General features: G+C 43.1%; 3 protein-coding genes and 1 non-coding gene across 12 annotated transcripts in view; 3 read left to right on the forward strand and 1 right to left on the reverse strand.

The window, feature by feature from the left end:
* Nucleotides 1-35: 35 nt before the first annotated feature.
* Nucleotides 36-109, forward strand: trnai-aau (transfer RNA isoleucine (anticodon AAU)). The gene has a single exon. It is a non-coding gene; the product is annotated as a tRNA-Ile (tRNA).
* A 390-nt stretch (nt 110-499) lies between these two features.
* LOC139578880 (TNFAIP3-interacting protein 2-like) lies at nt 500-9,354 on the forward strand. The gene is made up of 6 exons (XM_071406988.1): nt 500-1,313; nt 2,403-2,708; nt 4,371-4,460; nt 4,889-5,230; nt 5,552-5,674; nt 7,546-9,354. Exons 1-6 carry the CDS (start codon nt 951-953, stop codon nt 7,690-7,692), a joined length of 1,371 nt encoding a protein of 456 aa, XP_071263089.1. The 5' UTR covers nt 500-950; the 3' UTR covers nt 7,693-9,354.
* A 7,528-nt stretch (nt 9,355-16,882) lies between these two features.
* On the reverse strand, nt 16,883-52,900 carry LOC139578881 (protein FAM193A-like). 2 transcript variants are annotated; one of them, XM_071406990.1, is made up of 23 exons: nt 52,463-52,900; nt 50,273-50,347; nt 49,630-49,884; nt 47,968-48,152; nt 42,818-42,979; nt 37,306-37,537; nt 35,305-35,429; nt 34,796-34,943; nt 34,556-34,630; nt 34,257-34,331; nt 34,028-34,140; nt 33,354-33,608; nt 32,439-32,592; nt 31,835-31,987; nt 31,200-31,484; nt 27,758-27,974; nt 26,289-26,576; nt 25,104-25,410; nt 20,484-20,670; nt 19,858-20,109; nt 18,649-19,537; nt 18,394-18,475; nt 16,883-17,894 (listed from the first exon to the last, which is right to left on the reverse strand). In XM_071406990.1, the coding sequence occupies exons 1-23, from the start codon at nt 52,688-52,690 to the stop codon at nt 17,801-17,803; spliced, it is 4,836 nt and encodes a 1,611-aa protein (XP_071263091.1). In that variant the 5' UTR covers nt 52,691-52,900; the 3' UTR covers nt 16,883-17,800. The 2 variants fall into 2 exon arrangements, with proteins under 2 accessions (XP_071263091.1, XP_071263090.1); XM_071406989.1 differs by having other exon boundaries at nt 26,244-26,576.
* A 15,311-nt stretch (nt 52,901-68,211) lies between these two features.
* Nucleotides 68,212-72,089, forward strand: part of arfip1 (ADP-ribosylation factor interacting protein 1 (arfaptin 1)) — a 42,721-nt gene continuing 38,843 nt past the window's right edge. For 2 of the 8 annotated variants that reach the window (XM_071406995.1, XM_071406992.1), the window contains exons 1-2: nt 68,255-68,405; nt 70,758-71,176. In XM_071406995.1, the coding sequence (XP_071263096.1) occupies nt 70,760-71,176 (417 nt within the window). In that variant the 5' untranslated portion in view covers nt 68,255-68,405; nt 70,758-70,759. Of the gene's footprint in view, nt 68,406-70,757; nt 71,177-72,089 lie in introns of all 8 variants that reach the window. The other 6 variants (XM_071406993.1, XM_071406994.1, XM_071406998.1 and 3 more) reach the window with 6 other exon arrangements.

Consider the following 72,089-nt stretch of genomic DNA (forward strand, 5'->3'; position numbering starts at 1 on the left):
GTTATTTTCTGTTTTACCAATAGTATGTCTCATCTGGCCGGTTAGCTCAGTTGGTTAGAGCGTCGTGCTAATAACGCGAAGGTCGCGGGTTCGATACCCGTACTGGCCATAGAGTTTTGGCTAAAAGCCCTACATTGGGCTAGATAGGTTTGAGGTTGAAATGTCTTTGCCTACGGATAAACTCATTTATCACATAATGTTGAATACAACATCTGGTTTGTAAACAATTGAATTAAACACACTAGATTAGGGCTACATATATTCATTTCATGAAATTTATCGGAATTGTCATTCATTCAGGAAAATAGAGCTACCGGCAACTCATTTACATTCCATCCGATAAAAGAGTTGCTTCACGGATTTTTACCAAGGCGGTTTACTCAAGCAAAGGCCGTCTGTTTAGAAAACGTCAAACCAGAATTGCATGATCTGTGGATTTACGCATGTCACAAGAGGGAGGTAACGTTAGCCTACTATGTTACCGGAAAAGTCGTACGCATGTGCAAATAGTTCAAGCAGCTGCGTTTTTTTATTTTGCTCCCGTCAAACTGTGTCAATTTAGTCCAGTGTCCTTTATTGTTAGAACATTTATTAAGGAACGAAAGCATATCATTTAGATTGTTACTGGAATGGATGATTGATCAACTCGGAAAGGAGTTGTCAATTTACCCGACGTTGTTAAAAAGTAAAGTACAAGAAAAATCCACCTATTGTGTAGGGAAAGTCCCGCTTGGAAATCCCCTGTAATTGTCGGAATTATATATTTCCAAATTCAGATGAGCCACATCCTTTAGGCTACATAGTTGACATCCTCCTCAGTCTAATCTTGAAGACATGTTGCAAAACCTACGAACACAAACTCTATCGAACTAATAAACAGAATAATTTCAGAAGCTGATGGAATATTGAAGATTTTTCCCCATCCCATCTGTCAGAAGCAACAGTGATAAATGACCTCTGGAATAAGGAACATGACTGGAATAAGGAACACGATGGATGTCGATTTGGATAATGATACGCTGAAATCAAAAATACGGAGCTGCCATACATTGACTACTTTCTACCACGAAACTCGGCTGGAGATTGACACATTAAGTAAGAAAATCAAGAAAAGGGACAATTTAATCGCAGATTTGAAGGCTAGGTTAGGCAAATACGAAAATACCTGTATCAATGTGGAAGGGTATGACCCTGTTGTCATAGCACCGGCCGAATCTTTGCTGGAAAGTTTATGCAAAGAAATCTGCAAACTGAAGCAAAAATTGAAAGACACAGAAATGAATGCGGTTCAGCAAGCAGAGTTGAGCCAACAAGTGAGTATAATTTACTGTATGTTATGTGTTCTTAATGTGTATCAGGTGCATTTAATGTTTAGGCTAACCCTGTGAAACATAGTTGTGCTTTTTAATATTAGGTTATAGCCCTACTTAATTTCAAAGTCAGCTCTGCAAGTATCCTTTAGGACATAAATACACCATGACAGCGCAACACACAAGGGGTGGAACAGTGGCAAAGGTACCCACAGGACAAACAGAATAATATTAGTCTGAGGAGAGATTAAATAGCATTAATACAACAAAAATTATTCTAAACACACCTTTAGTATACAAAGTTAAACAGATGTATTTTTTCTTCATAATAAGCAGGAGTAATATTCTTAGATCAGAATGACAGCAGACTGTATTTCTATCCATGTCACTAAAGACTAACAGAAACAAAAGACAAATTTAACTAGAATTGCTTATCTTTTCTCCCCAACCCACAAAGAGGTAACATGTAGATATACACATTTACTTTCAAAGCATACACACGAAACACACCATAGTAGCAATAAAAACTAAATATAAACTGAGGTACACTTGCGACATGTACTGAGAGTAATATTGCTTGTACTGGCAAGTACAATATTGCTTGTTTCTTTCTTTCATTTTCAATTTGCACATTATGAAAGCAGTGTAGTTTAGGTCTACCGTAAATGGTCTTCTCTGAAAATAGCCACTAGCCTACACCATTTGAGATAACCCTAACCCTACCCTAGTTCACAACTGAGGTCTATTGGGAAGACTATTAGTGTAGGCCAAACCTACCACCAAACTTGCCAACCAGGCTTGATAAAAATGTCCCTGCTTCAAAACCACCTTGCAGTACAGAGAGGATGTTGCTATAGCAAAAACCTCTCTTTTTCCATTTCAATGTGTACAACTGCAGCGGTGCAGGTGCCAGTGTTGTTTCGCCTTAACTTCACAAAACATACACATCTGTGCCAGATAAAAGTCACAATTCAATACAATAAAACATTCCAAAAAACTATATTGTCCATTAATAGTTTTTTAAAGTATCTTCTGCATTTGACACACATTTGACACTGAAGCCTATTCTATTATTTTCTCCCACCCCTGAAGGAGATACAGAGGTTGCAACAACTGCTGAGGGAGATGGAGCGAGAGCTGGAGAGTGTGACCCGTCAACCAGACCACGAGAAGGACCAGGATATCCAGAGGCTCCGCTCTGCCCTGGCCGAGAGGGACCGTGCCCAGGCCACCCGTGCCGTCCTGTGCACCTCGCTGGCTGGAGAGGCCGACCAGCTCCGGGGCCAACTGGGAGCCACAGTCAGGGTGTGTCAGGAGTTACTGGGCCGACTAGAGAGAGAGAAGAAGGGAGGAGAGAGAGTGACGGAGGAGATGAAAATGCAGCAGAAGGCAAAAGAGGTGTGTATGAAGGTTGTATAATTAAGCAATAAGGCCCGAGGAGATGTGGTATATGGCCAATATACCACAGCCCTTAGCCGTGGTATATTGGCCATATACCACAAACCCCAGAGGTGCCTTATTGCTATTGCTATCAGCATTCAGGGCTCAATTCACCCAGTTTATAATAAGTGCGTAATAGCATAGTTATCAAGCACTTTTATCCAAGGCAAATTATAGTTAACCCCTTACACTCGTGGGAATTGGCCTATATAGATAGGGCTAAATTGAAATGTTTCTTACAGAAGAAATATGGAAAGCACATGCATAACCATGGTAGCAATCAAAGGGGAACAGTTTGGAGATTATGGGAGAAAAAAAATATTAGACTAAAGGGTGAGGACAAAACAGTTAATCTGACACAAGACTGAATCCAAACATTACACTGTTGATTTTATGTGCGTTTTACATTTACTGTACTTTTTGCCGCAGTTGTTGAATACGAAATCTGAAAATGCTCTGGATACATTCAGTAACATGATAAGAACATTCATGGTAAATTTGGGGTAGGTGCAACATAAGACAAAGAAATGACATGTGAGAGGTCTAACTGGTGTCTCCATGTGGCAACACACCTCTCCAAAGTGTGCACAGTTCCTACGTAATTGTACATTCAAAAATTGTCCATTATAAATCGCAATCTGGTCAGGTGGGCATAATTTGAAAGCGTATTCTATTGCTAGCTAAGTTACGAAATACAATCTTACAGTGTTAGGCAATTCAGAGAAGCAAATAGTCATTTTGGTGCGACTATAATAGAATCACGAGGGCATTCAGATGCGTGTTCCCTGCCCAATTTCGGCACAATACGCCATGTCATCTTGTAACTGCACATCAAGCGATCATAATCGTTGGCACTGTATATTACATGAGTTTTATGATATGGCATGGGGAAGTGCACATTTGAACTAAGGGGTGTTTGGCTTGCTCGTGTGACATCAAAGTGGTAGTATAATCCTCAATGTCTCATCTTTCAAAATACATCGAGTCCTCTTCATTTACAGCATTTCCCTCACTCAGACAACAACATTTGCGGGAGAGATGTGGGTAACTTATTGTCACGCGCGGTGTGCAAGTTCAGTCAAAACCAGTACTGCGCTGGGAAGCAGAGACCTTGCGTTTTGACTTCACATATAGCATGTTACTGTACAGCCACTGCGTTCCAATTTAGGCATTTATCATCACCTAAATCTGCTATTTTGAACCTGTAGACGGGTACGAGTGTAAAGAGCTAACTCATATCCACAAACTGTGTATATACTGAATGTTATATTCAGTATATGTGGCCTATGCGGGAATCGAACCCAAAATCCCACAATCCTGTGGTTGCAAGCACTAAACTCCAACTGAGAGAGGAGAACAGCAGTAGCTACATCCGAGCTACAACCCCATCAGCAAATTATGTATTTTCAATGTCTTGTGCTCACTGGGAAGAGCTTATTCACTGTAACTGTCTTTCAAAACTAAAAATGAAAGCAATGAAAGAGAAGTGTGTACTAAAGCATTTGGAATCTCTGTCTCTGCCATTATGTGCTTTTCAGCCAAGTTATTTGTGTTTGTTTCTGTTGGATTTCTAAATGGATAGTATCATTTTGAGCTCTTGTTTCCCCTTTTCATGGTCAGATATTGGATTATACGGAAGCTGGTCGCGTTGACATTCGAGTCAGCAAACTCCAAGAAGAGAACCAAAAGCTAACGCAAAGAGTGGCATATGTAAGCAGGAACACACTGTAGAAACCCCATTCTACCCACATGAAAAAATACTATAATATACTATGGTATTCACTGTAGTGTTTTTGTAGACTTTACTGTAGTATGCACAGCAGTGTTTTTGCAGACTTTAGTCTGAATACTGTAGTATTGAATATACATGACTGTAGTATACTGTACTATTTACAGTTTATTAAAGTATGAATACTATAGTAAAGAAACTGTAGTACACATATACTGAAGTAATTACAGTAGTGTTTTTGCAGACTGTAGTTATCCAACATTGTCATAGCATATGGGCTATCAGAACCAAAGTTGAACAGCCTTCTGTGTGTGTGTTTGTGTGAAGCTGTGTGTGCACAAGTGTGTGTACATGTTTGTGACTAATGTCTCCCTCTTCCCCTCCCTCTCTCCCTCCTTAATTTTCCCAGGTGGAAGGTCTAAACTCCAAATGGCAAAAGTATGACTCGAGCAGGGAACAGTATGTGAGGTACCTGTGTCAGAAGCTGAATGAGTCTAGTGCCCTGGCTGTTTCCTCCAGCCCTGATCCAGGTGTGGGGCATAGGTTAGGGCACGGACCTACACAAGAGCCTGGGCCTGGCCTGGGCTTGTTCCCAGGGTTGGCCTCAGCCAAAGCTGGGTTGCTCCAGCAGGAGATAGCCAGGCTCAACGGCCTACTGGAGGAGAAGTTGGGGGACTGTGGGAGGTTGGGGAGAGAGCTGGATGAGAGCATGAGACGATACAAGGACCGCATCCAGATGCTAGAGCAACAGGTTAGTGTGGTGTAGGATCGTCTGACTCCTCTCTCTTTCAATTTCTCTTTCTTTCTCTTGTCTCGCTCACGTTCTCTATCTTTATTTTTCTCTTTCTATCTCTCTGTCTGTTTGTCCCTCTGTCTCCCCACTCTTGCTCTCCCTCTTCCTTCTCTTTCTCTCTGACACGCACACATGAATCACACAGCAGTCTTTTAAGAAAACCCCATTGAATCAGAAACCTCTCTCTCACATACAGTTCCACCCTATTCAGTTGAATCAGAAACATATCCCTCTCTCTTTCTCACACACACCCTCACCCTTTCCCTCTCTTCTTCACAGGTTCTCATCTACACAGATGACTTTAAGTCGGAGCGGGCAGACAGGGAGAGAGCGCAGGGCAGGATCCAGGACCTGCAAGAGGAAGTATCTCGACTACAGGAGCAGCTACACACACAGGCACAGGTAAGGCCACACACACATAGTCATTACTAACATACATTACACACAAACATGTTACAGGAGTAAAATAAATAGCCATGAAAGGAAGCTTTTATGTCCCTCCCCTATTTGCCATTTCTTGAGAATTGATGATACAATGACGTTTCGACAGACATGTTCTTCATACAGTTCGCTAACGGCTAATAAGATACAGTATTTGTATTTATTAAGGATCCACATTAGCTGTTGCCAAGGCAGCAGCTACTCTTCCTAGAGTCCAAACACATTAAGGCACTTACATTGCATATAAAGCAAAGATAAAATAGTACATCATAAAACATTATTACATATCTACAATACAAAATGTATAATACAACAATATTACAATGTACGTGTGTGTAAAGTGGGTGTGCTAGCTCTTGTGTGCGTATGCGTGTGTCTGTACCTTTGTGTGTGTCTCTTCACACTCCCCGCTGTTCCATAAGGACTTGTTTTTAAAATCTGATTATACTGCTTGCATCAGTTACCTGATGTGGAATAGAGTTCCATGTAGTCATGGCTTTATGTAGTACTGTGCGCCTCCTATAGTCTGTTCTGGACTTTGGGATTGTGAAAAGACCTCTGGTGGCATGTCTTGTGGGGTATGCATGGGTGTCCGAGCTGTGTGCTACTAGTTTAAACAGACAGCTCGGTACATTCAGCTTGTCAACACTTCTTACAAAAACAAGTAGTGATGAAGTAAATCTCTCTTCCACTTTGAGCCATGAGAGATTGACATGCATATCATTAATGTTAGCTCCCTGTGTACATTTAAGGGCCAGCCATGCTGCCCTGTTCTTAGCCAATTGTAATTTTTCTAAGTCCCTCTTTGTGGCACCTGACCATACAACTGAACAGTAGTCCAAGTGAGACAAAACTAAGGCCTGTAAGACCTGCCTTGTTGATAGTGTTGTTGAGAAGGAAGAGCAGCGCTTTAGACTTCTCCCCATCTTAGCTACTGTTGTATAAATATGTTTTGACGATAACAGTTTACAATCCAGGGTTACTCCAAGCAGTTTAGTCACCTCAACTTACTCAATTTCCACATTATTCATTACAAGATTTCGTTGAGGTTTAGGTTTTAGTGAATGATTTATCCCAAATACAATGCTTTTAGTTTTAGAAATATTTAGGACTAACTTATTCCTTGCCACCCATTCTGAAACTCACTGCAGCTTTTTGTTAAGTGTTGCAGTCATTTCAGTCGCTGTAGTAGCTAACGTGTATAGTGTTGAGTCATCCGCATACATATACACACTGGTTTTACATGTCATTAGTAAAGATTGTGAAAAGTAAGGGGCCTACACAGCTGCCCTGGGGAATTCCTGATTCTACCTGGATTATGTTGGAGAGCTTTCCATTAAAGAACAACATCTGTGTTCTGTTAGACAGGTACCTCTTTATCCACAATATAGCAGGGGTTGTAAAGCCATAACACATATGTTTTTCGAGCAGCAGACTATGATCGATAATGTCAAAATCAGTACTGAAGTCTAACAAAACAGCCCTCACATTATTTTATCATCCATTTCTCTTAGACAGTCAGTCATTTGTGTAAGTGCTGTGCTTGTTGAATGTCCTTCCCTATAAGCGTGCTGAAATTCTGTTGTCAATTTGTTTACTGTAAAATAGCACTGTATCGGGTCAAAAAAGTTTACTAAGGTTTTGTAACAGGCTGATTGGTCAGCTATCACATTAGGGAACAACAAAGAGCACTTCCCTAAAATAATAATAATGCTATAGTGATCGTTTTATTTGTGTGGAGTGTTTCATACATTATCCTCAAAGTGCTACTATGTCTAGTTAGGCTATGGGAAGGAACACTTTTACTCATGATCATCATTCATTTATTTCAGAGCCCTACTAGAGATGCCAACTCCACGTGCCGAGTCCATAAAGGACACCGGATCTCCCCACGCATGAGCACTGACTCGGCCGAATCACTGCTGAGGAACAGGGCCAATCCACCTGTGACAAAAATTAAAAGCGGGCGTCAGCTGTAATTAGCACCCAGTCCCACCTGGACAAAGTGCCAGAGTTCGTCGGAACTCCAATGCCCAAGATGACATATGATGACACATGCGGTGGAGTACCTCAAACACTGCATGGAGTGTGTCAGGCTATGAGCTCCGACGTGAAGTTTCCCCTAGGTACAGCTATAGGATCATTTTCCGTTCCCCAATCCAAACCATAAAGTGGGGAAAATGCTAAACTGACCCGACATCTAGGGGCAACTTTGCCCTACTGAGAGTTACTGCCCCTCCCACCCCACGGGGGTGTTAAGACAAATATCGCTAACTGACGATAATTGAGCACTGAAGAAAAAGCACTACATGCACCCTAAGAAGGGTTGGGACCGGGGAGCTTAGAAAACTGACTAGTTCAACTGGGTTGTGTTCATTAGGCACTAAATGGAAGAAAATGTACTGAAACAGGGAGGTACTATCTGGACTTCAGACGCTGCCATGCTTTTTGGTTGTTAAAAGACAGAATCTAATAAATTATCGATGCAGAGTTGGAGTGTCAGTACTAGCTTGGTGGTCGTAGTGGGAGAAATAACGGTAGCACTTTATTTTACAGTACAGAAAATACCAGGTATTTACCAGGATACTACATGGTAAAATGATAACACAGTAGTGACTTTGAATTATCTGTTTATTTATTTCGGATTCGTAACAACAAACACCACTGGCCACCATTTGAATGGGTTGAGTTCCTTGAAGGAAATACCAGAAAGTACCCATTGTTACCATATAATTTCCGAGTAAATACCTGATAAATACAAGTGTAAAATATTTTTTGGTGTAATACCTTTGGTTTGGCAAGATGAAGCGATTTTCAGTGCAAACCCACTCATGTTTGACTACATGATCCATATGAATTATCACATGATACCGCATGGGTGTGTTTCTGTGTGGAGATGGTTGATTGCGTGGTCTGTAGAAAATCTAGATGGGAAATTGGATGTTAATTACGATATTTGAATGTCACATACCTCAATTCAATATTCCGGCATCAAATTGTTAACCTGTTGCACTTTCCTAACCAGTTTACCAAAGTAGTCGTTAATGCACATATTTCTTTTTTTGATTTATTGGATTTGAAATACATAAGCTTCTTTCTGGTTGAAGATACTGTAATAACGTTGTCTGTTGTTAGCATGGTGCTATTTGTTGTACTGTATATTTTGATGTTGTTCACGTTTTGAGTAAGTAATCTATTTTCAATTTAACCTATAGATGTTGACCTATGATATTTGTGCCTGGAAATATGTATTCACAGTATTATATATGATTGAATATGTATTTGCTATTAGTGGGGCTTTTTCAAATTGGCAAATCTTTATAGTGCTGTGTCAAAATGAATATCGCCATCGTGTTTTGAGGTGTCGTCTGAATCCTGGTACACCTAAGCAGGATGTTTCCCACATCCTGGTAAGACAAGACAGTGTGGGAGACAAATTCTCCACAACATGGCAACCTTAAAAAAAGTGCCATTTCAGATCTGACATTTGAAACTACATTTGGAGAAATGACCTCCGAACTGACACAAGTTTTATTTTTCTAGAAGCCATTGATTTATAAACATCAAAATGTGATGATCTGTTTTAACCTGTTTAATTGAAAGGATATTTTTGTAATAAAAATAAATGTTGTTTGACCAATCATGTGGAGTGTTTGTGATACAAACCAGACAACATCTCAGCTTGAGGAACTTTTGTTGGATCTTAGTTTGCTTGGTGGATAACTGCCAGTCAAGTAGTTTGGGGTGCAGAGTCAGGAGGAGTGACAGTGTGAGACAGCGAGGGGCTCTGACCGTAGATAAACCATTGCGACTCAGGTCCCACAGGATGTGTGTCTGTGTGTGTGCATTTGTGTGACTGTGTACTTCCTTGTCTGACTGTGTGTTTGTACACACTTTGGAAAACCCCTTCCCAGAGTAGCCTGAATGGGCACGCTGTCCTGTGTGTCTGTTCCACATTCCCAGCTGTCCTGTGTGGCTGAAGTGAACACAGCAAGTGGACTAGAGACCAGTGAGACAGAGGCTCTGGTTACATCCTGCTCCTAACTTCTGATTTGGGATCAGTTGTCTTCAGACTAGTTCTCAAATCATTTTGAGTTACAACACAACAAGTCCAGGACCAGAACAACACAACAAGTCCAGGACCAGTTGTTACGGGTATAATATGGCCGCAGGGAACTGGACATTCCCTGTTAGAAAGTAGTTATTTAAAGGGGAGGCAGATGAAACACCAAACAAGGTGTGTGTGTGTGTGTGTGTGTGTGTGTGTGTGTGTGTGTGTGTGTGTGTGTGTGTAAGTAGCAGATCACTGGATCATTAAGCTCCATTGTTTTTAGTTTTTATTTAGTGGGTAGATCAGCTTTAATATTGCAGAGCTCCATTGTTATTGGAGTCCCAGTTTATAGCAATCTTGAAAGCGAGACAGATCCATGTCACACTGTTCTGTGTTCTGGTATTATTTGAACACAATTTAATTATTTATCAATTCAAAGAGGTATAGATGTTACTTTGTTTATTGTACCTTTGTTTTTTCTATATTTGTATTGACGATTTAGCCTAATGTATTATGGCTGATATTGATAGTGTATTATGACTGCCTACGGAGGATTATAGTGTCACATACAGTATATACAATATGGTTTTAAGTCTGTAATAGGTATTGTGTGGTGTAATATTGTACAATAACACAATAGAATTCTAAACTCTAAACTTCTAAACTCTAAAAAGTGTCCTGAACAGCCTTTAATGATTATATCCTATATCCTGCCTCCAGTATTTATGCTGCAGTAGTTTATGTCGGGGGCTAGGGTCAATCTGTTATATCTGGAGTATTTCTCCTGTCTATCTGGTGTCCTGTGTGAATTTAAGTATGCTCTCTCTCTTTTTCTCTTTCTCTCTTTCTTTTTTTCTCTCTCTCAGAGGACCTGAGCCCTAGGACCATGCCTCAGGACTACCTGGCCTGATGACTCCTTTCTGTCCCCAATCCACCTAGTCGTGCTGCTGCTACAGTTTCAACTGTTCTGCCTGCGGCTATGGAACCCTGACCTGTTCACCGGACGTGCTAACTGTCCCAGATCTGCTGTTTTAACTCTCAAGAGACAGCAGGAGCAGTAGAGATACTCTGAATGATCGGCTATGAAAAGCCAACTGACATTTACTCCTGAGGTGCTGACCTGTTGCACCCTCTACAACCACTGTGATCATTATTATTTGACCCTGCTGGTCATCTATGAACATTTGAACATCTTGGCCATGTTATAATCTCCACCCGGCACAGCCAGAAGAGGACTGACTACCCCTCATAGCCTGGTTCCTCTCTAGGTTACTTCCTAGGTTCTGGCCTTTCTAGGGAGTTTTCCCTAGCCACCGTGCTAACACCTGCATTACTTGCTGTTTGGGGTTTTAGGCTGGGTTTCAGTACAGCACTTTGTGACATCAGCTGATGTAAGAAGGGCTTTATAAATACATTTGATTGATTGATTGATATATAGAAGTAGAGTACAGACACTAGGTCACTCTTGCCGTACAGATGCAAATAGGGCCTCATTTATAGGAATTGTGACCTCTGACAAAAAAAGGCCTCGCTAATTGTGTCAAGGGACTATAGCAGCCGAAAGAGTTAGAAACTCCATCAAAGGTTTCAAAGTCATCCGAAGAGCCAAGTCACAGACTGTGTTCCAAATGGCACTCTGTGGTCCCGTGTGGCTCAGTTGGTAGAGCATGGCGCTTGCAACGCCAGGGTTGTGGGTTCATTCCCCACGGGGGACCAGGATGAATATGTATGAACTTTCCAATTTGTAAGTCGCTCTGGATAAGAGCGTCTGCTAAATGACTTAAATGTAAATGTATTCCCTATATAGTGCACTATTCCCTCAAAAATAATACACTAAATAGGGAATAGGGTGTCATTTGAGACTTAGCCACAGTCTCGAGATGACATAGCACGCCGCATGCTCACCTACTCATATGCAGTCTGGGGAAGATGGATGCGGTTGGGCCAGTTCTTATCATTCTCACACATTTACATCTATTCAGTGAAAAGAGGGTGATTCTATGAAAAGTTTAATTCAAGAATTCAATTAGTTGTGTTTCAGATTGTAGCTTTGTAAAGCAATCCTTATTTTACTGTTGCATAGAACACACACACACACATAGTGTCACACGGTGTCACACAGCCGACAGATAAGCCATGGTTGGGGTTGACAGGAATTTCCTCCCCAAACACCTACACAACTGCACGGTTGGTCTATATGTGAACACACACACACAAAGCCCACCTTTATGGAGTGGAAAAATGTGGTGTCACAAATCCCCATTGCTGTACTCAGCGACCTTTTGATAGAAACAATGTCTGACTACATACATTTACAAATCCATTCATTTCAAGTCAGATGACGTGGCAAAACAGTTCCTGGCGCCACTAGGTTTCCATTAACCAGGTGTCTACGAGATCAGTCTCTGTCTAGCACTTTATCAGCAATGGGAAAACTTAGCCTGACACTTATCTAGACAGACTACAGAATGGATAGATGTGGCCTTTAATCTCATGTGTATCCAAAAATAATGGGAAATTCCCATAAAGGGAATTCCCAACACACACTGGTTCACATGAAAGTGGAGTGTGGCAGCTCTATACTTGGTAGCTGTAGATCACTGTTAGTTATAGGGGGGTGGAGGTAGTTGGTATTATTGTCAATCTCCTTTGTTTTGTATATTTTATAAAGGCCAGTTCATTCGCTTAGAGTGATTTTCCACTTGCTGGTACAAAACACCATTGTGAAGTATAATATGTGGGAAAGACTGGGGTTCCCCCCCAGTATAAGTGGATGGTGGGTGTGTTTCTTCAATGCCTCAGGCACTCCACAATGAAAACCCCCCCCTACTTATTACAAGCTACAGGCCGCCATCTGAAAGTTCTGATACCTTCTTATAACCCTAACGCATCTCGCCCCTGTCATAGTTAGAGCCCTGCCATGTGTACTGAAGACTCAATGGCACCATGATCTTTTTTAACCCCAGCCATCACTGGCTAGGGATAGAGGCCAAAGCGGAGGCCAAAGCCAAGGACTGTCAAGATTTCTTCAAAGTAATAGTGATGCAGATAGGGTTTTTTAAATAATTTGAGGGGGTTTTATATAGAAAATGTAGAATCAGAGTAATGTCATACATGTACCCATCCTTGTGGTCCAGTATGGCTCAGTTGTTAGAGCATGGCAATTGTACCGCCAGGGTTGTGGCTTCGATTCCTGTGGCCACCCATATGTAATGTATGCATACATGACTAAGTTGCTTTGGATAAAAGCGTCTGCTAAGGGGCATATATGATGATTCAAACATGGTCATTTTCATGAGCTGAGGGATTCCTGAAAAAGGAAATAAATAATACTTTCATCAATGTATTAATGCATAATTTACAGTCATTTAAATTATGTTTCACAAATACCAGAACAAATGTTAATGTCCTTGTCTGGTTCAGGTAGTATATTCTTGCACGTCCTCGCTTTCTCAAAAGCAGATGTCCATTTTTACATCATTGGTGACTGATAGCGAACACACTGTACAGGCATTTATTTTATTTAACCGTTATTTAACTAGGCAAGTCAGTTAAGAACAAATTGTTATTGATAATGACGGCCTACCAAAAGTCAAAAGGCCTCCTGCGGTAACAGGGGCTGGGATTAAAAATATAATTAAAATAAAATATATAAATATAGGACAAAACACACATCACGACAAGAGAGACAACACAACACTACATAAAGAAAGACCTAAGACAACAACATAGCATGGCAGCAACACATGAGAACACAGCATGGTAGCAACACAACATGACAACAACATGGTAGCAGCACAAAACATAGTACAAACATTATTGGGCACAGACAACAGCACAACGGGCAAGAAGGTAGAGACAACAATACATCATGCAAAGCAGCCACAACTGTCAGTAAGGCAGACAGTCTGTCAGTAAAGCAGACAGTCAATTGGTCAGCTATTCATTACAGAAATAAACAATGACTAATTTCAGCTGGGCTGTCTCTTCAATCCATGCTGTTTTTACTTCTCTGCGTGATTAAAATTTCCCGCATTTCTTTCATCTGATAAATGTGTATGAATAGTTACTATTCATTGTGAAACCCATCTGTGATAAGAACAGTTGATTCTTGAAAAATATGAGGAAGCAAGCAATAAGGGAGAATGTCCTACTGTTAATGTCATTGTTACTCAATTCCTCTTCAGCGTGAAATGTTTGATTAAGTCACTCCGACTTGTTTTACATTTAAATTTTAGTCATTTAGCAGACACTCTTATCCAGAGTGACTTACATTAGTGTATTAATCTTAAAATAGCTAGGTGAGACAACATATGACAATCGTAGCAACTACATTTTCCCCCAACAAAGTAGTTATCATCAAAGTAGGAAAAGACAAGTGCTGTGGGATTTATTTAAGATACTCTTTAAAGAGGTAGGTCGTTTTAAGAGTTAAGTTTATGGGCTAAAATAACTGTATTTGATGAGTATATAATGTCATGAGAACACTTTACTTACAATGCATTATAATGCGGTCATAATGCATTGTAAGACTTGTCATAAACATGTCTGGTCCATTAGTCATTTGAGGCAGTTGAAAATTTGCTACAAAGATTGACATAACATATTTTTTATCCTTATACTACAACATCAAAAAGGCTCATACATGCTTATAACAAGTTATAAAGCCTTATACCTGTCAGTTTTAAGTTGGTGTTACCAAACTGAACTGTAGCAGACACAAGTCTGCCTCACAGGAAGTACATTCTGGTTATTGTGTCACTGTGACCTCATTCCTGTGTGAACCCTTAGTGTAAATGTGCAGTCACTCATACAGTAAAACAGTGAGCTTATCTACCTAATAAGTAGTTTGTCTATCTATTCATATGGAAATGAGCTCAGATAATCAAGCACTGTTGAATTAATCTCACTTGGTGTCATGTGACATCGAGGGTGCTTGCTCAACCGCGCACTGTGGCGCTTGGCAGGATGCTAAACAAAAGACAAAGGAAGTTCAGAAGATGACATATAGCCTCAAAAAGTTCCCTTTTTGTAGGTGTCATTTGAAAGAGAAAATAAAATGAATGGGGGTTGCCATTGGGGGATTAAAATCAGGTGGTTTGTCATTTAAAGAGCACATCCTCCTGAGACCCCTATGAATGTTTACTGCTTTTGTTTTAGGCATGTTAACTGGACATATAGTGCCTTCAGAAAGTATTCATACTCATTGACTTATTCCCCATTTTGTTGTGTGACAGCTTTAATTGAAAATTGATTAAATTGTTGTTTTTTCTTACCCATCTACATAATGACAAGGTGAAAACATGTTCTTATACATTTTTGCAAATTAGCACACCCCTGAGTCAATACATGTTAGAATCACCTTTGGCAGCGATTACAGCTGTGAGTCTTTCTGGATAAATCTCCAAGAGCTTTGCACACCTGGATTGTACATTATTTTCCCATTCTTTTTTTCAAAATTCTTCAAGCTCTGTCAAATTGGTTGTTGATCATTGCTAGACAACCATTTTCAAGTCTTGCCATACATTTTCAAGCAGATTTAACTCAGGAACATTCACTGTCTTCTTGGTAAGCAACTCCAGTGTAGATGTGGCTTTGTGTTTTAGGTTATTGTCCTCCTGAAAAGTGAATTCATCTCCCAGTGTCTGGTGGAAAGCAGACTGAACCAGGTTTTCCTCTAGGATTTAGCCTAGCACCATTCTGTTTCTTTTTTATCCCGAAAAACTCCCCAGTCCTTAACAATTACAAGCATGCCCATAACATGATGCAGCCACCACTATGCTTGAAAATATGGAGAGTGGTACTCAGTAATGTGTTTATGGAATCACCCCAAACACTTAACAAAAAGTGAATTGCTTTGCCACATTTTTTGCAGTATTACTTTAGTGCCTTCTTGAAAACAGGATGTTTTGCATGTTCTGTACAGGCTTCCCTTTTTTCACTCTGTCAATTAGGTTAGTATCGTAGAGTAATTACAATGTTGTTGATCCATCCTCAGTCTATCACAGCAATTAAACTCTCTGTTTAAGAAAATTTTTACTCCTGTACTTTAGGCTTTCTATAAAAAAGGGGTTGAATACTTAACTCAAGACATTTCAGCTTTTAATTTTTAATTCATTTGTAATAAAATTCTAAAAACTATTCCACTTTGTCATTATGGGATATTGTGTGTAGGCCAGTGACAAAAACAAATCTAAATTTAATCAATTTTAAATTCAGGACGAAACAACTAAATGTGGAAAAAGTCAGGGGTGTGAATACTTTCTTAAGGCATGTTCCCACAAAAAACTACATTTAGAGTAAATATAGTAAGAGGCTCAGACAATGCCAACAGTATCACACATTAGTTTGGTATGTAGGCATCTAGGACCTTCATTTCTACCAGACTACCACATTATTCCACAAACACACATCACCCATTTACCCTGCAAAGGAAAACCTTCATCAACCACGCTTTCACCAGGGTTCTGTGAGCATCGAGGAGTCTGAGCTACTTATGTTCTTCTGGGAGGACTGAGGGCAAATAACATACACATATTTCACCACTGACTGACATATGACAGTCAAGTCAGTCCCTTACCTTTTCAGTCACTGCTTTGAGAACGTGGGGTCCCACAGGACTCAGTCATAGCTCCACTACCGATTGATCATGTGACTGACTGACTACAATCAGTGGTGGATAACCCGGAAAGCACCCGGTCCTCCAGGTGACTCACCGTCCCATCATCTAGTGTGGCTGCACACCCCAAATGGAGAAGTATCAGTGATGTTTTTATAGGCCAAACGTTCCCTGAAAGCACAACCAGTAAATATTACTCACCTTGGGGTAGAAGGTAATGGTGAACAGTTAAAGTCACTTAGTATCGAGGGGATGATAGTGCTACAGCATCTTCTTACTTAACCAATAAGCCTACACCTCTCTAGAATCTATTTCAGTGTATAATGTGCAGATGGGTATGATTTACAATCCAGGTACGAAGGGGAGAATGGACCTCCTCTATAAATTTGGGGAACATTAAGTTACAAAAATACTCCTAAATGAAACTAAATACACCCCCCCATCCACTGCATTAAAGATGCACTACCAATGAAATAAGCACAGACACAAGACACACACATCCTGCCATACTACTGTATTCCATCTTTCAAAAAAGAAAGATAAGATTTTAATATTACTTAACAATATGTTAAAAGGTAGCCAGTTTGGCTTCAGTGTTAATACAATATACACTCTATAACAGATTGATAGTGTGCATTGTTCTTTTCTTCAATTTCATTCTGAAAGTATTGTGATACAAGCTGGATACAAGTCAAAAATAGGAAAGAAAACAAAATAAAAACTGTAACTGGTACACTTATCGATTTTGTTAAATGAAATTGAAAAAATAAAAAAAAGAACGTTGTCAAGTATTAAGCCAAGTTCCTCTCAGTCAAGTGAGAGTTGTTGGGGGCAGGGGAGAGTATGGCAGACCATGCCCATTCATTCCCTTGTCAGTTATCTGAATGAGATGCCGTGCTAGGAATCGTGGGTAACAAGGGGATAGTAAGCCACAGTAACTGAATGAAAGGCTTTAATTCATCAGATATCTTTTTTTCCTCCAATTTTTTTCCCATGTGTGTCTGTTTTCACAAAGCATACATAGTAAGGATCTTTTGACTAAGAGTCCGGCAAAAAAGAAAAGAAAATGCATTTCAGAACATGGCTTTTTAAGTCAAGAGAAATGCCCCTCAGACTAAAAACACACAAACGAGCAACAAAAACAAAACCAGGTAGAAAGTAGCATTTTGTGATTATTCTTTTGTGTGTCATTTAATGTAATTCTTTTTCTCTCTCTCAGAGTTCTGCTTGAGGATCAGCCCGGAGGATGGGTTCATGGTAGAACCGCACAGCAACAAAGAACAAGGCAGCGTGGGTGTGCGCCATTTGGGCACAGCAGGGCTACGGGATGACGGGGTCTGTGGTAGCAGTTTGAATGGGGGGGGTGCTGATTGCTTCCTGCCACAGTCTCTTTTTCTTTGTCCTACGCGAGGTCCCATCAGTGGGCGGCGAACGTTGCTTTCTTCAAGCTAAAGTTGGACCAGTTGATGGACAGCCGTTGTCGGGTCTGCCTGGCGGAATCCAAGCAGAACCTGGGAAGGGAGGGAGAGAGATGGGGAGTTAAAGATCCACTCCATGCAACGCTTTTCACTAGGGGCATCTGGAGGAGGGAAGTACGCTCAAGCTAAGTACCAATTATCTTTCCTTCCTCCCAAAGTGTGCATTTGTTCTCTTCCCTTCACGGATTTGAAAGGACTCCACCAATCCAATGCTTTTACATTTGTGGGAAGTAGTGAACAGGTGCACACTTTAGGGGAAAATAGATATTATTGGGGTACACCCCTAGTCCTCTCCACACCCATAATCATAAGCTTAGGAATACAAGTAATTTGTTTTAATAGTTTTGGGGGATTTAATGATAAATTGATTCACATAATAGATTCTGCATATAAAGCATCCAGCTTCACTTCAAGCTAGATTCAATTTAAACACTTTGCAACTAAGCTTCCGGACAGATCGTTTAAGCAATTTTTTCAACAAAAAAAAGAAGCTTTATGTAATCAATGCAAAGGAAGAGTCAAGTGCCCGTACCTTTTGAAATACTCCACCTCCCTCTCAGTCTCGTCCATGTCAGTACTGTCCAGATCAATGTCTTTGGGCAAGAAAACATCATCTGCAATAAGAGAACACTCGGTCACAAAATGCCAACGTAACAAATGTAAATGTCCCCGTCTCAATATTATCTCTGGATGTTGTATGTGCCTGAAACACTTCTGCAGCCCTGAAACTAACCATCCTACAGGGATAAATAAAACTGCACAGCATAACCTAGCATATCATGCTGACCTATTGAGTTGTTTGTCTTGTCAGCCTTCTTCTTCTTGTTCTTCTTGGCCTTGGCCTTGGGCTGGGGGGATTCTGCGCTGAGGGGTTTGCCGTTCTGCTGGGGCTGCTCCGTCTGCGAGGCAGGGGGTGGGGAGGGCTCCAACAAGGGTCGGCTCCTCTCATCTTTCACCTGGCTTGCCGACTGCTGATGGTGCTGCCTTTTCCCGTTGTTCCTCTCCTCCTTCCTGGGTCCCGGTGCCAGAGGGACGACCGGGTCTTCAGCGGGAAGCCTGGGCCGGGTCACTTTGACATCTGGTGGTAGTTGTGGTGTACTGTTAGTGGTGGTCGCCTCTGGGGCTTTCTTGACCATCGTTGTCTCGCTGGCGGTTTGCCTGATTGGCTGCTGCTGTTTTGGCTTGGCTTTGCCATTGGTCTCCGTCGTTTGGGGTGCAACGGAGGTGCCGTTAAGAAGGAAGGGGGCTGGGAAGTTGGGGGCATTTGGGGTGAAGGGGGCCGGAGTAGGGGCTTTCTCCCTGCTGTTCTTTGGACTGTGCTGTGAGGGGGGAGGCCGGGGCTGGGGTCGGTGCTCCACTCTGGGATCCTTGTGGCCAGGGAGGCGCATGAGGCTGTGCAGGAGCTGGCTCTTGCCGTTGCGGAGGTTCTCTAGGACGTTCTGGGCCGTCTGTTTGAGGGGCTGGGGGTTGTTCTGCGGTACGGGGGCGGCGAGCTCCTTGGCTTTCTCCTTTTTCTTCTTGGCGGAGCGGAGGTGCTGCAGCTCTTGCAGGCGGAGGAGTTCCCGTTGGAGGGCCTCCTCCTCCTCCCGCCGCCGTTGCTCCTCCTCCAGGAGCTGCTGCACCTGATCCTCCTCCCGCTCGCGGGCCTCCGCCTCCAGACGCACCTTCTCTTCCATCTGAGACACACACAGACAGTTCATATCCAGTTGGTCCGTTACTTCATTTAGTAACAAAAAAATACAACTTTGGTTTGACCCAACTCCCTATTTGAACTAAGTCCTTAGCACCAATGTTAAAATTACAACTTGAAGGGTTATAGTTCAGCCCAAAATCAAATACTAAAACATATCATGTCTGGATTATCAGTAGACCACTTTTGACGTCAGCTGGGGTGAACTATTACTTTCAAAGTGACATTTTAAATCACGACACTGTCGTCGAAACAAAAATGGGTAACACTTCAAACAAAATGTTGTAAAACGCTTTAAACCACTACCTTCTTCTGTTTGTGGCGGGCCCGCTTTGCAGCCTTGGAGCTGGAGGCAGGCTTGTTGTCACTGGCGCTGTTGATGAACTGCAGCAGGTCCTCCACCCGCCGGTGGTCCTCCATGCCGTCGGCACCACTGTCGCGCTCCACCACGGCCGGCTGCTCCTCCCTCTTGGGCTGTTCCTCCTTCCGCTTGGTCAGCCTTAGGCGCAGCTTCTCGCGCATTTCCGCGTAGTTGCGGCTGGTGGGCGCCGCCGGGGGCTAGGGGAGGAAACAAGGAAATAGGGTTTAGATTATTCTGGTAGTTTGAGTTGAATTGTGTGTTGAATTCATCAGAGCACCCAATACTATCTGGGGTGAGTTTCCGCTATACAATGTAAAATGTGTTGGGGACCTAATCAGAAGTGCTATTTAAAGTGCCATCTCTCCAGACTAGGCTCGTTCAGCTGCTGGCTAGACAGTGTCCAACAGGCCGTTCTAGTAAAGATTTAGATTCTGTATCCCACAAAATGTCAGACTACATCATAAAACACTATTACAGACTTCTGTTTCTCACTATTCCACAAGTTGATACATAGTAATATACTCATAATAGTACGAGTATATGCATGTGCGCGCATGTGTGCATGTCTTACCCCGCCGTGCCCGAAGAACTCGCAGTAGCAGCAGTCGCAGTACTTCCCTTCCTTCTGGTTGGTGGAGGTGGAGGTGGAAGAGCTGTGCTCCGAGCAGCTGTCCTCGTCCTGGCTCTCCTCGCCGTCGTAGCCCTGGTGGTCGTACGCCCCGTTTCCCTCGCAACGGTGGCCCTCACACTCGGGGTCACTAGAAGGGGTCAAACGCCAAGGTCAAAATGTCAATGTCATGCCAATATGTAGTAGCTGAAATACCGGTAGGTGAAGTTAACCAATAAATATTTTGAACTTTCTGTACTGTCAAATAAACTGGTTCCAATTGTGGCAAGTCGGATAAGATAAAGATGTATAGTAAACATATAAACAACGTTCACACATGACTGATACATTTATCTTGCATATACCTTGTAAGCATTTGTAAGGCACAAACATCAATTTCATTAAAGAGCAGTGCTACACAAGCTAAACAATAAACATACTGTAAGTCACACAAATACATTTTTCACTGAAAAGCAGTACTGATACAAAACTGTTAGTAGTGCGCTTGGCTTTAAAGAGGTAAAGAGTCTGTTCCCTGATGGCAGTACTGCATATTGGCTGTCCAGTGGATGTGTAAGATCCTAAATGATTTCTTTACCCCGCTTACCTGTGCACCGGAGAGCCTTTTACCTTCTTCCTACAATCTTACCACTGACCTGTACAACTCTCTCTAGGGTAATCTGACTTTCCCATGTGAGGGAGCCAAACCAGGCAACAACACTAAATGTGAAGACTGGCTCAATAAAACAATCTGTAAAAGGACTAGAACAGATTTATACATTAGGCCTTCTAAGTTTACGAAGGAAGTACAGTCTGGATTGATATTTAGATAACACTGGCCCACAGTTGGCTCCAAAGTTCAGCTTGTTATTAACTACTGTACCGATGGTGATTGACTTGGAGCAATCAGCTTGATGGTTGTTTCCCAAAGTCTATGATTAGGTCTTTGGTCATTCAGATTTCAGCACCAGATGTCAAACTTGTCCACTGTGGACTGAATCAGGTCATCCGAATCAGATGTGCCAAGATTAGCAGTGTCATCTGAGTATTTTATGTACCGTATGTTCTCAGGGCAGGTGCTCCTACAGTCATCTGTATAGTGTAAACAGGACAGGAGAGATGATTGAGCCCTGTCCTGCACTCACCAATGAATCCCACCCACGGTGGTCTATTTGACAGAAAATATAAAATCCACAGAATGAGTTTTGGACTTAGGTTCATATTCAAAAGTTTGACCATTAGATATGGCTGTATACTGCTAAAAGCACTGGAAAAGGCCACAAACACCATCTAGGCATAGGACTTGGCAATGTGTGGTACAGTAGGAACAAGAACCTTGTCCACTCCGTTGCTTGTAGGCAAATTGAAGGGGGTCTACAATGCCTCAAACCTCATTTTGTATGTGGGAGAGAACCAAACACTCAGAACGTTTCATTATGACAGGCGTTAACGTAACAAGGGCTCCCGAGAGGCGCAGCCGTCTAAGGCACTGCAGTCCCTGGTTCGAATCCAGGCTGCATCACATCCGACCGTGATTGGGAGTCCCAAAGGGCTGCCCGCAATTGGCCCAGCGTCATCCGGGTTTGGCTGGGGTAGGCCGTCATTTTAAATAAGAATGTTCCTAACTGACTTGCCCAGTTAAATAAAACATTTAAATTAAAAAATAAAGGTGGTAATCGCTGAGGACAGCAGAGCGGCTCTTCTTGGGTACTGGGCATACGATGGATGATTTCTACAGAGCTGGTACTGTATGCTCCCTCAGTGAGCGTTTGAACAGCTCACAGAACACACCTGACAATTCCTTGTGACAGAATTTAAGTTGGAGAAATTATCTGGAGCAGTAGCTTTGTTTTCTGATATTAGATGTAATACCCTATCAACATCTACTTCCTCTATAACCAAATCAGCTTCCCTTTGTGCTAAAGATAACATTTCACAACAGCTCATCCTCCTCAGTACTAAAGTCCAGACTACCAAACCTAAAATAAAAAGAGCTCAAACTCTCGGCAAACCCAATAGAATGTTCTTTTGAATGGACATTGAGCTCAGTGTGGTTAGTTGGTAGTCTAGAGAAGTTTTAGACCCTTCCAAGTACCCCTCATCTTTCCATCCTGGTATAGTCCTTCACCCTTCTCTATGTAACCCTTTTTGCTTATTTTGAAGGGACCACTGTATCCTCAAAAAAAGGTATGTAATCAGACAAAGCCTCTAAAGTTTCATCCAGTGTGGCATTTTCTGAGAAAACAGTCCAATCGGTACTGTCAAAGCAGTCTTGCAGCACTGCACTGGATGTGTCATTCCACTGTTTTGACTGATTTATAGACTACTCCCTCTCTGTAGTTTATTTCGAAAGGCTGGAATGAGGTGGACTGCATTAAGAGCCTAGGTGCTTAGAGGAGCCTTCTGAATAGACTGGTGTTTTACTACCCCTTGTTGAACATGTAACATATTGCTGATAAGAAGCAAGAGTCTTTGAGAGTACCGCTGTTGAAAACCACCCAGTCTAAAATAAAAATCGGGGAGTCAGGTGATTTTGACTATGCGGTGCACGCATGACGTGATTACATCTGCTGTGCAATTAATAACAAGAATGATAAAGAACTGACCGAATTCACGGGGCCGGTACTTTGGTGTGAAGGAGCGGGATAGTAGCACCACATCTGATGAGCAGTGCGATTCCAGAGTGGTACAATATACGACGATGGAAGCTAGATCTACTCAGGCTTTTATAAAGCTAGCCAACTTCAGTTAGCTTCACATTCCAGCTGAGACTTCATTCATACTACGACAGTGGATATTGCGCTCGTCTGCCTGCCGCTAACTCTAGGAGGCTTGCATCAGTGCATGCATGTCGCACGTGGCGAGTCGAACGCCGAACTCTTGATTGAGACAACGCTGAAAAATCTAAATCGATGGGCGAGTCAAGTTATCTTGGAAATTCAGCAGGCTCTAGTGTGAAATTGGCCGCTAGAAGTGCTGTCGGTCTTTTATTACGTATTGTAACGACGATTTAATGTTGTCTTTGGTGTGCTTATCAATGCAACAGCAGCTTTTATCTAAAATAATTGTATTAAGTAAGTCATACAAAAAGGTGTGATGTTTCAAACGCATTCTGTCATTAATAAATGTGCTAGGTATTTTAACATTACTATATTTTTTAACACAAAAAACACTGTTTAATACAATATTTAGTCAGTGATCTACACATTTTTTATTTTATTTAACTAGGCAAGTCGGTTTAGAACAGATTCTTATTTACAATGACGGCCTACCCAGCCAAATCCCGACGACGCTGGGCCAATTGTACGCTGCCCTATGGGCCTCCCAATCACGGCCGGATGCGATACAGCCTGGATTCGAACCAGGGATTGTAGTGACACCTCTTGCAATGAGATGCAGTGCCTTAGACCGGGGGCCAAGGGGATGATGATGCAATCTTTCAGAGAGGGAGGGAATATATGATTTCATTGGTCCTCCAACCACACTTCATTCAGAGTAAATGGAGTTGGCCTGACCCGGAACAAGTTAGTTCTGAAGGACTCGTTGCCATAGAAATGTACATGGCTAAAAGCTTAGCCACATTCATATGACCGGTTATTTACAGTTGGAACACAGTTGACCAAAGTTGCCTCACTAACTCCTCAAACCACATTCAAAGTATAGGGCTCAGGATATGGGCAGATCTGCTGTATGCCTGGTTGACATAAATGCAAACCCTGCCTCCGTGCTTTTCCCCATGTCAATGTCATGCCTGTATGGTGTTCTGAATCCGACAAAGCTCAGTTCTGAGTCAATGACTTGGCATCTAACCATGTTTCAGTAAGACTGATCAGTTTGGCCTCTCGGTATGCCCATTGGAAAGTAACGTTGACATACATTTTATGGAGTATAGAAGGGAGCGATGGGCTTCCAATGTTGTGGTTATGAGTAAGACCTAGTTGTTTAGAAGCCCACTCAAAGCAACAGTGGGTGGTTACAATTCAATGCTCTCCAATATAGCCATGGAGAGGTAGTAGGCAGATGTTTTGCCTAATCAACTGATACAGGATCAGATTTCAATTCATGGGCAATATTAAAAATAAAAAGCTTGCAGCACGCCCAGTGCTCCGTTGACATTTCACAGAGATATGCTTGTTTATTTGAGACATGACATGTTCATATTAACAGCGTATACTAAAATATGAAAGTACTACATGTCATGTCTCAAATTCAATATACATCTTACCTCTATTGTTTAACATTCTCCGGATTTGAGAAGAAAGATGAATGTCATTAGCCTGTCACGGTAGCCTTAATTCTCGCACAGCATCTAGCCTAGCTGACGCAAAGCTATTTTCCAAATTCTTGACCACCTTTTTTCATCTGGCCTCCATTGATTTAGTCGCCCAAATGTCTTACCTTTCTTCACACAGATTATGATAGAGACATAAGGTTTGGCCCATTGTTTTCCTTACAGGATTATCTACACAATGCGTTTTTGATTGGACACACTATACAGGCCTTGGTCTGGTCAATGTTAGTATCAGGAGTAGGTTAATCTGATCTTAGATTTGTGATAAAAGAAAACTTAAACAAGGGACTGACCTGCACACGCTGGGCGGGGCGCTAATGGCCCCGTCGGCTGGTGCGGCGTCAGGTGGCTCGGCTGGGGACAAGCACATGCCCTGGTGGTGGGCCTCCATGAAGCCTGGGGCCGTGGTGGGAGTCGTTGGGAAGGGCTGCGAGCCCATGCTGGGGTAGTGGTGCTGGGCGGTGGGGCCAGGGGCAGGAGGCAGGGCTGGGCCAGACGAGAGCTGAGAGAGGGAGGCCAGGCCTGTGGGGCTATTCCTAGGGGCGATGGGGCCAGGTTGTTGCCTATGGTCCTCTTTACCTATATTGTGAAATACATCACCTGGCAGAGACAGAAAAAAAAAAAAAATGCATATGAAATGATGCACATTCAGCAGCTGGTTAGTGAAGATCGGAGACAATTCACAAGAAGTCATCTTAAATGCCTCAATGAAGGAAATACATTTACAGTAAGTCAGACCCATGTTTTTGGGTCATCAGGTATATTCTGACCTCTGCTTGTATATTCTGTATTTGGAACATGTTAAATTACAATCATTGCTGCAAACACAACACTTTCCCTTTCTCAGGCAGCTTTCCTGTCACATCAGTACAGATCAAGGAGAAGAAGCTAATTCAGGCCATTGAGACGCAGCCTTGCGGCTAGTGACTGCTAGCCGTAAGCACCCCTCCCCCCCATTTTATCACATAAGTACAAAACGAAGTCGATAGCCGAAGTCGGTAGCTGAAGTCTACGCCCCTTTGTTTGTGATTGGTCAACAGTAGGGATTCTTCAAAAGTCTTTGCTGTCCTTCTACGACATACTTTTCATTGAGTAATATTGCACCAAACATCTTAGTTAAATGTAAAATTGCGCAACTAAGACCTCTGCAAAAATATCAAAATGAATGACAGATTTCTTGAGTTAGATTAATTCTGACTACAACGTCTCAAAAAGGACAAACAGTACTACTGCTGCTTTAAAAGAAAAATTATGTTCAAGCGAAGGTCTTATAAAGGAGCACACGAGCACACTAGTTTGGTTATGAAGCATGCTGACAACTTTAGAATGAACCAAATGTATCGGGCATGTGGTGGTGTGCTAGTATGGATATTGGAACGTAGCAGTGTGCCATCGGACTAGCCCTAAGCTGCGCTCCTCCTCCTCAGTTTTACCTAAGGAGTTGGGTCTTTTAGATGAAACTTGGATGTGATTATTACTTGACTGGACAGTGGTTGCCATGCAGGAGACTGAGGCGGTGGAGGCAGAGGTGGCCATCACCACTTTGTTGGCCTCCAGGAAGGCATCTTGGAAATTGTAGAGACACTTCTTCTTGGCGCCGTTCTTCCTCTCCCTGGGCAGGGGCTGTTGCTGCTCCGACGGCGAGGGTGGGAGGAGGTGAAGGGAGGTGGGTTCGGCCGAGGCGGTGTGGGCGTGGTCACCATAGCTGGAGGAGGAGGGCGGGGGGAGGGGCACGTCAGGGTGGTGGGGTGATCCCAGCATGTCCCCTGGAGATGAAGACAAACATTTTATTTGTATTTATTTAGCCTTTATTTAACCAGGCAAGTCAATTAAGAACAAATTCTTATTTACAAGGACGGCCTGGCGAAAAACAATTGAAGAACAAGAGTTAACTGCATGTGTAAGATCCTGTGTAAGTCCAAAGATTTAGATGGGTGAGAAGGAACATCGGACACAAACAATAAGGATGGCTCTCACTGTATACAGAGTTCAAGTGTACATTGAATTCTATGGCACGAGGGAGGAACAATTCTACTTCATAGAGCCAAAACACACAACACTGAACCTTGTTGGGACCCATCCTTGTATAAACTACAGAGACCAAGTCACACCACACCCCTCGGACAAAGACACTGATCCGACAGAAGGAGGAGGAGCTGGGGGAAGGAGGCTGAAATGGGAGTCGAATGGGGCCTCTTACTACAAGAGCAGACATGTACATATTACCATGTACATATTACCATAGCTACCTGGATGTACATATTACCTCAACTACCCGGTGCCCCAGCACATTGACTCTGTACCAGTAACCCCTGTATATAGCCTCGCTTTTTATTTTACTGCTGTTTAATTATTCATTACCTTCATTTTCTATTCATCAATTATTATTTATTTTTTTCTCTTAACTTCTTAAAGCATTGTTGGTTAAGGGCTTGTAATTAAGCATTTCACTGTAAGGTTTACACCTGTTGTATTTGGCGTATTTGCCAAATACAATTTAATTTGATGCAGTTGCAGGCAATGGAGCTGGGAGCTGAAATAAAATGAGCAGCTCCTCCTTTAGCCTACATTTGGGATGGATGAATCATCTTCCTCTTGGAGAACTACTTGGTATGCAGGCTTTTGCTCCAGCCCCGTTGTACCACATCTGATTAAGCTATTAATTAATAATTAAGATGAATTATTCTTTGTGAGCAGCTGATTAGTAGAATCAGGTGGGCTATATTAGGTTTTGTAGTGAAAGTCTGCAGTATGATAGCTAGCTCCGTGGTGAAGTTCCCTCACAGATCTAGGATCAGCTTCCCTTCCCCCAATCTTAACTGTAACCATTTGTGTGGAAAATGCGAAACGGACTCAGTACCAGCGTCAAGGGGCAATTTCACCCTACACCAGCTCTCCAGGAGGAAGGTTGGTCGTCCATGGGCTAGATGAAGAGGTATGTTCTCACCTGGCAGGGGCTCCTGCAGCAGCACTGATGGGTTCCAATTCTTCATCATGGCAGCGTCGCAGATGTTCTCGAACTTGAGCGAGAGGCACTGCAGCGAGTTGTTCCAGTCGCCAGCGCCGCCACCAAAGCAGTTCTGGTAGACATGGTCCGGTAGGGAGGGGCTGAAGGCCTGCTGCTTGGGCCCTGTGTGGCTCGACGTGGGGGCAAGGGGGATAGGCTAGGAACAGAATAGAAGAGTTCTAAGTTTGATCTGACAATCTTGTTGGTTGTACAGTCGTCTCAAATACAACTGAAGGACCTCGGCGTTACTCTGGATCCTGACTTCTCTTATGAAGAACATGTCAAGAATATTTAAAGGGCAGCTTTTTTCAATCTTCCTAACATAGCAAAAATCTGAAACTTTGTCCAAAAATTATACAGAAACGCTAAGCCATGCTTTTGTCACTTCTAGATTAGACTACTGCAATGCTCTACTCTCAGGCTAACCGGATAAAGCACTAAATAAACTTCAGTTAGTGTCAAACACGGCTGCTAGAATCTTGGCTAGAACAAAAACATGTCATCATATTACTCCAGTGCTAGCCTCTCTACACTGGCTTCCTGTTAAGGCTAGGGCTGATTTCAAAGTTTTACTGCTAACCTACAAAGCACTACATGGGCTCCTACCGTACGCTACATTCACAAGACGCAGGCCTCCTTACTGTACTTAGAATTTCTAAGCAAACAACTGGAGGCAGGGCTTCCTCCTATAGAGTCTTTACTGAAGACTCATCTCTTCAGAAGGTCTAATGAATAAGTGTAGCATGGCTCAGGGATGCGAAGGTGAATGGCAAGACACTGGAGTGACGAACCGCCCTTGCCGTCTCCGGACAAAAAGAACACCTATGTGAGAATGCTGTTCATTGACTACAGCGCAGAGTTCAACACCATAGTGCCCACGAAGCTCATCACTAAGCTAAGGACCCTGGGACTAAACACCTCCCTCTGCAACTGGTTCCTGGACTTCCTGATGGGCCGCCGCAGGTGGTAATGGTATGGAACAACACGTCTGCCACGTCTGCCCTCAACACTGGGGCCCCTCAGGGGTGTGTACTTAGTTCCCTCCTGTACTCCCTGTTCACCCACAACTGCGTGGCCTAACATGACTCCAACACCATCATTAAGTTTGCTGACGACACAACAGTGGTAGGCCTGATCACAAACAACGATGAGACAGCCTACAGGAAGGAGGTTAGAGAATTGGCAGTGTGGTGCCAGGACAACAACCTCTCCCTCAATGTGAGCAAGACAAAAGGAGCTGATCGTGGACTAGAGGAAAAGGCGGACCGAACAGGCCCCCATTAACATTAACGGGGCTGTAGTGGAGCGGGTCGAGAGTTTCAAGTTCCTTGGTGTCCACATCACCAACGAACTACCATAATCCAAACACATCAAGACTGTGAAGAGGGCACGACAAAACCTTTTCCCCCTCAGGAGACTGAAAAGATTTGGCATGGGTCCCCAAATCCTCAAAAAGTTCTACAACAGCACCAGAGAGCATCCTGACCAGTTGCATCACTGCCTGGTATGGCAACTGCTCGGCATCTGACCGTAAGGCGCTACAGAAGGTAGTGGGTATGGCCCAGTACATCACTAAGGCCAACTTTCCTGCCATCCAGGACCTATATAATAGGCGGTGTCAGAGGAAAGCCCATAAAATTGTCAGAGACTTCAGTCACCCAAGTCATAGACTGTTCTCTCTGCTACCACACGGCAAGAGGTACTGGAGCGCCAAGTCTAGGTCCACAATACTTTTTAACAGCTTCTACCTCTAAGCCATAAGACTGCTGAACAATTAATCAAAATGGCCACCAGACTAATTACATTGACACCCCCCCGCCATTTGTTTTGTACACTGCTGCTACTCACTTTTTATTATCTATGCATAGTCACGTCACCCCTACCTACATGTACAAATTACTTCAAATAACCTGTACCCACGCACACTGACTCAGTACCAGTACCCCCTGTATATAGCCTCATTATTGTTATTTTATTGTGTTACTTTTTATTATTTTTTACTTTCGTTTATTTGGTAAATATTTTCTTAACTCTTCTTGAACTGCACTGTTGGTTAAGGGCTTGTAAGTAAGCATTTCATAGTAAGGTCTACACTTGTGGTATTCGGCGCATGTGACAACGTTTGATTTGATTGTGTCTGGCCAGCTCCCTTCACTGGGATTCTCTGCCTCTATTGGACTCCTAGTCTCTCAACATATTTTCAATAGTGACAGCTTTTTACAACACCCGTGCTTCTACACCTGCATTGCTTGCTGTTTGGGGTTTTAGGCTGGGTTTTTGTACAGCACTTTGTGACATCAGCTGATATAAGGGATTTATAAATAAATTTGATTGGCATAACCAAGCTGAAATCCCTCATAGTAGATATGAGCTCATTTGATACAGTGCGACCTCTTGTGGTATATCCATGCAATTACAGCGAAATAATCAACCAAAAAAGGTATAACAGAGTTGAATCACTTCCTTGTGATGGTGTAAATCCCCTGAAGGGAATGTATCAATGGGCAAATTCGATTTGCATGGCCCGGTGCCACGGTTGGGTGGAGATTTCACTTAAGGACCAATGGAATGGTCTAAAATGCAAAAACTCCACCTACCCAGGGTACCGGGCCATGCCAAATGAACTCCATCAATGAAAAATGACCAGTTAAGAGGGATGAGAGGTTACCACTCAAATCATATCCTGAAACTTAAATCATGTAAATCCCCATCAATTTTATAGAGAAAGTATAGCCAATACTGTGTCTGTAACTAGGGCGGTGACAATTATATCATTTTTGTTAATTGTATTAAAAAATATTTTGAGCTTATAATGCATCTTTGAAAAATTTCTACAACATACCTAATGAATATAACACAGCTTTGGTGACACAGCCATCTAAAAAAACAAATGGTTTTGACTGCTTGGAACATTCTTAAATGCAGCTTCTCCTCCAGACTGCTCGTAAAATGATGACCAACTTTACCCACTTCATGTAAAAATGAAAAACTGCTATTGGGTAAACTATACATAGTTCAATCCCCCATTCTCCTAAAATGAATGTACTAATACGATTATAATTTTTATAGGTCATTGTCCATAACTCAGTTGCATGATTATACGATAACCGTGCCAGCCCTATCTGTAAGTGACTATGGCTGTATCCCAATACCCATGAATGACTTCCATTTGTTGTCTCCTCTCCCTCAAGACTGTTGAAATGGCTTTCACCTATCAACAACCTTACAGAGCAGTGGTAAGATCAGTAAGGGACACAAGGAAGCCTTTCAAGACTATTGGGGCACAGCCTGTATCTGTCAAGCATTCATGAGGGTTCACAGGGTCAGATTTCATCTACCTCAAGCTAGTACAGTTGTTAGTGGTATGTGTGTGTTAACTCACCTTGCTGTGTGAAAGGGGGGGGCTGGGGTAGAGTGTGGGGTGCAGCAGGGGCCGGGGCAGGTGGGAGAGGTTATGCAGGGGCAGGTGGCCGTGGATGTGGGGGTAGAGGTGGAGGGCCGGGTGGCTGGGGTTCTGGTTGTCGCCCCCGGTGAAGAACTGGTGGTGGTGGCCGGAGGGGGGTGTGTGGATCCGGCTGGAGGAGAGGGGGGGGGCTGGGCCCAGGGGGGCAAGGGAGGAGGACAGGTCCTGGTTGCACACGTGGCACTCGCAGGCGTGCTGTTCCACCTGGAATGAGAGAGGAACAAGATGGCTACCGTGAGTTGTCCTTCATGTCCACCAGTGTTGATTGTAATTTTTTCTCCTCCTTTCAGCATTAAGACTACTGTGCAAGTATTTTCAGCTAGATGGCGACATACACAACCGGCTGTGTAGAGGCTGTGTGCCCCATGCATTGGAATCCATTCAAACTGAACAGAATCTTTCTCTAGGTATTCTAGATATAGAATACCTAGAGAAAGATTCTGTTCAGTTTGAATGGATTCCAATGCATGGGGCACACAGGTTAACCTGTGGGGCACACAGGTTAACCTGATTCAAATCCTACCTCAAGCCCTAGTTGTGTAGTGTGGTTGTACCTGATGCTGTGGGTAGTAGGGCGGAGGGCTGTTGTTGCTCTTCCCTGGCGAAAGCTCCCCCCGCTGGCCCGGAGGCTCCCCGCCGCTCTCCTCGTCAGCCTCCTCCTCATCACCCTCCGACGAACTACTGCTGCTGCTGCTCCCTCCAGGAGACTGGATAGAGAGAGAGAAGGGGGGAAGAGCGAGAGAGAGAGAGAGGAAGAGGGGAGAGTGAGGGGAATGGAAAGAGAGAGAGAGAGAGAGAGAGAGAGGGGAGGAGGGGGGCAGAGGATGAGAGGGAGAGAAATTGGAGAGAAAACCGAGGGAGAGAGGAGAGTGAGGAGGATAGAGATGGGAGAGAGAAAGAGAGAAATGCAGCAGGAATGAGTCAGAGTCAAAGTACATTTCCACAATCAAATCTGTCCCAGTACTTCGCACAGAGAAACATGCCAAACTTGCATCAAGGGCACTGTCACACACACGGTGTAGGGTGAAGTTGTCCCAGATGCTGATCTTGGGCCAGTTTAGCATTTCCCCCACTAATGGCTAAGGTTAGGATTGGGGAAGCTGATCCTAGATCTGTAACTAGGGTAAACGTCACCCCGCAGCCGTCAACCACCCACACCTCATCTTTGAGCGCCATGTTCTCTCCGCCACCGTTGAGCTCGCTGTGCAGGCCGTTCATCCTGGCCACCACCCCTGGGTCCTCATAGCCCCCCATGGGGTAGATGTCCGCAAACTTGCCCAACAGCGGAGGCACTTCGTCCTCGTCGCTACCACTACGAGGAGAGGAGGAAGAAGAGGTAAATACCAAAACAGGAGTGGCCATGTTTTCATTATAAAAATCATTATAGGAAATGACATTACATGATTGGAGAGCACATACCTGATAAAAGAGTTATAACTACATAAACCACAAGAGTAACCATAACCACAACAAATACAACCATACCCACATCAACTAGATATTGTGATAAATCCTACTGGTAGCATGAACTAGTCCCGGGCGATCTGGACAAAAAAAATCCACACCACGATAAATTGGATGAATCACAAGAATGATAAATTTAACAACATTAATGTACAACAGTTATTTTTTTGTAATATTACCCTTAAAACTACTACTTTGAATGCTGTAGCTATCAATTGTCCCATTAACAATTACCCGTATTAGCAAACTTATTTCACACTTCTCTAGTAGGGCCCTATATATGTTATTAATAGTAATGATCGATAATAGCAAAATGGCCACGATAAGTGGTCAGTGTTGATCATTTCAGTTGATCGTCCCAGCTCTAGCGTGAACTCATAAAGCCATTATTTGTGCATTTTAGTCATGTATATCTTTGATAGATATAAATATTTAAAAAAATAACATTATTGTAATGTATTGCTTTTTTTGTATGTTTTTTTCCTATGATATTTTATTGCTTTACATTATATACTCAGGTCTTGTTTAGAAAATACATTTGCTATGATCTCCTGAATAAATAAATACATATTTTTACAACAAAGAACACGCCACCCCTGGTGGACTTACAAGGTGGTGGCGACCCCTTCTGGCATTATGAGGCGCGAGTGCTGCTGTATGGTGATGGGCGAGCTGGAGGCCGAAGCAGAGGCTGAGCTGCCCCCGGAGGACAGACTGGGGGGGTGCACCTCGGCCAGGTAGTCCCGGTGCTGTGGGGGCTCCGTGGCCTGAAGCGGCAGCTTGATGTGGAGGTCCTCGGCAATGGGAGAGTCCATGATGCCGCACGTCAGGATGTGGGAGAGGCTGCAGTCGTCGCAGGTGCATCTGGGGGAGGAGGGATGGTTGTTCATTAAAAAAGGTGGTTTTGCAAAGGTTGGGTCGCAGGTGGCCAGTGGTGGTGTTCCAGGTCATCGTTTTTGTGGTCGAGCTGAAAATCTCAGAAGGTTGATATATTATATTGATGTGGTTCATGAGATCCTAAACACTTGTATACACCATTTCCTTTCCTGTCACTGAATAACACTGGGTACTGGCTAGAAACATGGGTTTGTTTTACTTTGGGTTGATAAATGAGGATTAAAAACATACCTGCACACAAAGTTTGAATGTCTCATTGGACTTGTGTCATATAATACCCACATAGGTTAAAAAAATAAAAATAGGTAGGATTTTATTTAGACATGCTACAAATAAACAAACACACCATCTGTAAATTGTAAGCAAAATGAATCCTCCAAACTCACCGTCTTCGATAATTGCAATTTGGACAGTCTGGAATGCTGAGACGAGAGGAGAGCATTCTCATCGTGTCTGTAAAGTTACTGTCACCAGCTAAAGATTTCTTACTGTTGGTTAACTGCAAAGACAAAATCAAATTCATGTACAGCAGATTTAAAGGGTACACCGTCAAAATCTGCCTGACCAGTTTCACAAATAAATCAACTATTTCTATAGACTATTTGTCCATCATACCTGTTCTTCTATGAACCTCCTCTGTTTAAAGAATTCCCAATCTTCCTTCAGCATCCGTTGTTTTGTTTTCAAAGTCTGTAAATAGGTAGACTTCAATTATGCGCTTTGACAGATTGAGGTCGAAACATGTCAGCTTTTTAATAAATAACAGTACCTAAATCATCTTTTCTCTGTTGGTCTACAGAAATAATGACATAAATAATAGGGTAAGTGTTAGGGAATGAAAAGATAGACAATGCTGATAACTACAGTAATTGTCTTATATTACTTGAAATTTAGTTGCGTGATAAACCCCTTACATTTTTGCTAATTAAAGACTTATGTGGTTCTGTCCGTTGATTTGTGAGATTCTGGCCCTCCACCTTAAAAAGCAGCTGCCAAAAAGAGAAATTGTTAAGCATCAGAGAGACCAAAAGAAAACCATTCAAAGGAGATGCATTTGTTAAATATGTTATTGACATTTATTTGAGTTCAGGGATATTGTGTGTATGTGATGTGTTTCTCTCGGTCTGTGTGTGTGTGTGCGTGCGTGCGTGTACCTGTTCGTCGACGTAGTCGTCAATCCTCTTCTCACACTCCTGCCACTCGGCAGCCACGGCGGCCATCTCCTGCTCCAGCTGCTGGTAGCTCTCCAGCAGGGTTCTGTACATGTCCTCGCTATACGAGTCGTGGGAGGCCGTGCCGTGCCTAATCAGAAATGGCATTCTTTTTTAAAGAAAACATTGGAAACACACAGCTAGGCCAGTTTATCATACCAATGGCCTATTTAGGTTTGAGGATAGACCAGGTTTAATGATTTTGCTATACTAAGACAAACAAAAAGGGATTATATAGGGAGACTATCAACAAAAAAAAAGATATAATAATCCTCACAGAAGCATACACCTCAATGGCATCAGAGAAATCCTCATCTTAAATGGCTGTTTTACATTTACATTTAAGTCATTTAGCAGACGCTCTTATCCAGAGCGACTTACACATTGGAAAGTTCATACATATTCATCCTGGTCCCCCCGTGGGAATTTTTTGTCATTCGACTCAGTCTTACCTCAGCTGTGCAACCAGTGCAGGTAAACTGCTGTGCAGGATGGGCTCGGAGAACACCAGGTTCTCAAAAAGGTGCTTGTTGTGCAGCTCCCACGTCACCTGGAACTTCTGCAGGTGTTCGTTCTCCTGTGGAACCCAGACAAGAAGAGAGTTACAAACCAAGTTTATGCGGCCTGGCCGGTCTAGCGGTATTGCCGCAGCCTCCGGCACACGTCTACTGTGTTTGCATAGGGTCGAATCCGGCCGTTTGACACAACGTCTCTGTCTTTCCCCACCCTCTGTCTTTCCCCTATCACTGTTAACTAAAGAAATACAAAACTGAAAATCCTTTGACAGTCTGGTCCAAAATTATTGACACCCTTGATAAAGGTAAGAAAAAATAACTATAAAATAATTCAAATACTGTGCTATATTGTATGCTCAAACACACAAAGAAATGCTTAGTTGGTCACAAAATCTACATTTTGCAATTGCCATCTCAGTCTCCGGATTTGAAACCCAGTGGTTTGAATTGAAGAGGACAGTCCATAAGCACAGACAAAGGATATCAAGGATCTGGAAAGATTATGTATGGAGGAATGGTCTAGCATCCCTCACAATGTGTTCGCCAACTCATGAATGTTTTTTTTTTTTTAAGTACTTAAAAAAAAAAAAAAACTCAGTGCAGTTATCCTCAAAAGGTGAAGTATTGAAACATTAATAATTTTGACCCCTACCTTTTTGAGAATGAGAAATTATATTAATTGATAAACAAAATCGCTTTCTCTGAACAGCCCAGTACATCACTGGGGCCAAGCTTCCTGCCATCCAGGACCTATATAATAGGCGTGTCAGAGGAAAGCCCATAAAATTGTCAGAGACTCCAGTCACCCAAGTTATAGACTGTTTTCTCTGCTACCACATGGCAAGCGGTACCGGAGCGCCAAGTCTAGGACCAAAAGGCTCCTCAACAGCTTCTACCCCCAAGCCATTAAACTGCTGAACAATTCATAAAAATTGCCACCGGACAATTTACATTGACCCCCCCACTTGTACACTGCTGCTACTCGCTGTTTGTTTGTTACCTATGCATAGTCACTTCGACCCCACCTACATGTACAGATTACCTCAACTAGCCTGTACCCCTGCACACTGACTCGGTACCGGTGCCCCCTGTATATAGCCTCGTTATTGTGTTACTTTTTATTATACATTTTAATTTTAGCCTACTTGGTAAATATTTTCTTCTTCTTGAACTGCACTGTTGGTTAAGGGCTTGTAAGTAAGCATTTCACGGTAAAGTCTACACTTGTTGTATTCGGCGCATGTGGCAAATAAAGTTTGATTTGATTTGTATTAGTATAAAATAATTTAACATTTCTTTAAGCATAAAATGTAGCTCAGTATGTAAATTATTTATTTTTATACAGTCATTTCTGCACATCTTTATCAAGGGTGTCAATAATCTGGACCCCACTGTGTGTGTGTGTGTGTGTATAGCCACAGCAGTGGCAGCTGTCTAGGCTAAGGTGGCAAATTTCAGACAAACCTCTGTACTGCTTCCAAAAAGTATGAGTCATTCTATGACACCGTCTGTGGCTTGTCCCTGAGTTCTGGGGAAATTCTAAAGCCTATGTTAATCCTGTGAGAGTTACTGAGGCAACGCTACTTTTTAGCCTTCATGTATTGGGGGCAAGTCTGGTTTAGCTCACGTTGTCGCCAAAACTCGGGGTAAACCTCTAAAAGAAACACTGAGCAGCACTAAGCATTGTCCCTCTGTGCTAGTCAGATGCTAACAAAATGCCTAACACAAAGGCAACCGTAAAGGTAACCACTAAGGCTAACGTAAAAGGCTAATGCAAAGCATAATGGAAAGGCCAACAGTAACGCCAACAGTAAGGCTAGCGCAAATGCCAACCCTGAAAGTTATTGCGCAAGACTGTTTGTTAGCCACTGGTCTAAGACTATGCTAATGCTAACATGAGGCTATCTTCAAAGCTATCGCTAACAGAGGAAGACTCACCAGGGTGAGGAGGAAGCTGCTGATGGTGCGGGCAGCCTGGCAGAGGGCACTGTACTCCTCCAGGAGCAGCGAGATGAACTGGTGGGCCTGCGGGGGGCCCTGGGCGGCGGCCGCCGCAGCCTTGGAGCCGGTCGACAGGTGCTTGAGCAGGCGCACCTTCATTTCTAGGACATACTCGCGGGCCTGCTGCTCCAGCCTCTGGTAGAGCTGGTACGGGTCCTTCTCGCACAGCCTGAACAGGTGGGCAAGATGGACATCATAAGACCCAGTGTACAATAGGCTAATACAATAGCAAAATATGCTAATACTTGTAGGGATTATCTATGGTGGTCAGTCCTGGGTCAAATCCAAGAATGGCGTAGCAGTCGGATGTGTCTTTGTCCTGTCTTGTCCCGTGTAAATAGTATTCGTATTTTTCGTATACATTTCGTATTTATTTTAATTTCACTTTCCATCTAGGAACTGAATATACATTCCTACATTCCGCCTCACCCAATGTGGTACGGACCTGCTATTTTTTATATACTTTTGAACCGTAACCCCAATCAGAAGCTAGCCAGATAACTAGCTACTAGCTAGTAGTCAGTTAGCCACTGCTGCGGTCTTCGCCCTTAACTCGGACACAGCCAGCTTCAATACCGGGCCGATACCTGCCAGTCTGCAAGCGCGATATCAACCCAGAGCATATAGGACTGCTTTTTCTCTACCACATCACCGGATTCCTGACGCAAGCTCTGGACAATTACACCGTATTATCACAGCTAGCTAGCTGCAACCGAGTGGCTACTACTGGCTAACACCTCTGTCCCGAAGCAAGCACCAGTTAGCCTTGAGCTAGCCTCGAGCTAGGCCCATCTGCCGGCTAGCTGAAGAGCTAGTGCCACTGCCACGAAGCTAGCACCAGTTAGCAAACACTATTCTACAATTCACAACCTCTCTTTCGCCATCGCCATCTGGCTTGGATTCTCTGTCGACACAACCACGTCTGAGCAGACCCCCTCCGTCTGAGCAGACCACCCCCCGGGCTACTAACTTTACACGCCGCGTGCTAGCTTAGTGGAGGCCTCCTCTGCTCCATCTACGGCTGCCCCCTGGACACTATGATCACTTGGCTACATAGCTGATGCATGCTTGACTGTCCATTAATTCACGGTACTCCATTCTGTTTATTTGTGTCTTATCTGTCGGCTCTGTGCTTTAACTCAGGATCTGTGTGTAGTTAATCCGACCCTCTCTGCCTAGTCATCGCCATTTTTTACCTGTTGTTGCTGTGTCAGACTAGCACCCTGTTATTGCTGCTGTTATCTTACCTGTTGTTTTAGCTAGCTCTCCCAATCAAGACCTGCAATCACTTTATGCCTTATTGTATGTCTCTCTCAAATATCAATATGCCTTGCATACTGTTGTTCAGGCTAGTTTTCATTGTCATTGTTTTGGTTTGCAATGGACCCTGTAGTTCCACTCTCCGTACCTCTGATACCCCCTTTGTCCCACCCCCCACACATGCGGTGACCTCACCCATTGAGACCAGCATGTCCAGAGATACAACCTCTCTTATCATCACCCAGTGCCTGGGCTTGCCTCCGCTGTACCCGCGCCCCTCCATACCCCTGTCTGCACATTATGCCCAAAATCTATTCACCAACGCCCATAAATCTGCTCCTTTTATTCTTTGTCCCCAACGCTCTAGGCGACCAGTTTTGATAGCCTTTAGCCGCACCCTCATCCTACTACTCCTCTGTTCCTCGGGTGATGTGGAGGTAAACCCAGGCCCTGCATGTCCCCAGTCACCCTCATTTGTTGACTTCTGCGATCGAAAAAGCCTTGGCCTCATGCATGTCAACATCAGAAGCCTCCTCCCTAAGTTTGCCTTACTCACCGCTTTAGCACACTCTGCCAATCCTGATGTCCTTGCCGTGTCCGAATCCTGGCTTAGGAAGGCCACCAAAAATTCTGAGATTTCCATACCCAACTATAACACTTTCCGTCAAGATAGAACTGCCAAAGGGGGAGGAGTTGCAATCTACTGCAGAGATAGCCTGCAAAGTTCTGTCATACTTTCCAGGTCTATGCCCAAACAGTTCGAACTTCTAATTTTAAAAATTAATCTCTCCAGAAATAAGTCTCTCACTGTTGCCGCCTGCTACCGACCCCCCTCAGCTCCCAGCTGTGCCCTGGACACCATCTGTGAATTGATCGCTCCCCATCTAGCTTCAGAGTTTGTTCTGTTAGGTGACCTAAACTGGGATATGCTTAACACCCCGGCAGTCCTACAATCCAAGCTTGATGCCCTCAATCTCACACAAATCATCAAGGAACCCACCAGGTACAACCCTAAATCCGTAAACATGGGCACCCTAATAGACATTATCCTGACCAACCTGCCCTCCAAATACACCTCTGCTGTCTTCAATCAAGATCTCAGCGATCACTGCCTCATTGCCTGTATCCGCCACGGGTCTGCGGTCAAACGACCACCCCTCATCACTGTCAAACGCTCCCTAAAACACTTCTGCGAGCAGGCCTTTCTAATCGACCTGGCCCGGGTACCCTGGAAGGATATTGACCTCATCCCGTCAGTTGAGGATGCCTGGTCATTCTTTAAATGTTACTTCCTCACCATATTAGACAAGCATGCTCCGTTCAAAAAATGCAGAACCAAGAACAGATATAGCCCTTGGTTCACTCCAGACCTGACTGCCCTCGACCAGCACAAAAACATCCTGTGGCGAACTGCAATAGCATCGAAGAGCCCCCGCGATATGCAACTGTTCAGGGAAGTCAGGAACCAATACACGCAGTCAGTCAGGAAAGCAAAGGCCAGCTTTTTCAAGCAGAAATTCGCATCCTGTAGCTCTAACTCCAAAAAGTTCTGGGATACTGTAAAGTCCATGGAGAACAAGAGCACCTCCTCCCAGCTGCCCACTGCACTGAGGCTAGGTAACACGGTCACCACCGATAAATCCGTGATAATCGAAGACTTCAACAAGCATTTCTCAATGGCTGGCCATGCCTTCTTCCTGGCGACTCCAACCTTGGCCAACAGCCCCGCCCCCCCCGCTGCTACTCGCCCAAGCCTCCCCAGCTTCTCCTTTACCCAAATCCAGATAGCAGATGTTCTGAAAGAGCTGGAAAACCTGGACCCATACAAATCAGCTGGGCTTGACAATCTGGACCCCCTATTTCTGAAACTGTCCGCCGCCATTGTCGCACCCCCTATTACCAGCCTGTTCAACCTCTCCTTCGTATCATCTGAGATCCCCAAGGATTGGAAAGCTGCCGCGGTCATCCCCCTCTTCAAAGGGGGAGACACCCTGGACCCAAACTGTTACAGACCTATATCCATCCTGCCCTGCCTATCTAAGGTCTTCGAAAGCCAAGTCAACAAACAGATCACTGACCATCTCGAATCCCACCGTACCTTCTCCGCTGTGCAATCCGGTTTCCGAGCCGGTCACGGATGCACCTCAGCCACGCTCAAGGTACTAAACGACATCATAACCGCCATCGATAAAAGACATTACTGTGCAGCCGTCTTCATCGACCTGGCCAAGGCTTTCGACTCTGTCAATCACCATATTCTTATCGGCAGACTCAGTAGCCTCGGTTTTTCTAATGACTGCCTTGCCTGGTTCACCAACTACTTTGCAGACAGAGTTCAGTGTGTCAAATCGGAGGGCATGTTGTCCGGTCCTCTGGCAGTCTCTATGGGGGTACCACAGGGTTCAATTCTCGGGCCGACTCTTTTCTCTGTATACATCAATGATGTTGCTCTTGCTGCGGGCGATTCCCTGATCCACCTCTACGCAGACGACACCATTCTATATACTTCCGGCCCTTCCTTGGACACTGTGCTATCTAACCTCCAAACGAGCTTCAATGCCATACAACACTCCTTCCGTGGCCTCCAACTGCTCTTAAACGCTAGTAAAACCAAATGCATGCTTTTCAACCGTTCGCTGCCTGCACCCGCACGCCCGACTAGCATCACCACCCTGGACGGTTCCGACCTAGAATATGTGGACATCTATAAGTACCTAGGTGTCTGGCTAGACTGCAAACTCTCCTTCCAGACTCATATCAAACATCTCCAATCCAAAATCAAATCAAGAATCGGCTTTCTATTCCGCAACAAAGCCTCCTTCACTCACGCCGCCAAACTTACCCTAGTAAAACTGACTATCCTGCCGATCCTCGACTTCGGCGATGTCATCTACAAAATAGCTTCCAACACTCTACTCAGCAAACTGGATGCAGTTTATCACAGTGCCATTCGTTTTGTTACTAAAGCACCTTATACGACCCACCACTGCGACCTGTATGCCCTAGTCGGCTGGCCCTCGCTACATGTTCGTCGTCAGACCCACTGGCTCCAGGTCATCTACAAGGCTATGCTAGGTAAAGTGCCGCCTTATCTCAGTTCACTGGTCACGATGGCTACACCCACCCGCAGCACGCGCTCCAGCAGGTGTATCTCACTGATCATCCCTAAAGCTAAAACCTCATTTGGACGCCTTTCCTTCCAGTTCTCTGCTGCCTGCGACTGGAACGAATTGCAAAAATCTCTGAAGTTGGAGACTTTTATTTCCCTCAACAACTTTAAAAATCTGCTATCTGAGCAGCTAACCGATCGCTGCAGCTGTACATAGTCCATCTGTAAACTACCCACCCAATTTACCTACCTCACCCCCCATACTGCTTTTATTTATTTACTTTTCTGCTCTTTTGCACACCAGTACCAATATCTCTTCTTGCACATGATCATCTGATGATTTATCACTCCAGTGTTAATCTGCTAAATTGTAATTATTCGATTTATTGCCTACCTCATGCCTTTTGCACACATTGTATATAGATTCTCTTTTTTTCTACCATGTTATTGACTTGTTTATTGTTTACTCCATGTGTAACTCTGTGTTGTCTGTTCACACTGCTATGCTTTATCTTGGCCAGGTCGCAGTTGCAAATGAGAACTTGTTCTCAACTAGCCTACCTGGTTAAATAAAGGTGAAAAAAATAAATAATAATAAAATAAAATAAAATAAAAATGCATCTCAAACACTTTCAAATAACTTGAGTTTGATTTAGTTTTCCTGGTACAACGTAACAGATGGCCTAGCCCCAAGTAGTAGCACAGAGGAAGGTTTAGCCTCTGAAATGGCTAACCATTTTCTGAAGGTAATCTCTTATCTGGCAAATTTGATAAGGGAAAGTGAGGTAACCACTCAATGATTACTCTGGTACTCTTGTCAGATAACTGATCATCTTGAAGATGGAAGTGAAAAGAGGATGGTAGGGATGGGAGAGAGCATGGAGGGCAAATGGAAAGAAAGGAATGAGGCAGGAAGCAGCGAGAGATGGAGGGTAGGAAGGAGAGGATTTAAAGGAATGTAGGAGGGAAGGAAAAATGGAAGGAGGAAGGAATAGAAAGAGGGGGGAAAGGAGGAATGCAGAGGCAGATTGAGGGAAAGAGGGTAGAAGACAAGCTGCCTTTTCTCTAGTTGGGTCTTACCTGTCCACCAGCTCCTTCATGCCCTCCTTGTCGCGGTCAAGGGGCTGGTCGTGGGCCAGCGGCGTGCCTGTCTGGCGGTAGATGCACCGCACTAGGTAGCGTACCTCCGACCAGTGGTTCTGCAGCAACTGGGACTCACGCTCTGACTCGGCCGAAATCTCCCTGGAGGGGGTGAAGGCCAAAATAGGTAATTGTGATGCATCAGTGAGAGGACATTGGGTGCACTTATACAAGGGACCCAGGGTCATGTTCATTAGGGCAAGCAACAAAAAATACTTTAAAACATTGAGACAGAAAACCAAAATGAGCCTTTCCTACTTCATTTACTATATGAATACAACCCATATAGTAGAAGTATTAGTGCGTCTGTGCATCCATGTTCCTCTTTTAAAAAGGGCTGATATCCAGTCCCTCCAGGATTCCAAAATTCTGCGATCGCATAATTCAAAACAAAATCAACGAATCCACAAATTTATGCAAGAGCTCGCAATTTTGACCAATCACTGCACATGTGTCCAATCAAAAGAGGGTTAGCAATTTTGATCCCTGTTACCATGGAAAACAGCCCGATAAAACATCAACAACCCCCCCCCCCCCCCCCTGTCAGCGTGTGAAGCCTATGGTTGATTACTGACAGATTACGACTGACAGGCAGAACAATGAACAGGAATCCATCTCATTTACCAACAAAAATCATAGTTAAAGACAGTGCAAAATGATTTCCAAATGTTTTACATGAAAATGGGGGCAAATTGTTTTGCACTCAGTGCAACACTGTGCAGGAACACAAGAGCCAGCAAAGCATGTGAAAAGAAGGTCCGAATCAGAGCATGTGAGCGGAGCTGAGCGGTTTCCTACCCCTCAGCTAAAAACCTCTCCACAAAAAAGAAAAATAACTGCCACTCAAAATTCGCTCTATTAATTAAAATCACAATTTAACCAACATCCATCTATTTTTTGTGACTACCTGGACCTACCAATTGGTTTTTAAGCATTAAAACCAAACCATATGGATTTGAATGAAAAGTATTTTAATAAACATGAAAATATGAATGTAATAAGCCAAAATAATTTAAAATACAGTGAGGGAAAAAAGTATTTGATCCCCTGCTGATTTTGTACGTTTGCCCACTGACAAAGAAATGATCAGTCTATAATTTTAATGGTAGGTTTATTTGAACAGTGAGAGACAGAATAACAACAAAAATATCCAGAAAAACGCATGTCAAAAATGTTATAAATTGATTTGCATTTTAATGAGGGAAATAAGTATTTGACCCCCTCTCAATCAGAAAGATTTCTGGCTCCCAGGTGTCTTTCATACAGGTAACGAGCTGAGATTAGGAGCACACTCTTAAAGGGAGTGCTCCTAATCTCAGTTTCTTACCTGTATAAAAGACACCTGTCCACAGAAGCAATCAATCAATCAGATTCCAAACTCTCCACCATGGCCAAGACCAAAGAGCTCTCCAAGGATGTCAGGGACAAGATTGTAGATCTACACAAGGCTGGAATGGGCTACAAGACCATTGCCAAGCAGCTTGGTGAGAAGGTGACAACAGTTGGTGCGATTATTCGCAAATGGAAGAAACACAAAATAACTGTCAATCTCCCTTGGCCTAGGGCTCCATGCAAGATCTCACCTCGTGGAGTTGCAATGATCATGAGAATGGTGAGGAATCAGCCCAGAACTACACAGGAGGATCTTGTCAATGATATCAAGGCAGCTGGGACCATAGTCACCAAGAAAACAATTGGTAACACACTACGCCGTGAAGGACTGAAATCCTGCAGCGCCCGCAAGGTCCCCCTGCTCAAGAAAGCACATATACATGCCCGTCTGAAGTTTGCCAATGAACATCTGAATGATTCAGAGGACAACTGGGTGAACGTGTTGTGGTCAGACGAGACCAAAATGGAGTTCTTTGGCATCAACTCAACTTGTCGTGTTTGGAGGAGGAGGAATGCTGCCTATGACCCCAAGAAACCATCCCCACCGTCAAACATGGAGGTGGAAACATTATGCTTTGGGGGTGTTTTTCTGCTAAGGGGACAGGACAACTTCACCGCATCAAAGGGACGATGGACGGGGCCATGTACCGTCAAATCTTGGGTGAAAACCTCCTTCCCTCAGCCAGGGTATTGAAAATGGGTCGTGGATGGGTATTCCAGCATGACAATGACCCAAAACACACGGCCAAGGCAGCAAAGGAGTGGCTCAAGAAAAAGCACATTAAGGTCCTGGAGTGGCCTAGCCAGTCTCCAGACCTTAATCCCATAGAAAATCTGTGGAGGGAGCTGAAGGTTCGAGTTGCCAAACGTCAGCCTCGAAACCTTAATGACTTGAAGAAGATCTGCAAAGAGGAGTGGGACAAAATCCCTCCTGAGATGTGTGCAAACCTGGTGGCCAACTACAAGAAACATCTGACCTCTGTGATTGCCAACAAGGGTTTTGCCACCAAGTACTAAGTCATGTTTTGCAGAGGGGTCAAATACTTATTTCCCTCATTAAAATGCAAATCAATTTATAAAATTTTTGACATGCGTTTTTCTGGATTTTTTTGTTGATATTCTGTCTCTCACTGTTCAAATAAACCTACCATTAAAATTACAGACTGATCATTTCAATGTCAGTGGGCAAACGAACAAAATCAGCAGGGGATCAAATACTTTTTTCCCCTCACTGTAGGTTCATGTCATATTAAAACAGCAAATAGGTCAGGTGCCAGACAGGGAGCCTAAAATGAATTATTCAGGCTATATTATTCCAATTATTTCAAGGCTATAGCCTACAAAGAAATACATTGTGAAGCATTTGCGAGTGCAACACAATAGGCTGGCAGGGACATAAAGCGCTCAGCATTTAGTTGAATTAAATAATTAGTATATAAATTGCACATATAGGATGTGACATACTTAGAATGAAATACAACTAAAACAAGGATGGTCTATTGTATAGCTAGAAGAAAAAGTTTAAGATATCAGATTTTTTGTTTATAAATAATTTGCTACACTGACGCACTTAATTATCTACCCAACTCGTTCCTTTCTTTTAGCATGTACACACTTAAGTAAAAATTTAAGGTAAAGTACTACTTCAGTAGTTTTTTGGTGTATCTGTACTTTACAATTTATATTTTTGACAACTTTTACTTCACTACATTCCTAAAGAAAATTTACTTTTTAATCCATACATTTTCCCTGTCACAAAAAAGTACTCATTACATTCTGAATGCTTAGCAGGACAAGAAATTGGTTCAATTCACACACTTATCAAGAGAACATCCCGGGTCATCCCTACATAATTTACAAACAAAACAGACATGCTTCGTTTGTAAATTTTGTCTGAGTGTTGGGAGTATGCCTCTGGTTAAAAAAACAAGAAAATGGTGCAGTCTGGTGTGCTTTATGTAAGGAATTTGAAAGGATTTATAATTTTACTTTTGATGCTTAAGTATATTTTAGCAATTATATTTACTTTTGATACTTAAGAATATTTAAAACCAAATACTTTGACTTTCACTCAAGTAGTATTTTACTGGGTGACTTTCACTTGAGTCGTTTACTATTAAGGGATCATTACTTTTACTCAAGTATGACATTTGGGTACTTTTTCCACCACTGTGTACAGGTAGTAAGTACACCATCATGCTTTTGTGATTCCACAAAGATTCTTTAGTTGTGGACACTACATCACCGCACTCCCTCTCTTGCTCTTGGTGCGCATCTTTGTAAGTCACCTTGATTTATCAGTTTCTTTATGAAAATATTTAGTGAACTCCATCACAGTAGCTAAAGCAGCACACAAGTAGACTACAAATTCATCCTGGGCCGGCATGCCCTGAGCTGGTGAAGTGAGCGCTACTGGAGCGAAATTGGAGCTGGTGAGAAGGCCGACGCTCCAGCTTTTGGGAATCTCGCACCAGTCAAATTGGGCACGCTCCGCTCCAGCTCCGCTCACATACTCTGGTCCTAACAGCCACCACAGCAGACGCAGTTCACCGTGACCGAAGCAAAAGCAGGGAAATCTGTGGTAGTGATGTGCAGATCGCAAACGAATCATTCTTTTTAAATGACTTGACTGATTTGAGAATCATTATTATTTTGATTGAACTGCTGGCTGGAGTAAAATAAATGAATTGTAGTGAAGGATTGATACACGCTCCTCCGTCTCATAGACGTGTTCAGACCAACAACTGTTTATCATATGAGCGCACAAGAAAATAGATCATGCTGCAGGCTGAGCACATATGACTTTTTATTGCTTCATATTAAAATTAACATGACAAACAACAAAACTCTTCGCCAAATTTAATTGAAAGCCGCTGCAAAAATCAAGAATTGTTGGCCACAGATAACAAAAATACTTTGCAGATCTTGGAGGGACTGGATATCAGTCATGGGTTAAAGTGGAAATATGTAACTTTTTGGGCAACCCAACCAAATTCACATAGAAATCTGAGTTATAGATCTACCATTCTTTGACTTTCGGTTTTGTACACCAGCTTCAAACAGCTAAAACAACATTTTTTGTTTATGGAAGATATATTTCACAGTGGTAGATGGTAGAATGATTCTCTACACGATACTAGCTTATTTTGTCGCATAAACTCAAATTAGGTGAACTATTCGAGTTTTAGCAAACAGGAAATGGCAGAGCGATTTTGTATTGTGCAACTTTAAAATAGTATTTGCATTCATTGAAATGTTGAGCATTTCATTGAGCCTGCCTGGAGTGCTAGATGGGCGGTGTTTGCACTTTTGAGACTATCCCATTGGTTCCATATCACCAGGCAAGCTCAATCTAGTGCAGTTAAAGTATTTGAAAGAAAAAGAAAACAAGATGCTGATGGACTGAGAGATCAGCCAATAAAACCAGCGGTTGTTTAGTCCATCGATTTACAGTCAAGTCCCGTTCTGAGGCGCTGTGAAACCAGACTGTTAGAAAGAAAGATAGAGCCGGCTGGTGGACGAGATTAGTTATTATCTGACAATGCTAAAAAGGATGGTAGCACAGGTGGCGGCTTCTAAAAACTTCCTGAACACATAGCTAATATACTCGGCTAGCTCAATATGTCAAACGATAGACACTTTCGTCCTTTCTAGCGTGGTCGTTTAGTGACCACCACAAATGCGCCCATCCAGCTCACCGTCTCTCGTTGCAGGCCTCACAACTGCACACGGTGTCAGCGGTCATAGGGGTGGTGAGGTCTGGAACGGGGAGAGTGGGGAGGGTTGGGGGTGTGCCACCATTGGTCAGTCTGCCCCCTGCGGCGGGCAGCTCCTGGCCCAAGCCTCCATTACCCACAGGCATGTGCAACAGGAAGTCTTGGCTCTGGGGGAATGAGAAATTACAGGGCATCAGAACGTGCAAAAAAGCAGTGATAATGCGACCATAAAGGTGACTTAACGTTACCAACTGTCGCCTTAGGTCTGTACTCTGAAGTATTTCATTGCAGCAAAGTGCACATTATACTAGACTAGAGACAAAATTCCAGAACAGGAGAGAAATTAGAGAACGTAATCAAGCAAAATAGCAGAAAAAGAAAGGGAAAGAAAAACAAGCGCATTCCAGGCCAGAGGGGCACTACAGGAATTGTCGGGCTCTTCCCAACTTTCTAATTCAATTAGCCTAGAAATTATCTGCTAGATGTCGCCAACACAGAGTGGCTCTTATGAGTGAGGCAAGGCAGTGTATGCGGAACAGCCACTAACATGTCATCAGCAAGAGAGACGTCCAAACACTGGTGTGGCTTTCTGTCTGAGGTTATTATCTCCCGCTGATAGTAAAGGAGGAGCCAATGAGTCATCGGACAGAGGGAAACTAATGTTTTACAATGTGTGTGTTTGGTCAGGACTCAGGTGTTTCTGCTCCTTGTTACACTCCACCTGTAGCTTGCCTGTTTCCTCCGGCTTTCTCTGTGTGGTACGGGTCGGTCTGTCTCTCTTTGGCCGTGTTCGAGAGCATCAAATCGGTGATGAATTGTGGTAAATGGTGACTGACTAATCTACAAATAATGAGTAGTTATTTATGATACAAGGTCATTTGTAGATCAGTCAGTGGGCAGTCACCTACAAGCCCTCTGAACCTCTTTATTCCTTGTTGTAATCTACCTTTAGTATACCTGTCGCCATCTCTCTCTCTTTTGCGCCGACTCTATGGATGTGTTCGAGCAGTAACGCTAACAAAGCCGACTGTAGACGAAAGTTGGCAAGGCTCAGATCAACATGGAAGTGTCGACATAGCTGCTATTGTTTATAAAAAAATGTCTTTATAAAATGTAAAAATAAAAATGTCTATACCCTCATATCACACTCACAAACTGAAAACATAACTTGTGTAAAATGTATTGATTACAGAGGTCTCAAATATCACTTTCGTTTGGATCTCCTGTTTCTTTAGAATCGCAGTTGGTTCCTGTTTCATTCACGTCTTTGGTCATGTTCACGTGGTTCAACCAAAAACACCCTAATGATTGGTTGATAAATAGTGCCTCCCACAACACAGGTGATGGCTGCATGGTGAAGTTGGTGAGAAGCAACTGCAGCGACTTGAAGGCGACTTCATAAAAAAACTGCATGACCTTTGATCACATGGTTTTTGTGAAGTTTATGCAGTCGACCTGGAGGTGCAAGTCAGAAAATGTTTATCCTCATAATGCAACACACGTTGAAAGGCCTAGACAAAATGTTTCTGTTACTTGATATAAGCCATTGTCATTCAGTTCATTGGTCCAGCATCACTTTTTCACGACCATACTTCTCCCTCCCTCCACCCACCCACACCCCTCCACCAGCCTGTGGTGACTCACCACCAGCGACTGCTCCAGGGAGGCGTGGCGGTCCTCCTTCTCCACCGTGCGCCGGCAGTCGGGGCACACCCACAGGGGCAGCTGCAGAGCGCTGGGGGACTTGGGGGGCTGTGCCATACCGTTCGGCCCCGCGCCGGGGAGCATCGCATCAGGATGGAGGGTGCTGTCTGGCTTGCGCTCACTCCGGCACAGGAGGCAGCGGTCGCCGGTGGTGGAATATGGGGCCCTCTGGCTCAGGCCAAATGTGAACGGGGTCTGGTGGTTGGAGACGGAGTGGATGTCAGTTAGATGAGTGTGTGTAGCACTACTGTAGTGGCAGTAACCAGTAGCTACTAACTAGTGCTCCAATATGTAGCCTACCCAGGCAGGTTCTAAAGTTAATTAAGATAGGGTCATGGGCAATAAGCACAAACAGGTGGAAAATGTTTTAAAATTGGAAACTGATTGGTAAAGTTATTATTGGTCATAACGTTTAGGATGGGACTTTCCCATTTCAAAACTTTTTCATACATTTTGTGCCTACTGAATGCCACCCGGGGCTTTTCAGTCCACCCAGTGATACTCACAACAGATAAGCTGATGCTGATCTATATTACCGTAGGCCTAACAGGAGTAGCTGCAGAGACAGTGAGTGATGCATTACCTGAAGGACTCCAGAGAAGTCGGAATTCACCGGCCCCTCCGAAAACTGTGGTGTAACGTTACCGTTCATAGAGACCTGGAGGACACAAAGGGCCCGACATGAACCAACACCTCCGGAGTCACCCCTCTCATTAGCACTGATGCCAAGCGTCTATTACAAGGCTATCTGAAGCATGTTAGCGCTTGACCTGGCTGGGGGCTACTTGGCCACACACAATTTAGGTTTGTCTCCAAATTATGTTATTTGAACATCAAATAAAACACAAAGCAGTTGATGATATGTCCTGGCGATATTGCAAAGAACATATGCAGATATTACTTTTCATATTAATGCTCGGCGCAGCAGTATATTGACGCGTCCAGCAAGTTCACCTGCTGTTTCTGTCTTCAACAGCCAATCTTTACATAAGCAGAGTGTAGTCTCGATTTGTATGCACTATGCAAAGATTTTGTAAACATCTGAAGAATGAATCAAAACACACTGATTAGTTAAACAAAAGGTTATGAGAATATTATATTACTTCTTAGATGGAAATAATAGCCCTGACTAGTGTAAATGCTGAGCAGATCTAGGCAAATTCCTTCCACAATAAGTAGCCTGGCCTAGGCAATAAGTTAAGCTCCTCTTGAGCTTTCAAATTAACAAACATTAAGACCACTATCATAACTCTGATGTTGCTAGGCCTATATTCTGGGGCTTACATCCGTTCTATAGATGGCTCATAGCAATTTGTAAGAATCGGGATCAAGGGTTCACAAAGTAAAAATTTGCCACAATCAGTATTCACAATATGCGTTATTCTCCTGATTTATTTTCTGGAACCTTTGTCTACATCCCAAATGATGGGGAAACTGTCTGGCATATAGGCTAGCTAGGCTAATGAAACTGAGTGAGTGCAATACAATGCGTTGCATTTTGCTCAAATCAGACTTTCCTTGGATTTGCTTAGACAGTGACCAGGTATGCAGGTATTAACAAGTCTGCAATATGGACTTGTTTGGGACTATTGGCTCATCATATGAGGAAGTCCTTCAGCCCTAAAGATGATGAACCTAGTCGCAGCCAATGTGACGTACACATGATAGGTCTAGTCTTTGGTGATTAGTGGATGTTGTTACCCTGGCTACTGTTGTGATATAGAGAAAACTGACAAGGCATAGCTGCAATATATGGAGACGAGACAAGAAACCATGAGTAAAGCAAGACACTCAATATACCATTTCACAGCCAAGTATGTAATGTTGCAATGTTTGCTATACCATTGGTATATTATACCATTGGTATATTTTGCAGGATCGTGGTTGTGGAAGTAATTTGGCTCACTTGTCTGTGTGACAGTAGTCTTGCAGTTGTCTCACACATTATTCTTGTGTCTGTAAACACTGTGGACGACCTAACTAGTAAATGACCTTCCTATTAAATAATTGGTATGAGTAAACAAACTATAGGCCTACTGTTACTTAGCAGGCTAATCCGATGACACTGACAGACTCGACTGAAACGTCATGTTTGTAAACAGTACAGTAACGTTAGTCTGGTGAGCTACTACTCCTGCTAAAATTGTGAATATGAAAACATCAGACAAGAAATGAAAGACCAACTGGCTGTCCAAATTGTTGCGCATTGTTAACAAGCTACCTACTGTACCTAGCTACTAGTCAGGTACAAGAGACACTTCAGTTTAAGGACACAGTGCAGTGGCGATGGTCAGTTTGGTCATAGCTAACGTTAGTTTACACGCTAACGTTAGTATCCATCTAGCAAGTAACAAACATCCACTCCCACAACGTCGCGAACAGTTAGATAATAAGATAACGACTGTCGAGTAAGCAAAATCGTCTATTTTCGGGCTGTCAACATTGTGGTTGTCGACTAGCTAGAACAAGATAGCTAGAAACGTCAGCCGGTCTAGTTTATTTTCAAATTGAGCAAGTAACTAACGTTATAACTAACGCGTTACCGTATATAGAAAGCTTACTAACGTAGTTAGTCAGCTAAACTAACTTGTTGGCTGTTGACGTCAGGTTCCCATTTTCCGAGTTAGCTAACGTTAGCTAACTAACGTTAACTAGCTAGTTTCCTCGGTAGCTGGGCTAGCTACTGAAGAATGTCAGGCCTCAAATGTCTGTCGATTATGTGTAATCAAAATCTCTAACGTTAGTGTTCAACACGTCAACTGTATATTCTCACCTCTCCGTTCAGGCCTGTTATAGAGCCCATGTTCCCATTTCCAGAGCTCCCTGATGTCAGAAAGCCCATGGTAGACACGGGTGTTGCCGTGGCTTGAAGACTCAGGTCCGTGGCTGAAACCCCGGCCTTGCCACTGGTACTGCAGACAGTACTACTGCAGCTACTGCTGCCACCGCCCCGCTTGTTCTTCCTGCGTTTAGCACCTCGTTTAGCATCGGTTGGACTCATTTTCCCACAAAAGTCAGAGACAACTTGCCGTCCAGTACAGGCAGGGTCTCAGGTGGAATGTCTGGCTCAAATCCCTATGGTATAAATAGACGATATTTTAAAGACTTCCAGTTAGACAACCACCCAGTACCTTCAGAGTCCTAATAGACTTGATATTTCAATATGGCCACTGGACAGGAATTGGCTGCTCGAGCTTGCGCTGCAACAGTACGTCCCCCTTCTCTCTTTGAGGATTCATGGGAAATGATGTTTTTCTCATTAGTGCCGGTGAGGTCATGGGTGAGATGGATGATGACGAACTGGTTTTCTGACGCTATCCCCAAAATTGGGAAAAACACCAGAAGTGACCATTCATGATCTCATTCATAACCATTCCTGTTCATGAATGCAAGTGGCCATTTGTAGGCTATTGGTATGTGCAATCACGTGTCTTCAAGGGGGAGTGGGCAAGTATGTATCAAATCAAATGCTATTTGTCACATGCGCGAATACAACCGGTGTAGGTGGACCTTACAGTGAAATGCTTACTTACTAGCCCTTAACCAACAATGCAGTTGTTCATAATTGAGGTAATATCTATATGTAGGTAGAGTTAAAGTGACTATGCATAGATATTAAACAGAGTAGCAGCAGCGTAAAAGAAGGGGACTGGGGCAATGCAAATACTCTGGGTAGCCATTTGATTAGCTGTTCAGGAGTCTTATGGCTTGGGGATAGAAGCTGTTAAGAAGCCTTTTGGACCTAGACTTGAAGCTCCGGTACCGCTTGCCGTGCGGTAGCAGAGAATAGTCTATGATTAGGGTGGCTGGAGTCTGACAATTTTTAGGGCCTTCCTCTGACACCACCTGGTATAGTGGTCCTGGATGGCAGGAAGCTTGGCCCCAGTAATGTACTGGGCCATACGCATTACCCTCTGTAGGGACTTGCGGTCGGAGGCCGAGCAGTTGCCATACCAGGCAGTGATGCAACCAGTCAGAATGCTCTCGATGGTGCAGCTGTAGAACTTTTTGAGGATCTGAGGACCCATGCCAAATAGCATTCTCACGTGAAAGTGGCAGCTCTACTCACGTGATAGCGGCAGCTCCTTGAAAGCGGAAGCTCTACCCTTTAGCTCAGTGCGGATGTTGCCTGTAATCAATGGCTTCTGGTTGGGGTGTGTACGGTCACTGTGGGGATGACGTCATGACTGATGTAGTGTACTCTTCAATGCCAGCGGAAGAATCCCGGAACATATTCCAGTCTATGCTTGCAAAACAGTCCTGTAGCTTAGCATCTGCGTCATCTGACCACTTCTTTATTGACCGAGTCACTGATGCTTCCTGCTTTAGTTTTTGCTTGTAAGTGGGAATTAGGATATAATTATGGTCAGATTTGCCAAGTGGATGGCGAGGTAGAGCTTTGTACGCGTCTCTGTGGAGTAAAGGTGGTCAAGAGTTTTTTTCCCTCTGGTTGCACATTTAACATGCTGGTAGAAATACGGTAAAACGGATTTAAGTTTCCCTGCATTAAAGTCCCCAGACACCAGGAGCACCACTTCTGGATGAGTTTTTTCCTGTTTGCTTATGGCCGTATACAGCTTATTGGTGCGGTCTTAGTGCCAGCATTGGTTTGTGGTGGTAAATAGATAGATATGAAAAATATAGATGAAAACTCTCTTGATAAATAGTGTGGTTGTCACGATCGTCATGAGGTGTGGACCAAAATGCAGCGTGGTATGTTTCCATCCTTTTTATTAGGAAGAGAAAACTCAAATAACAAAAACAATAAAGCAAACAAACGAACCGTGAAGGTCTAAATAATGCTCACAGGCAACTATACATAGACAAGATCCCACAAAGCACAAAGGGGAAATGGCTGCCTAAATATGATCCCCAATCAGAGACAACGATAAACAACTGCCTCTGATTGGGAATCATACCAGGCCAACATAGATATATAATTACCTAGATGACCCACCCTAGTCACACCCCGACCTAACCAACATAGAGAATAACAGGCTCTCTATGGTCAGGGCGTGACAGTGGTCTATAGCTTATCATGAGATACTTTACCTCAGGCGAGCAAAACCTTGAGACTTCCTTAATATTAGATTTCGTGCACCAGCGTTAAAACCCTGCCAGCTGCATGTTATCCCGTGTTGTCGTTCAGCCACAACTCGGTGAAACATAAGTTATTACCATTTTTAATATTCCATTGGTAGGATATTCGTGATCGTAGCTTGTCTATTTTGTTATCCAATGATTGTACATTGGCTAATAGGACTGACGGTAATTACCCGCTCGCCGTTGGATCCTTACAAGGCATCCCGACCTACGTCCCCAATATCTCTGTCTCTTTCTCATGCGAATGACGGGGATTTGGGCCTTGTCGGGTGTCTGGAGTAAATCCTTGGCGTCCGACTCGTTAAAGAAAAAATCTTCATCCAGTACGAGGTGAGTAATCGCTGTCCTGATATCCAGAAGCTCTTTTTGATCATGGTGGCAGAAACATTATGTTCAAAATAAGTTACAAATCATGTTAAAAAAAACACACAATAGCACAATTGGTTAGGAGTCCGTAAAACGGCAGCCATCTCCTCCGGCGCCATTCATTTCAATCGAGTGATCTGTACTAGGTAATGACAGATTCTTCATTTCATTAACTAGGCTTCACCATTTAGATCCTCGTTCATCTTCCTCAAGTGTGTGAATAATTTCCTGGAGGGTAGCTTTCTCCGTCTCTGCCTTTGCATTCTCAGCCTTGGTATGCTTGGAGGTGCGTTTAAGATCTTCTGCATCCTGAAGCTCTTACCCACATCTCAGCTTTCTCTTTCTAAACTTTCTCATGAGTATCCTGGATATCTCTGGTGTTGAGCACTGAGCAGCAGATCTTCCTTGCCATCTCTCCCTGCTCCCTCTTCCAGAGCCTAATCCTGCTGGGCCCACTGGTCTGAGAACCTGGCCTTGTGCTGAGACCAGTCCAGCTCTAAAGATTTGTTCTGCTCCCATTTCACTTTCTGCTCAAACACCAGAATATTGGTTATTAGGTCCTCATGCTTAGGTCTTCATGCTCCTTTCTCCTCTCATCATCCATTGCAGTGCCTTCGGAAAGTATTCAGAGCCATTTACTTTTTCCACATTTTGTTACGTTACAGCCTTAATCTAAAATGTATTAAATAAAACAGATCCTCAGCAAACTACACACAATACCCCATAATTTATACTAAATAAAAACAGAAATACATTTTTTACATAAGTATTCAGACCCTTTGTATGAGACTCAAAATTGAGCATGCAGGTGCATCCATCATTGAGATGAGTCCTCAACTGGCAGTCCTCAACTGGCCCCGGTGCACAACGGAGCAAGAGGACAAGTACATTAGTGTATCTAGTTTGAGAAACAGACGCCTCACAAGTCCTCAACTGGCAGCTTCATTAAATAGTACCCGCAAAACACCAGTCTCAACGTCAACAGTGAAGAGGCGACCCCGGGATGCTGGCCTTCTAGGCAGAGTTGCAAAGAAAAAGCCATATCTCAGACTGGCCAATAAAAATAAAATATTAAGATGGGCAAAAGAACACAGACACTGGACATTAGGAACTCTGCCTTGAAGGCCAGCATCACAGAGTCGCCTCTTCACTGTTGACGTTGAGACTGGTGTTTTGCGGGTACTATTTAATGAAGCTGCCAGTTGAGGACTTGTGAGGCGTCTGTTTCTCATATTATTATTGACCTTCCGTCAGTAGAGGATGCCTGGTTATTCTTTAAAAGTGCGATCTTAAATAAGCATGCCCCATTCAAAAAATGTTGAACCAGGAACAGATATAGCCCTTGGTTCTCTCCAGACCTGACTGCCCTTGACCAACACAAAAATATCCTGTGGCGTACAGCATTAGCATCGAATAGCCCCCCGCGATATGCAACTTTTCAGGGAAGTTAGGAACCAATATACACAGGCAGTTAGGAAAGCAAAGGCTAGCTTTTTCAAACAGAAATTTGCATCCTGTAGCACAAACTCAAAAAAGTTCTGGGACACTGTAAAGTCCATGGAGAATAAGAGCACCTCCTCCCAGCTGCCCACTGCACTGAGGCCAGGAAACACTGGCATCACCGATAAATCCACGATAATTGAGAATTTCAATAAGCATTTTTCTACGGCTGGCCATGCTTTCCACCTGGCTACCCCTACCCCGGTCAACAGCCCTGCACCCCCACAGCAACTTGCCCAAACCTCCCCCATTTCTCCTTCACCCAAATCCAGATAGCTGATGATCTGAAAGAGCTGCAACATCTGGATCCCTACAAATCAGCCGGGCTAGACAATCTGGACCCTCTCTTTCTAAAATTATCAGCCAAAATTGTTGCAACCCCTATTACTAGCTTGTTCAACCTCTCTTTCGTATCGTCTAAGATCCCCAAAGATTGGAAGGCTGCCGCGGTCATCCCCGTCTTCAAAGGGGGAGACACTCTAGACCCATTCTGCTACAGACCTATATCTATCCTACCCTGCCTTCATAAGGTCTCTGAAAGCCAAGTTAACAAACATATCACCTACCATTTCGAATCCGACAGTACCTTCTCCCCTATGCAATCTGGTTTCCGAGCTGGTCATGGGTGCACCTCAGCCACGCTCAAGGTCCAAAACGTTATCATAACCGCCATCGATAAGAGAAAATACTGTGCAGCTGTATTCATCGACCTGGCCAAGGCTTTCGACTCTGTCAATCACCACATTCTTATCGGCAGACTCAACAGCCTTGGTTTCTCAAATGACTGCCTTGTCTGGATCACCAACTACTTCTCAGACAGAGTTCAGTGTGTAAAATCGGAGAGCCTGTTGTCCGGACCTCTGGTAGTCTCTATGGGGGTGCCACAGGGTTCAATTCTCGGGCCGACTCTTTTCTCTGTATACATCAATGATGTCGCTCATGCTGCTGGTGATTCTCTGATCCACTTCTACGTAGATGACACCATTCTGTATACTTCTGGCCCTTCTTTGGGCACTGTGTAAACTAACCTCCAGACGAGCTTTAATCGCAATACAACTCTCCTTCCGTGGCCTCCAACTGCTCTTAAATGCAAGTAAAACTAAATGCATGCTCTTCAACCGATCGCTGCCCGCACCTGCCCGCCCGTCCAGCATCACTACTCTGGACGGTTCTGACTTAGAATATTTGGACAACTACAAATACCTAGGTGTCTGGTTAGACTGTAAACTCTCCTTCCAGACTCACATTAAGCATCTCCAATCCAAAATTAAATCTAGAATCGGCTTCCTATTTCTCAACAAAGCCTCCTTCACTCATGCTGCCAAACATACCCTCGTAAAACTGACTATCCTACCGATCCTTGACATCAGCGATGTAATTTACAAAATAGCCTCCAATACTCTACTCAGCAAATTGGATGCAGTCTATCACAGTGCCATCCGTTTTGTCACCAAAGCCCCATATACTACCCACCACTGCGACCTGTATGCTCTCGTTGGCTGGCACTCACTTCATATTCGTCACCAAACCCACTGGCTCCAGGTCATCTATAAGTCTTTGCTAGGTAAAGTCCCGCCTTATCTCAGCTCACTGGTCACCATAGCAGCAACCACCCGTAACACGCGCTCCAGCAGGTATATTTCACTGGTCACCCTCAAAGCCAATACCTCCTTTGGCCGCCTTTCCTTCCAGTTCTCTGCTGCCAATGACTGGAACGAATTACAAAAATCACTGAAGCTGGAGAGTCATATCTCCCTCACTAACTTTAAGCACCAGCTGTCAGAGCAGCTCACAGATCACTGCACCTGTACATAGCCCATCTGTAAATAGCCCATCCAACTATCTCATCCCCATACTGTTATTTTATTTATTTTTTGCTCCTTTGCACCCCAGTATCTCTACTTGCACATTAATCTTCTGCACCTCTATCACTCCAGTGTTTAATTGCTAAATTGTAATTATTTCACCACTACGGCCTATTTATTGCCTTACGTCCCTTATCTTACCTAATTTGCATACACTGTATATAGACTTTTTATATTGTGTTATTCGACTGTACGTTTATCCTACTGTACGACTGTACGTTTATCCTATTTGATCATCGACTGTGTCCTACCTCATTTGCACACATTGTGTATAGACCTTTTCTACTCTATTATTGACTGTATGTTTGTTTATTCCATGTGTAACTCTGTGTTTTTTGTGTCGCACTGCTTTGCTTTATCTTGGCCAGGTCGCAGTTGTAAATGAGAACCTGTTTTCAACTAGCCTAACCTGGTTAAATAATGTTGAAATAAAAAATAAATTAAAACAAACAGAGCAGAAATTATATACAGTTTAAAGTTTTATTTGTCATATGTCCAGTGAAATGCTGGAAATAAATAAGGGATTTCTGTTTTTTTAATTTGTATAAATTAGCAAACATTTCTAAAAACCTGTTTTTGCTTTGCCTTTATGTAATCCATTTTATGTAATCCATTTTAGAATAAGGCTGTAACGTAACAAAATATGGAAAAAGTCAAAGGGTCTGAATACTTTCCGAATGTGTTGGCAGGGATTAGGAGAAAGTGACTGGTAGCAGGATAAATAATAATAATAATAATAGTAAACAGTATGGCAGCAGCATAAGTCGTGGGTGTGCGTGGTGGTGAGTTTGTGTATGTGCAAGAGTGTCAGTGTAGGCGTGATAGACAGATATACATGTAAACAGGAGTAATCGTGACCAGTAGCAGGATAAATAGATAAATACTAATGGTAATGGTAATGGCAATCAGTAATCATTGAACAGCAGCATAGTGGTAGTAATAAATCAAATAAATAATAATTTTAGCACGAGTGTAGGTGTGAGGGAGTGTGCAATTGTGTGAGTATCTGGGTGTGCGTGTGAGTAAGAATGACAGTAAAGGTGTGTGTGTCTGAGTGGGTAGAGACCTGTGGATGGGCATAGAGTCAGTGTGGATAGTTTTGTGGGAGAGGGAGAGCAGTAGTTGTTGGCCATTTAAGGGGGGATAGAAGCTGTTTAGGAGTCTGTTGGTCTGAGCCATGATGCACTGGTACCGCATGCCGCACAGGATCTTGGAGAACGGTTCGTGGCTCAGGTGGCTAGAGTCTTTAGCAATTATTTGGGCCTTTCTCAGACACCGCCTGGCATGTACGTCCTGGATGTCTGGGAGCTTACCCCCAGTGATGCACTGGGCCATCCGCACCACCCTCTGTTGTGCCCTCCGATCAAGGGCCCTAGATAATCAATTTATGTGACGTTGAGTTAGGCACTTATAACACTAGTTACTCTGGATTAGAGCCAAATCTCATGGTCTTTGGAAAATGTAATCAATTAGCTTAGAAAATTGTATATTGGCAACAAAATAATTTTACTGTATCAGCAGGGTGTGTTCTGCAATCCAACAGTAGGAGGAGCCTTGCACAAGTGTAGAGCATGCATGCTCAATAGTATCCAGAGGAAGCCTGTGAATAAAACCAATACTATCGCCATCTACTGGCTGTGGTTAATCCCTACCACATACATGTGAACTCTTCCTTTATTTCCTGTATTCCTTTCTGCGCTCTCTTTCCTTTCCTTCTACCCTAGCTTCATTTTCTTTGCTCCTTTCCTAACTTCCTTTTCTTCTTCATTTCCTTTCCTCTCTCCTGGCTGTGGTTAATCCCTAACACATACATTTTCTCTCCTACATTCTTTTTCTCCTTTCCTCTCTCCCTTTCCTTTCCACCTTTCCTAGATCCCTTTCCTTTTCTCCTCTTCTAGCTTATTTTCCATCTTTTCTAGCTTCCTTAACTCCTTTCCTAGCTTATTTTCCTTCCCTACCTCAATTTATCCTCTTTCACTATCTACCTTTCCTTATCTCCTTAAATTTCCAAGCTCCCTTTTCCTAACTTCCTTTCCTTCTTCCTTTCATTTCCTACTTTTCTTTCCATCCCTATCACCCTTTCCCTAACCCCTTTTCTTTCCTAGCTTTCACCTCCCTTTCTTTGCTTCCTTTCCTCACTTCCTTTCATCACCTCCTTCCCTAGCTCCTTTCCTTTCTCACTTTTCCTAGGGAAGGGAGCTAAGAAATAGAGAAGGTGGAGAGGAAAGGGAGGAAAATAAGCTAGGCAAGGAGGAAAGGAAAGGGAGCAAGGAAAGGAATCTAGGAAATAAAATGTGTAAAGGAAAGGAAGAAGGAAAGGAAGCTAGGGAAGCGAGCTGGGAAAGGCGGAAAAGAGGTGAGGGTAGGAGGAGAGGAAAGGGAGGTATGAAAGAAAATTAGGATAGTAAAGGAGGAACGGAAAGGAAGCTAGGGTAGTAAGTTTGGTTAGTAAGTTAGTGGTAGTAAGTAGTAAATTAGGGGTAAGTTAGTAGTCTGTTGTTATCCCTTTGGCTTGCTGTGCTTTGGCGAAGTGGGTGGGGTTATGTCCTGCCTGGTTGGCCCTATCCAGTGGTAACTTTGGACGGGGCCACAGTGTCCTTTTCTGCATCTGGTTAGAGCTCAAACAGGGATTCCACTAGCTTCTTTAGCCACAAAGTCATAAAACCCGCCCATTTCGACAATTTCTCTTCTTAAAATGTGATTTTAACCCTAATAATAACCACAACCTTAACCACACTGCTAACCTTAAGCCTTAACCATAAAATAAGACCAAAAAGCAAATTTTTGTTGCCAATTTTGACATTGTGACTGTGGAATCTGACTTTGTGGCTATATAAAAGCTACTGTAGAAACCCTGAAGCAGGGTTGACACCTGTGTGAAACTAGTAGTGATGGGTCGTTCGAGAACGAGTCGGCTCTAAGAGCCGGCTCTTGTAGGTGAACGTTGGGAGCCGGCTTGCATATCAGAAGAGCTGAATCTATTTATAAAAATACATTTTAAAATTAAGATATGAATAATCAAAGATTTAAATGAATAGAATTAACTAATTCAAAGAACGAAAATAGAAATTAAATAATATAGGCCTAAATGCTCAAGCGCACACCCATTCGTTCTGACTGTCTGCTCAGACTGATTGACAGGAACATCCTCACCTGTTCCTGTCAATCAGACACACAGTGTCAACCAATGAACCAAAGATGCGTGAGGGAGGGCCAAGCCAACTCACACAGTCACACACTTGGCAGGCGAGGAGAGAGAGGAAGGACAGCTGTGAAAACAACAGCTGGAAAATGAGTTGGAAGCACAGTAGCATTTGAATGCATTTTAATAATGAGTAAACAATGTTAGAGCACAGTGTAGAATTTTCCAAAACAAAATCTCATATAAAGCCGGTTCTACGAACAACCTACACCGGCATATGCGAACTGTGCACCCAACTGTGAAGCTAGCTGTAGCCGAGCTTCGAGAAACTAGCGGGCCTGCTAGTGATAGTGGTGGAGCCAGCACCTCCACACGTGGAGATGTATCCACACAGTTAACTCCCTCACGACGCCAGGTCAGCGGAGTCAATCACCACCTTCCGGAGACACCTGAAACCCCACCTCTTTAAGGAATACCTAGGATAGGATAAAGTAATCCTTCTAGCCCCCCCCCCCCCTTAAAAGAGTTAGATGCACTATTGTAAAGTGGTTGTTCCACTGGATATCATAAGGTGAATGCACCAATTTGTAAGTCGCTCTGGATAAGAGCGTCTGCTAAATGACTTAAATGTAAATGTAAATGTAAATGTTAAAATAACCACTTCTTACATGTCGGTTACATGTCACTTCATTGTAGATTTTTCGATGTCTAGCTGTCTTCTGGACTGCTTTGAGTTCAGCGACAGACACACCTCAGATAATTTGGCAGAGGAACTGGCCAGAGAATGGCAAGTAGATGGAAAAGTGGTCTGTTGTGTTAGCGACAATGCAGCTAACATAACCAAAGCCATGAAAATGTTTAAATGGACCCATCATCCATGTCTTGTCCACACAATCAACCTGATTGTAAGAGATGCTCTGAACGTGATGAAGCCCACTGTGGACAAAGTGAAAGCAGTAGGTGCTGAAAAACGGAAGTCTACACAACGCCAGATGGGGATGCCTGAGCTGAGGCCTAAACAAGACTGCACTACAAGGTGGAATTCAACATTTTATATGTTGAAGCGGTTTCTTGAGTCAAAGGATGCCATCATCTCTACCCTGGCCATTGTCACTGCACCTGTTGATGCTCTGACGCTAGAGGAATGGAAGGTGGTCGAGGAGGTGTTCAGAGTCCTGGAACCCTTTGAGCAGGTCACTGTGGAGATCAGTGGAGAAAGGTACAGTAAGCAGTTATTACTACATCATTATTTAATCCAGTATTATATATGTATATGAGCAGTAGATGAGAATGTAGTATCAGTAGACAAAACATGAACCTGAACTAATAAGTTAGTGTTCTCTCTTTTCAGCTATGTGACAGCCTCAAAAATTATACTCCCGTGGGTCTGCAGCGAATCACAGCCAGCCGCCAGAGAGAAGCAAATGTAACCACTGGACATGTGACAGAGAAGGTTCCACAGAATGGAATATAATCACGTGCTATCAGAAACCGCTGCACTTGACCCCAGGTTTAAGAAGTTAGCCTTCAGTGATGCCAGAGCGATTGATGAGGCTCTTCAAAGAACAACCTCAGCAGCAGGAAGGGACATCCCCAGCAGTCAGCTGGCTCAGGCACCAGGGCAACAGGAAGAAGAGGGATCAAATGGAGCAGAAGCACCAGCAGTAGTGCCACAAATGTCTGCTGTTTGGATGCTGTTTAACGAGAGAGCAACTGGGGATGCAGCACGAAGGAATCCCTCAGCAGATGTCATAATGGAGGTCCGATCCTATTTAGAGGAGCCCCTCCTACAAAGATCAGCAGATCCTCTGAGCTGGTGGAAGAACAAGGCCTCTGTCTACCCACGGCTTACTAAAGTCATGACAAGGAGACTGCATAGTGGCCACATCTGTTCCCTCTGAGAGGGTCTTCTGGAAAACGGGACAAATAATTACTGAGAGAAGAAACCGCATCAGCCCCTCGAAAGTGAGGCAGCTTGCATTTCTGAATGCAAATCTCTCATAAAAGCAAAATATGGTCAGCATTGCTGCTGGCTATAACATGGCAGTGAAGAAGAGAGGGACCAGTTTAATGTTATAAGTGGGATGAGCAGTTTCCCACATTGTTATTTATTTTGTTAACCATTATTTAACTAGGCAAGTCAGTTAAGAACAAATTCTTATTTTCAATGATGGCCTAGGAACAGTGGGTTAACTGCCTTGTTCAGGGGCAGAACAACAGATTTTTTATCTTGTCTGTTTGGGGATTTGATCTTGCAACCTTTCAGTTACTAGTCTAACGCTCTACCCACTAGGCTACCTGCCACCCCAGTGCAATATTCTATTATTATTTTGTTCAGATTGTATTAGTTTTGAATTGTTACATTTATATGCACTTTGTTTATATACATTTAAAAATGTATACTTTAAATGCACATGTGTAATAGCATCCTTCCTTTTTACATTTATTTCAATTTGTGGGATGCTGCAGTTTTTCAAATTGTTATTTATTTTTCTTTGATATGGTGCACTATTCTATTATGCTGTTCAGATTGTATTTGTTTTGAATGGCTAGATTTATATGCACTTTGTTTATATACATTAAAAAGTTCTACTTTAAATGCAAATGTTTAATAGCATTATTTTTCATAACAAACCAATGCATTTTTAAATACATTGTGGTTAAGGTAGGGTATGATTTCATTTAATAATTTAATTAGAATTGTTTTATCACCAATCATAGTCAAACTGTCGCAAACTGTTTGACTTGAAAAAATACAAAACATATATTTTTTAAAGAGCCGTTTGGGAACTTAAAGAGCCGGCTCTTTTTGTCGAGCTGAGCCGAACGAGCCGGCTCACTGAAAAGAGCCGGAATGCCCATCACTAGAAACTTGCCACAACAAGGATGAGCCACGATATTGGAATTTGCTGTTCAACTTCACAATAAAAGTTGCTCATTGAAACTAATCCAAACGGATACAAAGGGTGGAATAATGCCATATTTGGACTAGATAATGCCAAACAAAATTGGAATGTTGAAATGTAACTTATAAATAAATACAATAATTAATTCACTAAGAAAAAAAATTCCAATTCCACTGTGGATGTATTAGACTGCATAATTGCATTGGGAACATAAATATCCAGCGCATTCGGAAAGTATTCAGATCCCTTCACTTTTTCCAAAAACAGGTTTAGACATTTTTGCACAGGTATTTATAAAAAAAAATGAAATATCACATAACGATCCTGATTAGTCTCCCAGTCCCTGCCGCTGAAAACCATCGCCACAGCATAATGCTTCCACCACCATGCTTCACCGTAGGGATGGTATTGGCCAGGTGATGAGCGGTGCCTGGTTTCCTCCAGACGTGAGGCTTGGCATTCAGGCCAAAGAGCTCAATCTCTAGACCAGGGAATCTTGTTTCTCATGGTCTGAGAGTCTTTAGGTGCCTTTTGGCAAACACTGTCATGTGCCTTTTACTGAGGAGTGGCTTCCATTTGGCCACTCTACCAATAAATGCCTGATTGATGGAATGCCGCAGAGATGGTTGTCCTTCTGGAAGGTTATCCCATTTCCACAGAGGAACTCTGGAGCTCTTTCAGAGTGACCATTGGGTTCTTGGTCACCTCTCTGACAAAGGCTCTTCTCCCCCGATTGCTCAGTTTGGCCGGGCGGCCAGCTCTAGGAAGAGTCTTGGTGGTTCCAAACTTCTTCCATTTAAGAATGATGGAGGCCACTGTGTTTTTGGGGACTTTCAATGCTGCAGATATGTTTTGGTACCGTTCCCCAGATCTGTGCCTCGACAAAATCCTGTCTCGGAGCTCTACGGACAATTCCTTCAACCTCATGTCTTGGTTTTTGCTCTGACATGCACTGTCAACTGTGGGACCTTATAAAAACAGGTGTGTGCCTTTCCTAATCATGTACAATCAATTGAATTTACCACAGGTGGACTCCAATCAAGTTGTTGAAACATCTCAAGGATGATCAATGGAAACAGGACGCACCTGAGCCCAATTTTGAGTATCATAGCAAAAGGTCTGAATACTTACAGTTGAAGTCGGAAGTTTACATACACCTTAGCCAAATACATTTAAACTCAGTTTTTCACAATACCTGACATTTAATAAGAGAAAAAAATTCCTGTCTTACGTCAGTTAGGATCACCACTCTATTTTAAGAATGTGAAATGTCAGAATAATAATAGAGAGAATGATTTATTTCAGATCTTATTTCTTTCATCACATTCCCAGTGGGTCAGAAGTTTACATACACTCAATTAGTATTTGGTAGCATTGCCTTTAAATGTTTTCACTTGTGTCAAATGCATTGGGGAGCCTTCCACAAGCTTCCCACAATAAGTTGGGTGAATTTTGGCCCATTCCTCCTGACAGAGCTGGTGTAACTGAGTCGGGTTTGTAGGCCTCCCTGCTCGCACACACTTTTTCAGTTCTTCCCACAAATTTTCTATAGGATTGAGGTCAGGGCTTTGTGATGGCCACTCCAATAACTTGAGTTTGTTGTCCTTAAGCCCTTTTGCCACAACTTTGGAAGTATGCTTGGGGTCATTGTTCATTTAGAAGACCCATTTGCGACCATGCTTTAACTTCCTGACTGATGTCTTGAGATGTTGCTTCAATATATCCACCTAATTTTCCTATTTCTATTTTGTGAAGTGCACCAGTTCCTCCTGCAGCAAAGCACCCGCACAACATGATGCTGCCACCCCCGTGTTTCACGGTTGGGATGGTGTTCTTTGGCTTGCAAGCTTCCCCCTTTTTCCTCCAAACATAACGATGGTCATTATGGCCAAACAGTTCTCTTTTTGTTTCATCAGACCAGAGGACATTTCTCCAAAAAGTACGATCTTTGTCCCCATGTGCAGTTGCAAACCGTAGTCTGGCTTTTTTAAGGCGATTTTGGAGCAGTGGCTTCTTGCTTGCTGAGCGGCCTTTCGGGTTATGTTGATATAGGACTCGTTTTACTCTGGATATAGATACTTTTGTACCTGTTTCCTCCAGCATCTTCACATGGTCCTTTGCTGTTTTTCTGGGATTGATTTGCACTTTTCACACCAAAGTACATTCATCTCTAGGAGACAGAACGCGTCTCCTTCCTGAGCGGTATGATGGCTGCATGGTCCCATGGTGTTTATACTTGCGTACTATTGTTTGTACAGATAAACATGGTACCTTCAGGCGTTTGGAAATTGCTCCCAGACTTGTGGAGGTCTACAATGTTTTTTCTGAGGTCTTAGCTGATCTCTTTTGATTTTCCCTTGATGTCAAGCAAAGAGGGACTGAGTTTGAAGGTAGACCTTGAAATACATTCACAGGTACACCTCCAATTGACTCAAATTATGTCAATTAACCTGTCAGAAGCTTCTAAAGCCATGACATCATTTTCTGGAATTTTCCATGCTGTTTAAAGGCACCTTAGTGTATGTAAACTTCTGACCCACTGGGATTGTAATACAGTGAATTTTAAGTGAAATAATCTGTCTGTAAACAATTGTTGGAAAAATGTTTTGTGTCATGCACAAATGTAGATGTCCTAACCGACTTGCAAAAACTATAGTTTGTTATTAACAAGAAATTTGTGGAGTGGTTGAAAAACGAGTTTTAATGACTCCAACCTAAGTGTATGTAAACTTCCGACTTCAACTGTATGTACTGTAAATAAGGATGGTATGTTTTCTACTTCTAATACATTTGCAAAAATGTCTAAAAACCTGATTTAGCTTTGTCATTATGGGGTATTGTTTCTCAGTTGATTAGGAAAAAAAATATTTAATACATTTTAGAATAAGGCTTTAGTGTAATTTTTTTTGTGGAAAAAGTCAAGGGGTTTGAATACTGTCCGAATGCACTGTATAAGCCTACTCAGTTACACCCACAGATTACATTTCCAAAGAATTTACACAAATATTAGCATCATAGCTCTTATTGCAGGACTTTGACTGTGGGAAATCACCTCGCCAGTCATTCTATTGTGTGTTTTGGATAACAATTGAGACATGGATTGTGTATGTGTACCATTCAGAGGGGGGAATGGAAAATACAACATTTTTAAGGGCCTTTGAACGGTGTATGGTAGTAGGTGCCAAGTTCTGCTAGGTTTTTCTGGCTCAACAGTTTCCCGTGTGTTTCAAGAATTGTCTACCACCAAAAGGACACCCAGACAACTTGACACAACTGTGGGAAGCATTGGAATCAACATGGGCCAGCATCCCAATGGAACACTTTTGACACATTGTAGAGTCCATGCCTCGACGAATTGAAGCTGTTCTAAGAGCAAAAGGAGATGCAACTCAATATTAGGAAGGTGTTCCGAATGTTTTGTTTACTCAGTGTATGTATGCCCCTAATGTAAATATGCAGTCTAATACATACACAGTGCTATTTTAATAGTTTGTTTTACTGTTTATTGTCAAATGAATTATGTATTGTATTTATTTTTAAGTTATATAACAACATTCCAAACTTGTTTAGCATTATCTAGTAATATTCCACTATTTGTATCCGTTTGGATCAGTTTCAATGGGGAACTTTTATTTTGAATGCGAACCGCAAATTCCACTGTTGTCCTTATTGTGGGTAGCTTCACACAGGCCAGGGACACCGAGACCCAATGGGCGCTGAATTACATTTTATACTGTGAGTAGCAAGCTGGCTGTATTTTCTTCCCAAATCCCAGGAGTGGAACCGTTTGCACCAAGAAACACAGAGAGATAAAGGTCCGGACAAAAGCTGCAGGTGCATTTTCTGACCATTATCAGTTGCATATATAAGTGTTTCAGCACAACAACAAGCAGTCAAGCTAATAGCTAACTTTAGCTAAATAGGCAAGTTTAGTTAGCTAGCCAGTGACGGTCTATGACAGTGTCTCGTGAATCTGTGGTGCCTTGTGACTTAGCTAGCTGTTTTTGTTCTTATGTAACCTTTATTTAATTAGGCAAGTCATTTAAGAGCACATTATTATTTACAATGACGGCCTACCCGGCCAAACTCTCCCCTAAACTGGACGACGCTGGGCCGCCCTATGGGACTCGCGATCTCATTTGTATGTAGAAAAAGTTAGCGCTCGTGTCATCGCTGGTTTCCGCGTTTGGTGATTGTACTCAGCTGGACAAATGCAGAAAGTGGCACAGCCAAGGTTAAGCAACATGTTACGACGTTCTTCTGACTGACTGTCGACATTGTCATTCATAGTTAACAGTCACGTTACAGCTAGCAGGCAACTGTTACTGTACCTGCTAGTTAGCCAGCTACGTTTCAATGTTGTCTAAGTTAATGTTTCTAACTAGCTGGTTAACTAAGAAATATTTTAACGTTAGCTAGGTAGCGGTTAGGTACTATTTAAATCAAAAGTTAGTGTTGCTTTGTAAGAGTGGAATGCTAGCAGCGAAGCCATGCAACTTTTTAGGGTTTAGTTACAAACAGTTAAAAGTTAGCCAATAGTTTTATTTTCATTCAATAAATGAGAGGAGAACCACATATGAATGGGAACTTTATAAATGGCTACAAATTAGCATGTCCTCTTTTTTAAGATTGCAAACTAGTGAACTCACTACCGTTTACGTGTCCATTATGACATTTAGTCCGGTTGGTGAGTTCGTTTTGCGTTTGGATATATTTATTTATACACTCCATTGGCGATTCCAAATAATATCCACCCGCCCGGGGCACCGTGCCATGCAAAACGATCTTCCCTAGTTTCTTTCATTATTCTCTACTATATAAGTCAGACATTTAGGTCACCAACGCCCTCTGTTATAGAATCAAGTGTTAAACTTTTAAATCTAATTTGCATGCTTAAATTCTGTCACGCTTGAATTGGTTGATAATAACAACCATAGTCAACATTATCAGCTTTCCTTCTGTTTACAACAGTTTCATTAGTCCTCGGATAGATTTTTTATATTTGGTTCAAGACATCATGCCAATCGTGTCCTTAACTGAACAGGATGCATCAGCACCCTCATTTTAAAGTAAAACGTGACTTTAATGTTATAATGAGTAAAATGTTGAGGAAGAGTATAATGTTCTCTGTTCAGAGGTCTAAATGGTCATATTTTTTGCCTCCTTACATCTGTTTTTTAAAATTCCTTTTCCCATGACGTATACAGTCTAATATCTGGTAATCTACAGGAAGGACTGTTTTGCAGTTGGAGCCACAGTCTTGTGGTATTACCAGGAGATAAACATGCATACCACCCTGCATCCCACTGCTGGCTTGCTTCTGAAGCTAAGCAGGGTTGGTTCCTGGATGGGAGACCAGATGCTGCTGGAAGTGGTGTTGTAGGCACCCTTTCCTCTGGTCTTAAAAAAATATCCCAATTCCCCAGGGCAGTGATTGGGGACATTGCCCTGTGTCTTTTGGATGGGACGTTAAACGGGTGTCCTGACTCTCTGTGGTCACTAAAGATCCCATGGCACTTATTGTAAGAGTAGGGGTGTTAACCCCGGCGTCCTGGCTAAATTCCCAAACTGGCCCTCATACCATCACCGTGACCTAATAATTTTGTATTGACTTATGCCATGTTTTGATATCTGAGTGATAATGACTAACAAAATCAATCGGGCCCCCTGGGGGCCCTAAGCGACCACTTATGTCGCTTATGCCTGGAATCGCGTTTGCAGACATGTGTCAAGATCCCTGCACAAACAATGATTGTGTGGTGATGAACTAGCCTATTCAGCAGCATAGCTGTCCAACCTAATTTGTCAGTTCCCATTGTATGCAAGAATGTGCATTGACATTTGTCTCTGGAATAGTGGCCCAGGTGCTTTATGCCACCCCACCCTATGGAGTTGCATTTAAAATAGGCCTAGTATTTCTTCTTAACAATATTCAGCATGTGTAATATCATTACACTTTTTTACTCCTTGTTAAGTCTTAGTAAAACAGAATCACCAGACGAACACGCGTGCCATGAGTTTAGGCTACATTCTGTCCCCCCAGCAAATCAATAACTTGAAAGGACTGCTATCTTGTGTCTTGAGGTGTTGACCACCAATGTAGCTGCCTGGATCGATGCCCTCTACGTTATTAAATGTGGTGGCTGGTAGGGACCTATTCATGCCCTCCTATCTGTTTGTTTTCAGGAATGTCCGAAGTTAGTGTTGAGGCTGAGTCCCCAGCCCAGGACCTGCAAATGGATTCAGCTAAGAAGGCTCAGAATACTGAGGACTTTCAAAGAGAGAGCGAGGAGGATGCTCACAGCTTTGATAGTACTGAATATGTACTGAACAATGATGAAGTGCCTCATGGTGACAGAGCTGAAAACGACAGTGATGTTCAAAATGACAACGATAATGCTGAGAACAGCAATGGCGCTCAAATTGATGATGTTCAGAGCGATAATGAGAATACGCAAAACAGTGCGAATGCTGAGCACGATGATGATGTTCCAAGCACTAGTGGCAATGCACATTCCGACAATGCCGGTGATAAAAGGGAAAATTGCCATACAGTGACTACTGATAATGATACACCAAAGAAAAACGAAGATTCTCATACAAAGGTGACATATTTATCTTCAATGCAGACAACAGCTCTGGGAATCATTCATTCCAGCTCTCTGGTTCATGTTGCTATATGTCACAAAAACATGGATAGCGTTACACCATAGTTCAGGATATCGTTATTATTATGATATCCAATGCTGATGCAGTTTATGAACCATTTCTTAATACAACATGAACTTGAGTTAAAGCTCTGAATCAATAATTATACATTTTTGATTTACTTTAATCGTTGATCCCTTTTGGTTGTTGGTGCCTTCCCCTTACGTTTCAAATTTGTCTGCTTGGTGCAACTCTAGTAGGAGTACGGGCTAGTGCATTTGTGTTGTTGGTGTAACTTTTGCATAACTGTCTTTTACGGGGTGTACTTCCTGATTAGTTGTACTGTGATGTCTGGTAGCGCCAGTGAAAATGCTGGTGATGGCCTATGCTTCCTGTGAATTCCCCTGCATGCATTCTCCGCCTAATGCCAATACAATTGTTTAATTGAATTTGTATTTTTATTGATTAACTTTAATTGAGTTGTGTTTACAGGTACATGCCATGATGTTATGTTTGCCTTTGAGTCTCAGCATACCAGCCTGTAGCCACCTTTGTGCAGTAGTGACACTATTGTCCCCATCCTAGCCATGGTGTGGCCTGTATGTGTGACTGTTCCCTGCAATTATAAGAATCCAACCCAGTGTTTCCTGTGTGTGTGGATACAGCACCCTGAATTGAATAGGCCTGTCACATGGCTGGGTCATCGCTGTAGGCGGAAGGATTTGGACTGCTTCCTCCGTTTCCAGTCAATGTCAGATCCATTGCTGTTGTGTTCGACCACTCCAAGCTGTTAGTTCGATGCAGATTCCCTTAGGTCGTTCCCAACGTCGAATGAGTAATTGTGCTTCAGGTGGTGATGCTATGTTGGAG

This window comes from Salvelinus alpinus, chromosome 6, assembly GCF_045679555.1.
Source record: "Salvelinus alpinus chromosome 6, SLU_Salpinus.1, whole genome shotgun sequence".
In the NCBI taxonomy this organism is placed as follows: domain Eukaryota; kingdom Metazoa; phylum Chordata; class Actinopteri; order Salmoniformes; family Salmonidae; genus Salvelinus; species Salvelinus alpinus.

Coding starts and splice junctions, on each gene's coding strand:
- LOC139578880 (XM_071406988.1), top strand. CDS start 951: ATGACCTCTGGAATAAGGAACATGACTGGAATAAGGAACACGATGGAT. Junction 2,709..4,370: donor TGCAGCAGAAGGCAAAAGAG/GTGTGTATGAAG, acceptor TTTCATGGTCAG/ATATTGGATTATACGGAAGC. Junction 4,461..4,888: donor TAACGCAAAGAGTGGCATAT/GTAAGCAGGAAC, acceptor TAATTTTCCCAG/GTGGAAGGTCTAAACTCCAA.
- LOC139578881 (XM_071406989.1), bottom strand. CDS start 52,690: ATGAGTCCAACCGATGCTAAACGAGGTGCTAAACGCAGGAAGAACAAG. Junction 35,430..37,305: donor GCAGCTTCCTCCTCACCCTG/GTGAGTCTTCCT, acceptor TGGGTTCCACAG/GAGAACGAACACCTGCAGAA. Junction 33,609..34,027: donor AATTGCAATTATCGAAGACG/GTGAGTTTGGAG, acceptor CTCCTCCCCCAG/ATGCACCTGCGACGACTGCA.